The following is a 71630-nucleotide window of genomic DNA, read 5'->3' as shown; positions in this document are numbered from 1 at the left end:
GTTGTGTCTGTGGAAGCCTCAGATCAGCGTCTGTAATTCTTACATCTTACATCAGGTTGTGTCTGTGGAAGCCTCAGCTCAGCGTCTTAATTCTTACATCTTACATCAGGTTGTGTCTGTGGAAGCCTCAGCGCCTGCAATTCTTACATCTTACATCAGGTTGTGTCTGTGGCAGCCTCTGTGGAAGCCTCAGATCAGCGTCTGTAATTCTTACATCTTACATCAGGTTGTGTCTGTGGAAGCCTCAGCTCAGCGTCTGTAATTCTTACATCTTACATCAGGTTGTGTCTGTGGAAGCCTCAGCGCCTGCCATTCTTACATCTTACATCAGATTGTGTCTGTGGAAGCCTCAGATCAGCGTCTGTAATTCTTACATCTTACATCAGGTTATGTCTGTGGAAGCCTCAGCGCTGTGTCTGTAATTCTTACATCTTACATCAGGTTGTGTCTGTGGAAGCCTCAGATCAGCGTATGTCTTTCTTACATCTTACATCAGGTTGTGTCTGTGGAAGCCTCAGCGTCTGCAATTCTTACATCTTACATCAGGTTGTGTCTGTGGCAGCCTCAGATCAGCGTCTGTAATTCTTACATCAGGTTGTGTCTGTGGACGCCTCAGCTCAGCGTCTGTAATTCTTTCATATTACATCAGGTTGTGTCTGTGGAAGCCTCAGCTCTGCATCTGTAAATCTTACATCTTACATCAGGTTGTGTCTGTGGAAGCCTCAGCTCAGCGTCTGTAATTATTACGTCTTACATCAGGTTGTGTCTGTGGAAGCCTCAGCTCTGCGTCTGTAATTCTTACATCTTACATCAGGTTGTGTCTGTGGAAGCCTCAGATCATTGTCTGTCTTTCTTACATCTTACATCAGGTTGTGTCTGTGGAAGCCTCAGCTCAGCGTCTGTAAATCTTACATCTTACATCAGGTTGTGACTGTTTAAGCCTCAGCTCAGGGTCTGTAAATCTTACATCTTACATCAGGTTGTGTCTGTGGACGCCTCAGCTCAGCGTCTGTAATTCTTTCATCTTACATCAGGTTGTGTCTGTGGAAGCCTCAGCTCTGCATCTGTAAATCTTACATCTTACATCAAGTTGTGTCTGTGGAAGCCTCAGCTGTGCGGCTGTAAATCTTACATCTTACATCAGGTTGTGTCTATGGAAGCCTCAGCTCAGCGTCTAATTCTTACGTCTTACATCAGGTTGTGTCTGTGGAAGCCTCAAATCAGCGTCTATAATTCTTACATCTTATATCAGGTTGTGTCTGTGAAAGCCTCAGCTCAGCGTCTGTAATTCTTATGTCTTACATCAGGTTGTGTCTGTGGAGGCCTCAGCTCAACATCTGTAATTCTTACATCAGGTTGTGTTTGTGGAAGCCTCAGCTCAGCGTCTGTAATTATTACGTCTTACATCAGGTTGTGTCTGTGGAAGGCTCAGCTCTGCGTCTGTAATTCTTACATCTTACATCAGGTTGTGTCTGTGGAAGCCTCAGATCAGCGTCTGTCTTTCTTACATCTTACATCAGGTTGTGTCTGTGGAAGCCTCAGCTCAGCGTCTGTAAATCTTACATCTTACATCAGGTTGTGACTGTGGAAGCCTCAGCTCAGCATCTGTAAATCTTACATCTTACATCAGGTTGTGTCTGTGGAAGCCTCAGCTCAGCGTCTGTAATTCTTACATCTTACATCAGGTTCTGTCTGTGGAAGCCTCAGCGCCTGCCATTCTTACATCTTACATCAGATTGTGTCTGTGGAAGCCTCAGCTCAGCGTCTGTAAATCTTACATCAGGTTGTGTCTGTGGAAGCCTCAGATCAGCATCTGTAATTCTTACATCTTACATCAGGTTGTGTCTGTGGAAGCCTTAGCTCAGCGTCTGTATCTTACATCAGGTTGTGTCTGTGGAAGCCTCAGGTCAGCGTCTGTAATTCTTACATCTTACATCAGGTTATGTCTGTGGAAGCCTCAGCGCTGTGTCTGTAATTCTTACATCTTACATCAGGTTGTGTCTGTGGAAGCCTCAGATCAGCGTATGTCTTTCTTACATCTTACATCAGGTTGTGTCTGTGGAAGCCTCAGCGTCTGCAATTCTTTCATCTTACATCAGGTTGTGTCTGTGGCAGCCTCAGATCAGCGTCTGTAATTCTTACATCAGGTTGTGTCTGTGGACGCCTCAGCTCAGCGTCTGTAATTCTTTCATCTTACATCAGGTTGTGTCTGTGGAAGCCTCAGCTCTGCATCTGTAAATCTTACATCTTACATCAGGTTGTGTCTGTGGAAGCCTCAGCTCAGCGTCTGTAATTATTACGTCTTACATCAGGTTGTGTCTGTGGAAGCCTCAGCTCTGCGTCTGTAATTCTTACATCTTACATCAGGTTGTGTCTGTGGAAGCCTCAGATCATTGTCTGTCTTTCTTACATCTTACATAAGGTTGTGTCTGTGGAAGCCTCAACCCAGCGTCTGTAAATCTTACATCTTACATCAGGTTGTGACTGTTTAAGCCTCAGCTCAGCGTCTGTAAATCTTACATCTTACATCAGGTTGTGTCTGTGGACGCCTCAGCTCAGCGTCTGTAATTCTTTCATCTTACATCAGGTTGTGTCTGTGGAAGCCTCAGCTCTGCATCTGTGAATCTTACATCTTACATCAAGTTGTGTCTGTGGAAGCCTCAGCTGTGCGGCTGTAAATCTTACATCTTACATCAGGTTGTGTCTATGGAAGCCTCAGCTCAGCGTCTAATTCTTACGTCTTACATCAGGTTGTGTCTGTGGAAGCCTCAAATCAGCATCTATAATTCTTACATCTTATATCAGGTTGTGTCTGTGAAAGCCTCAGCTCAGCGTCTGTAATTCTTATGTCTTACATCAGGTTGTGTCTGTGGAGGCCTCAGCTCAACATCTGTAATTCTTACATCAGGTTGTGTCTGTGGAAGCCTCAGCTCAGCGTCTGTAATTATTACGTCTTACATCAGGTTGTGTCTGTGGAAGGCTCAGCTCTGCGTCTGTAATTCTTACATCTTACATCAGGTTGTGTCTGTGGAAGCCTCAGATCAGCGTCTGTCTTTCTTACATCTTACATCAGGTTGTGTCTGTGGAAGCCTCAGCTCAGCGTCTGTAAATCTTACATCTTACATCAGGTTGTGACTGTGGAAGCCTCAGCTCAGCATCTGTAAATCTTACATCCTACATCAGGTTGTGTCTGTGGAAGCCTCAGATCAGCATCTGTAATTCTTACATCTTACATCAGGTTGTGTCTGTGGAAGCCTTAGCTCAGCGTCTGTATCTTACATCAGGTTGTGTCTGTGGAAGCCTCAGGTCAGCGTATGTCTTTCTTACATCTTACATCAGGTTGTGTCTGTGGAAGCCTCAGATCAGCGTATGTCTTTCTTACATCTTACATCAGGTTGTGTCTGTGGAAGCCTCAGCTCAGCGTCTGTCTTTCTTACATCTTACATCAGGTTGTGACTGTGGAAGCCGCAGCTCAGCGTCTGTAAATCTTACATCATACATCAGGTTGTGTCTGTGGACGCCTCAGCTCAGCGTCTGTAATTCTTTCATCTTACATCAGGTTGTGTCTGTAGAAGCCTCAGCTCTGCATCTGTAAATCTTACATCTTACATCAGGTTGTGTCTGTGGAAGCCTCATATCAGCGTCTGTAATTCTTACATCTTATATCAGGTTGTGTCTGTGGAAGCCTCAGCTCTGCGTCTGTAAATCTTACATCTTACATCAGGTTGTGTCTGTGGAAGCCTCAGGTCAGCGTCTGTAATTCTTACATCTTACATCAGGTTGTGTCTGTGGAAGCCTCAGCTCTGCGTCTGTAATTCTTACATCTTACATCAGGTTGTGTCTGTGGAAGTCTCAGATCAGCGTATGTCTTTCTTACATCTTACATCAGGTTGTGTCTGTGGAAGCCTCAGATCAGCGTATGTCTTTCTTACATCTTACATCAGGTTGTGTCTGTGGAAGCCTCAGCGTCTGCAATTCTTTCATCTTACATCAGGTTGTGTCTGTGGCAGCCTCAGATCAGCGTCTGTAATTCTTACATCAGGTTGTGTCTGTGGACGCCTCAGCTCAGCGTCTGTAATTCTTTCATCTTACATCAGGTTGTGTCTGTGGAAGCCTCAGCTCTGCATCTGTAAATCTTACATCTTACATCAGGTTGTGTCTGTGGAAGCCTCAGCTCAGCGTCTGTAATTATTACGTCTTACATCAGGTTGTGTCTGTGGAAGCCTCAGCTCTGCGTCTGTAATTCTTACATCTTACATCAGGTTGTGTCTGTGGAAGCCTCAGATCATTGTCTGTCTTTCTTACATCTTACATAAGGTTGTGTCTGTGGAAGCCTCAACCCAGCGTCTGTAAATCTTACATCTTACATCAGGTTGTGACTGTTTAAGCCTCAGCTCAGCGTCTGTAAATCTTACATCTTACATCAGGTTGTGTCTGTGGACGCCTCAGCTCAGCGTCTGTAATTCTTTCATCTTACATCAGGTTGTGTCTGTGGAAGCCTCAGCTCTGCATCTGTGAATCTTACATCTTACATCAAGTTGTGTCTGTGGAAGCCTCAGCTGTGCGGCTGTAAATCTTACATCTTACATCAGGTTGTGTCTATGGAAGCCTCAGCTCAGCGTCTAATTCTTACGTCTTACATCAGGTTGTGTCTGTGGAAGCCTCAAATCAGCATCTATAATTCTTACATCTTATATCAGGTTGTGTCTGTGAAAGCCTCAGCTCAGCGTCTGTAATTCTTATGTCTTACATCAGGTTGTGTCTGTGGAGGCCTCAGCTCAACATCTGTAATTCTTACATCAGGTTGTGTCTGTGGAAGCCTCAGCTCAGCGTCTGTAATTATTACGTCTTACATCAGGTTGTGTCTGTGGAAGGCTCAGCTCTGCGTCTGTAATTCTTACATCTTACATCAGGTTGTGTCTGTGGAAGCCTCAGATCAGCGTCTGTCTTTCTTACATCTTACATCAGGTTGTGTCTGTGGAAGCCTCAGCTCAGCGTCTGTAAATCTTACATCTTACATCAGGTTGTGACTGTGGAAGCCTCAGCTCAGCATCTGTAAATCTTACATCCTACATCAGGTTGTGTCTGTGGAAGCCTCAGATCAGCATCTGTAATTCTTACATCTTACATCAGGTTGTGTCTGTGGAAGCCTTAGCTCAGCGTCTGTATCTTACATCAGGTTGTGTCTGTGGAAGCCTCAGGTCAGCGTATGTCTTTCTTACATCTTACATCAGGTTGTGTCTGTGGAAGCCTCAGATCAGCGTATGTCTTTCTTACATCTTACATCAGGTTGTGTCTGTGGAAGCCTCAGCTCAGCGTCTGTCTTTCTTACATCTTACATCAGGTTGTGACTGTGGAAGCCGCAGCTCAGCGTCTGTAAATCTTACATCATACATCAGGTTGTGTCTGTGGACGCCTCAGCTCAGCGTCTGTAATTCTTTCATCTTACATCAGGTTGTGTCTGTAGAAGCCTCAGCTCTGCATCTGTAAATCTTACATCTTACATCAGGTTGTGTCTGTGGAAGCCTCATATCAGCGTCTGTAATTCTTACATCTTATATCAGGTTGTGTCTGTGGAAGCCTCAGCTCTGCGTCTGTAAATCTTACATCTTACATCAGGTTGTGTCTGTGGAAGCCTCAGGTCAGCGTCTGTAATTCTTACATCTTACATCAGGTTGTGTCTGTGGAAGCCTCAGCTCTGCGTCTGTAATTCTTACATCTTACATCAGGTTGTGTCTGTGGAAGTCTCAGATCAGCGTATGTCTTTCTTACATCTTACATCAGGTTGTGTCTGTGGAAGCCTCAGATCAGCGTCTGTAATTCTTACATCTTACATCTGGTTGTGTCTGTGGAAGCCTCAGCTCAGCGTCTTAATTCTTACATCTTACATCAGGTTGTGTCTGTGGCAGCCTCTGTGGAAGCCTCAGATCAGCGTCTGTAATTCTTACATCTTACATCAGGTTGTGTCTGTGGAAGCCTCAGCTCAGCGTCTGTAATTCTTACATCTTACATCAGGTTGTGTCTGTGGAAGCCTCAGCTCAGCGTCTGTAAATCTTACATCAGGTTGTGTCTGTGGAAGCCTCAGATCAGCATCTGTAATTCTTACATCTTACATCAGGTTGTGTCTGTGGAAGCCTTAGCTCAGCGTCTGTATCTTACATCAGGTTGTGTCTGTGGAAGCCTCAGGTCAGCATCTGTAATTCTTACATCTTACATCAGGTTATGTCTGTGGAAGCCTCAGTGCTGTGTCTGTAATTCTTACATCTTACATCAGGTTGTGTCTTTGGAAGCCTCAGATCAGCGTATGTCTTTCTTACATCTTACATCAGGTTGTGTCTGTGGAAGCCTCAGCGTCTGCAATTCTTACATCTTACATCAGGTTGTGTCTGTGGCAGCCTCAGATCAGCGTCTGTAATTCTTACATCAGGTTGTGTCTGTGGACGCCTAAGCTCAGCGTATGTAATTCTTTCATCTTACATCAGGTTGTGTCTGTGGAAGCCTCAGCTCTGCATCTGTAAATCTTACATCTTACATCAGGTTGTGTCTGTGGAAGCCTCAGCTCAGCATCTGTAATTATTACGTCTTACATCAGGTTGTGTCTGTGGAAGCCTCAGCTCTGCGTCTGTAATTCTTACATCTTACATCAGGTTGTGTCTGTGGAAGCCTCAGATCATTGTCTGTCTTTCTTACATCTTACATCAGGTTGTGTCTGTGGAAGCCTCAGCTCAGCGTCTGTAAATCTTACATCTTACATCAGGTTGTGACTGTTTAAGCCTCAGCTCAGCGTCTGTAAATCTTACATCTTACATCAGGGTGTGTCTGTGGACACCTCAGCTCAGCGTCTGTAATTCTTTCATCTTACATCAGGTTGTGTCTGTGGAAGCCTCAGCTCTGCATCTGTAAATCTTACATCTTACATCAAGTTGTGTCTGTGGAAGCCTCAGCTGTGCGGCTGTAAATCCTACATCTTACATCAGGTTGTGTCTATGGAAGCCTCAGCTCAGCGTCTAATTCTTACGTCTTACATCAGGTTGTGTCTGTGGAAGCCTCAAATCAGCGTCTATAATTCTTACATCTTATATCAGGTTGTGTCTGTGGAGGCCTCAGCTCAACATCTGTAATTCTTACATCAGGTTGTGTCTGTGGAAGCCTCAGCTCAGCGTCTGTAATTATTACGTCTTACATCAGGTTGTGTCTGTGGAAGGCTCAGCTCTGCGTCTGTAATTCTTACATCTTACATCAGGTTGTGTCTGTGGAAGCCTCAGATCAGCGTCTGTCTTTCTTACATCTTACATCAGGTTGTGTCTGTGGAAGCCTCAGCTCAGCGTCTGTAAATCTTACATCTTACATCAGGTTGTGACTGTGGAAGCCTCAGCTCAGCATCTGTAAATCTTACATCCTACATCAGGTTGTGTCTGTGGAAGCCTCAGATCAGCATCTGTAATTCTTACATCTTACATCAGGTTGTGTCTGTGGAAGCCTTAGCTCAGCGTCTGTATCTTACATCAGGTTGTGTCTGTGGAAGCCTCAGGTCAGCGTCTGTAATTCTTACATCTTACATCAGGTTGTGTCTGTGGAAGCCTCAGATCAGCGTATGTCTTTCTTACATCTTACATCAGGTTGTGTCTGTGGAAGCCTCAGCTCAGCGTCTGTCTTTCTTACATCTTACATCAGGTTGTGACTGTGGAAGCCGCAGCTCAGCGTCTGTAAATCTTACATCATACATCAGGTTGTGTCTGTGGACGCCTCAGCTCAGCGTCTGTAATTCTTTCATCTTACATCAGGTTGTGTCTGTGGAAGGCTCAGCTCTGCATCTGTAAATCTTACATCTTACATCAGGTTGTGTCTGTGGAAGCCTCATATCAGCGTCTGTAATTCTTACATCTTATATCAGGTTGTGTCTGTGGAAGCCTCAGCTCTGCGTCTGTAAATCTTACATCTTACATCAGGTTGTGTCTGTGGAAGCCTTAGCTCAGCGTCTGTATTTTACACCAGGTTGTGTCTGTGGAAGCCTCAGATCAGCGTCTGTAATTCTTACATCTTACATCAGGTTGTGTCTGTGGAAGCCTCAGCTCAGCGTCTTAATTCTTACATCTTACATCAGGTTGTGTCTGTGGAAGCCTCAGCGCCTGCAATTCTTACATCTTACATCAGGTTGTGTCTGTGGCAGCCTCTGTGGAAGCCTCAGATCAGCGTCTGTAATTCTTACATCTTACATCAGGTTGTGTCTGTGGAAGCCTCAGCTCAGCGTCTGTAATTCTTACATCTTACATCAGGTTGTGTCTGTGGAAGCCTCAGCGCCTGCCATTCTTACATCTTACATCAGATTGTGTCTGTGGAAGCCTCAGCTCAGCGTCTGTAAATCTTACATCAGGTTGTGTCTGTGGAAGCCTCAGATCAGCATCTGTAATTCTTACATCTTACATCAGGTTGTGTCTGTGGAAGCCTTAGCTCAGCGTCTGTATCTTACATCAGGTTGTGTCTGTGGAAGCCTCAGGTCAGCGTCTGTAATTCTTACATCTTACATCAGGTTATGTCTGTGGAAGCCTCAGCGCTGTGTCTGTAATTCTTACATCTTACATCAGGTTGTGTCTGTGGAAGCCTCAGATCAGCGTATGTCTTTCTTACATCTTACATCAGGTTGTGTCTGTGGAAGCCTCAGCGTCTGCAATTCTTACATCTTACATCAGGTTGTGTCTGTGGCAGCCTCAGATCAGCGTCTGTAATTCTTACATCAGGTTGTGTCTGTGGACGCCTCAGCTCAGCGTCTGTAATTCTTTCATATTACATCAGGTTGTGTCTGTGGAAGCCTCAGCTCTGCATCTGTAAATCTTACATCTTACATCAGGTTGTGTCTGTGGAAGCCTCAGCTCAGCGTCTGTAATTATTACGTCTTACATCAGGTTGTGTCTGTGGAAGCCTCAGCTCTGCGTCTGTAATTCTTACATCTTACATCAGGTTGTGTCTGTGGAAGCCTCAGATCATTGTCTGTCTTTCTTACATCTTACATCAGGTTGTGTCTGTGGAAGCCTCAGCTCAGCGTCTGTAAATCTTACATCTTACATCAGGTTGTGACTGTTTAAGCCTCAGCTCAGCGTCTGTAAATCTTACATCTTACATCAGGTTGTGTCTGTGGACGCCTCAGCTCAGCGTCTGTAATTCTTTCATCTTACATCAGGTTGTGTCTGTGGAAGCCTCAGCTCTGCATCTGTAAATCTTACATCTTACATCAAGTTGTGTCTGTGGAAGCCTCAGCAGTGCGGCTGTAAATCTTACATCTTACATCAGGTTGTGTCTATGGAAGCCTCAGCTCAGCGTCTAATTCTTACGTCTTACATCAGGTTGTGTCTGTGGAAGCCTCAAATCAGCGTCTATAATTCTTACATCTTATATCAGGTTGTGTCTGTGAAAGCCTCAGCTCAGCGTCTGTAATTCTTATGTCTTACATCAGGTTGTGTCTGTGGAGGCCTCAGCTCAACATCTGTAATTCTTACATCAGGTTGTGTCTGTGGAAGCCTCAGCTCAGCGTCTGTAATTATTACGTCTTACATCAGGTTGTGTCTGTGGAAGGCTTAGCTCTGCGTCTGTAATTCTTACATCTTACATCAGGTTGTGTCTGTGGAAGCCTCAGATCAGCGTCTGTCTTTCTTACATCTTACATCAGGTTGTGTCTGTGGAAGCCTCAGCTCAGCGTCTGTAAATCTTACATCTTACATCAGGTTGTGACTGTGGAAGCCTCAGCTCAGCATCTGTAAATCTTACATCTTACATCAGGTTGTGTCTGTGGAAGCCTCAGATCAGCATCTGTAATTCTTACATCTTACATCAGGTTGTGTCTGTGGAAGCCTTAGCTCAGCGTCTGTATCTTACATCAGGTTGTGTCTGTGGAAGCCTCAGGTCAGCATCTGTAATTCTTACATCTTACATCAGGTTGTGTCTGTGGAAGCCTCAGCTCTGCGTCTGTAATTCTTACATCTTACATCAGGTTGTGTCTGTGGAAGCCTCAGATCAGCGTGTCTTTCTTACATCTTACATCAGGTTGTGTCTGTGGAAGCCTCAGATCAGCGTCTGTAATTCTTACATCTTACATCAGGTTGTGTCTGTGGAAGCCTCAGCGCCTGCAATTCTTACATCTTACATCAGGTTGTGTCTGTGGCAGCCTCAGATCAGCGTATGTCTTTCTTACATCTTACATCAGGTTGTGTCTGTGGAAGCCTCAGATCAGCGTCTGTAATTCTTACATCTTACATCAGGTTGTGTCTGTGGAAGCCTCAGCTCAGTGTCTGTAATTCTTACATCTTACATCAGGTTGTGTCTGTGGAAGCCTCAGATCAGCGTATGTCTTTCTTACATCTTACATCAGGTTGTGTCAGTGGAAGCCTCATATCAGCGTCTGAAATTCTTACATCTTACATCAGATTGTGTCTGTGGAAGCCTCAGCTCAGCGTCTGTAAATCTTACATCAGGTTGTGTCTGTGGACACCTCAGCTCAGCGTCTGTAATTCTTTCATCTTACATCAGGTTGTGTCTGTGGAAGCCTCAGATCAGCGTATGTCTTTCTTACATCTTACATCAGGTTGTGTCTGTGGAAGCCTCATATCAGCGTCTGAAATTCTTACATCTTACATCAGATTGTGTCTGTGGAAGCCTCAGCTCAGCGTCTGTAAATCTTACATCAGGTTGTGTCTGTGGACACCTCAGCTCAGCGTCTGTAATTCTTTCATCTTACATCAGGTTGTGTCTGTGGAAGCCTCAGCTCTGCATCTGTAAATCTTACATCTTACATCAAGTTGTGTCTGTGGAAGCCTCAGCTGTGCGGCTGTAAATCTTACATCTTACATCAGGTTGTGTCTATGGAAGCCTCAGCTCAGCGTCTAATTCTTACGTCTTACATCAGGTTGTGTCTGTGGAAGCCTCAAATCAGCGTCTATAATTCTCACATCTTATATTAGGTTGTGTCTGTGAAAGCCTCAGCTCAGCGTCTGTAATTCTTATGTCTTACATCAGGTTGTGTCTGTGGAGGCCTCAGCTCAACATCTGTAATTCTTACATCAGGTTGTGTCTGTGGAAGCCTCAGCTCAGCGTCTGTAATTATTACGTCTTACATCAGGTTGTGTCTGTGGAAGGCTCAGCTCTGCGTCTGTAATTCTTACATCTTACATCAGGTTGTGTCTGTGGAAGCCTCAGATCAGCGTCTGTCTTTCTTACATCTTACATCAGGTTGTGTCTGTGGAAGCCTCAGCTCAGCGTCTGTAAATCTTACATCTTACATCAGGTTGTGACTGTGGAAGCCTCAGCTCAGCATCTGTAAATCTTACATCCTACATCAGGTTGTGTCTGTGGAAGCCTCAGATCAGCATCTGTAATTCTTACATCTTACATCAGGTTGTGTCTGTGGAAGCCTTAGCTCAGCGTCTGTATCTTACATCAGGTTGTGTCTGTGGAAGCCTCAGGTCAGCGTCTGTAATTCTTACATCTTACATCAGGTTGTGTCTGTGGAAGCCTCAGATCAGCGTATGTCTTTCTTACATCTTACATCAGGTTGTGTCTGTGGAAGCCTCAGCTCAGCGTCTGTCTTTCTTACATCTTACATCAGGTTGTGACTGTGGAAGCCGCAGCTCAGCGTCTGTAAATCTTACATCATACATCAGGTTGTGTCTGTGGACGCCTCAGCTCAGCGTCTGTAATTCTTTCATCTTACATCAGGTTGTGTCTGTGGAAGGCTCAGCTCTGCATCTGTAAATCTTACATCTTACATCAGGTTGTGTCTGTGGAAGCCTCATATCAGCATCTGTAATTCTTACATCTTATATCAGGTTGTGTCTGTGGAAGCCTCAGCTCTGCGTCTGTAATTCTTACATCTTACATCAGGTTGTGTCTGTGGAAGCCTCAGCTCAGCGTCTTAATTCTTACATCTTACATCAGGTTGTGTATGTGGAAGCCTCTGTGGAAGCCTCAGATCAGCGTCTGTAATTCTTACATCTTACATCAGGTTGTGTCTGTGGAAGCCTCAGCTCAGCGTCTGTAATTCTTACATCTTACATCAGGTTGTGTCTGTGGAAGCCTCAGCGCCTGCCATTCTTACATCTTACATCAGATTGTGTCTGTGGAAGCCTCAGCTCAGCGTCTGTAAATCTTACATCAGGTTGTGTCTGTGGAAGCCTCAGATCAGCATCTGTAATTCTTACATCTTACATCAGGTTGTGTCTGTGGAAGCCTTAGCTCAGCGTCTGTATCTTACATCAGGTTGTGTCTGTGGAAGCCTCAGGTCAGCGTCTGTAATTCTTACATCTTACATCAGGTTATGTCTGTGGAAGCCTCAGCGCTGTGTCTGTAATTCTTACATCTTACATCAGGTTGTGTCTGTGGAAGCCTCAGATCAGCGTATGTCTTTCTTACATCTTACATCAGGTTGTGTCTGTGGAAGCCTCAGCGTCTGCAATTCTTACATCTTACATCAGGTTGTGTCTGTGGCAGCCTCAGATCAGCGTCTGTAATTCTTACATCAGGTTGTGTCTGTGGACGCCTCAGCTCAGCGTCTGTAATTCTTTCATATTACATCAGGTTGTGTCTGTGGAAGCCTCAGCTCTGCATCTGTAAATCTTACATCTTACATCAGGTTGTGTCTGTGGAAGCCTCAGCTCAGCGTCTGTAATTATTACGTCTTACATCAGGTGGTGTCTGTGGAAGCCTCAGCTCTGCGTCTGTAATTCTTACATCTTACATCAGGTTGTGTCTGTGGAAGCCTCAGATCATTGTCTGTCTTTCTTACATCTTACATCAGGTTGTGTCTGTGGAAGCCTCAGCTCAGCGTCTGTAAATCTTACATCTTACATCAGGTTGTGACTGTTTAAGCCTCAGCTCAGCGTCTGTAAATCTTACATCTTACATCAGGTTGTGTCTGTGGACGCCTCAGCTCAGCGTCTGTAATTCTTTCATCTTACATCAGGTTGTGTCTGTGGAAGCCTCAGCTCTGCATCTGTAAATCTTACATCTTACATCAAGTTGTGTCTGTGGAAGCCTCAGCTGTGCGGCTGTAAATCTTACATCTTACATCAGGTTGTGTCTATGGAAGCCTCAGCTCAGCGTCTAATTCTTACGTCTTACATCAGGTTGTGTCTGTGGAAGCCTCAAATCAGCGTCTATAATTCTTACATCTTATATCAGGTTGTGTCTGTGAAAGCCTCAGCTCAGCGTCTGTAATTCTTATGTCTTACATCAGGTTGTGTCTGTGGAGGCCTCAGCTCAACATCTGTAATTCTTACATCAGGTTGTGTCTGTGGAAGCCTCAGCTCAGCGTCTGTAATTATTACGTCTTACATCAGGTTGTGTCTGTGGAAGGCTCAGCTCTGCGTCTGTAATTCTTACATCTTACATCAGGTTGTGTCTGTGGAAGCCTCAGATCAGCGTCTGTCTTTCTTACATCTTACATCAGGTTGTGTCTGTGGAAGCCTCAGCTCAGCGTCTGTAAATCTTACATCTTACATCAGGTTGTGACTGTGGAAGCCTCAGCTCAGCATCTGTAAATCTTACATCTTACATCAGGTTTTGTCTGTGGAAGCCTCAGATCAGCATCTGTAATTCTTACATCTTACATCAGGTTGTGTCTGTGGAAGCCTTAGCTCAGCGTCTGTATCTTACATCAGGTTGTGTCTGTGGAAGCCTCAGGTCAGTATCTGTAATTCTTGCATCTTACATCAGGTTGTGTCTGTGGAAGCCTCAGCTCTGCGTCTGTAATTCTTACATCTTACATCAGGTTGTGTCTGTGGAAGCCTCAGATCAGCGTGTCTTTCTTACATCTTACATCAGGTTGTGTCTGTGGAAGCCTCAGATCAGCGTCTGTAATTCTTACATCTTACATCAGGTTGTGTCTGTGGAAGCCTCAGCGCCTGCAATTCTTACATCTTACATCAGGTTGTGTCTGTGGCAGCCTCAGATCAGCGTATGTCTTTCTTACATCTTACATCAGGTTGTGTCTGTGGAAGCCTCAGATCAGCGTCTGTAATTCTTACATCTTACATCAGGTTGTGTCTGTGGAAGCCTCAGCTCAGTGTCTGTAATTCTTACATCTTACATCAGGTTGTGTCTGTGGAAGCCTCAGCGCCTGCAATTCTTACATCTTACATCAGGTTGTGTCTGTGGCAGCCTCAGATCAGCGTCTGTAATTCTTACATCAGGTTGTGTCTGTGGAAGCCTCAGATCAGCGTCTATAATTCTTACATCTTATATCAGGTTGTGTCTGTGAAAGCCTCAGATCAGCGTCTATAATTCTTACATCTTATATCAGGTTGTGTCTGTGAAAGCCTCAGCTCTGCATCTGTAATTCTTACATCTTATATCAGGTTGTGTCTGTGGAGGCCTCAGCTCAACATCTGTAATTCTTACATCAGGTTGTGTCTGTGGAAGCCTCAGCTCAGCGTCTGTAATTATTACGTCTTACATCAGGTTGTGTCTGTGGAAGGCTCAGCTCTGCGTCTGTAATTCTTACATCTTACATCAGGTTGTGTCTGTGGAAGCCTCAGCTCAGCATCTGTAAATCTTACATCTTACATCAGGTTGTGTCTGTGGAAGCCTCAGATCAGCATCTGTAATTCTTACATCTTACATCAGGTTGTGTCTGTGGAAGCCTCAGATCAGCGTATGTCTTTCTTACATCTTACATCAGGTTGTGTCTGTGGAAGCCTCAGCTCAGCGTCTGTCTTTCTTACATCTTACATCAGGTTGTGACTGTGGAAGCCACAGCTCAGCGTCTGTAAATCTTACATCATACATCAGGTTGTGTCTGTGGACGCCTCAGCTCAGCGTCTGTAATTCTTTCATCTTACATCAGGTTGTGTCTGTAGAAGCCTCAGCTCTGCATCTGTAAATCTTACCTCTTACATCAGGTTGTGTCTGTGGAAGCCTCAGCGCCTGCCATTCTTACATCTTACATCAGGTTGTGTCTGTGGAAGCCTCATATCAGCGTCTGTAATTCTTACATCTTATATCAGGTTGTGTCTGTGGAAGCCTCAGCTCTGCGTCTGTAAATCTTACATCTTACATCAGGTTGTGTCTGTGGAAGCCTCAGCGCCTGCCATTCTTACATCTTACATCAGGTTGTGTCTGTGGCAGCCTCAGATCAGCGTCTGTAATTCTTACATCAGATTGTGTCTTTGGAAGCCTCATATCAGCGTCTGAAATTCTTACATCTTACATCAGATTGTGTCTGTGGAAGCCTTAGCTCAGCGTCTGTATCTTACATCAGGTTGTGTCTGTGGAAGCCTCAGGTCAGCGTCTGTAATTCTTACATCTTACATCAGGTTATGTCTGTGGAAGCCTCAGCGCTGTGTCTGTCATTCTTACATCTTACATCAGGTTGTGTCTGTGGAAGCCTCAGATCAGCGTATGTCTTTCTTACATCTTACATCAGGTTGTGTCTGTGGAAGCCCCAGCGTCTGCGATTCTTACATCTTACATCAGGTTGTGTCTGTGGCAGCCTCAGATCAGCGTCTGTAATTCTTACATCAGGTTGTGTCTGTGGACGCCTCAGCTCAGCGTCTGTAATTCTTTCATATTACATCAGGTTGTGTCTGTGGAAGCCTCAGCTCTGCATCTGTAAATCTTACATCTTACATCAGGTTGTGTCTGTGGAAGCCTCAGCTCAGCGTCTGTAATTATTACGTCTTACATCAGGTTGTGTCTGTGGAAGCCTCAGCTCTGCGTCTGTAATTCTTACATCTTACATCAGGTTGTGTCTGTGGAAGCCTCAGATCATTGTCTGTCTTTCTTACATCTTACATCAGGTTGTGTCTGTGGAAGCCTCAGCTCAGCGTCTGTAAATCTTACATCTTACATCAGGTTGTGACTGTTTAAGCCTCAGCTCAGCGTCTGTAAATCTTACATCTTACATCAGGTTGTGTCTGTGGACGCCTCAGCTCAGCGTCTGTAATTCTTTCATCTTACATCAGGTTGTGTCTGTGGAAGCCTCAGCTCTGCATCTGTAAATCTTACATCTTACATCAAGTTGTGTCTGTGGAAGCCTCAGCTGTGCGGCTGTAAATCTTACATCTTACATCAGGTTGTGTCTATGGAAGCCTCAGCTCAGCGTCTAATTCTTACGTCTTACATCAGGTTGTGTCTGTGGAAGCCTCATATCAGCGTCTATAATTCTTACATCTTATATCAGGTTGTGTCTGTGAAAGCCTCAGCTCAGCGTCTGTAATTCTTATGTCTTACATCAGGTTGTGTCTGTGGAGGCCTCAGCTCAACATCTGTAATTCTTACATCAGGTTGTGTCTGTGGAAGCCTCAGCTCAGCGTCTGTAATTATTACGTCTTACATCAGGTTGTGTCTGTGGAAGGCTCAGCTCTGCGTCTGTAATTCTTACATCTTACATCAGGTTGTGTCTGTGGAAGCCTCAGATCAGCGTCTGTCTTTCTTACATCTTACATCAGGTTGTGTCTGTGGAAGCCTCAGCTCAGCGTCTGTAAATCTTACATCTTACATCAGGTTGTGACTGTGGAAGCCTCAGCTCAGCATCTGTAAATCTTACATCTTACATCAGGTTGTGTCTGTGGAAGCCTCAGATCACTATCTGTAATTCTTACATCTTACATCAGGTTGTGTCTGTGGAAGCCTTAGCTCAGCGTCTGTATCTTACATCAGGTTGTGTCTGTGGAAGCCTCAGGTCAGCGTCTGTAATTCTTACATCTTACATCAGGTTGTGTCTGTGGAAGCCTCAGCTCTGCGTCTGTAATTCTTACATCTTACATCAGGTTGTGTCTGTGGAAGCCTCAGATCAGCGTATGTCTTTCTTACATCTTACATCAGGTTGTGTCTGTGGAAGCCTCAGATCAGCATCTGTAATTCTTACATCTTACATCAGGTTGTGTCTGTGGAAGCCTCAGCGCCTGCAATTCTTACATCTTACATCAGGTTGTGTCTGTGGCAGCCTCAGATCAGCATATGTCTTTCTTACATCTTACATCAGGTTGTGTCTGTGGAAGCCTCAGATCAGCGTCTGTAATTCTTACATCTTACATCAGGTTGTGTCTGTGGAAGCCTCAGCTCAGTGTCTGTAATTCTTACATCTTACATCAGGTTGTGTCTGTGGAAGCCTCAGCGCCTGCAATTCTTACATCTTACATCAGGTTGTGTCTGTGGCAGCCTCAGATCAGCGTCTGTAATTCTTACATCAGGTTGTGTCTGTGGAAGCCTCATATCAGCGTCTATAATTCTTACATCTTATATCAGGTTGTGTCTGTGAAAGCCTCAGCTCAGCGTCTGTAATTCTTATGTCTTACATCAGGTTGTGTCTGTGGAGGCCTCAGCTCAACATCTGTAATTCTTACATCAGGTTGTGTCTGTGGAAGCCTCAGCTCAGCATCTGTAATTATTACGTCTTACATCAGGTTGTGTCTGTGGAAGGCTCAGCTCAGCGTCTGTAATTCTTACATCTTACATCAGGTTGTGACTGTGGAAGCCTCAGCTCAGCATCTGTAAATCTTACATCTTACATCAGGTTGTGTCTGTGGAAGCCTCAGATCAGCATCTGTAATTCTTACATCTTACATCAGGTTGTGTCTGTGGAAGCCTTAGCTCAGCGTCTGTATCTTACATCAGGTTGTGTCTGTGGAAGCCTCAGGTCAGCGTCTGTAATTCTTACATCTTACATCAGGTTGTGTCTGTGGAAGCCTCAGATCAGCGTATGTCTTTCTTACATCTTACATCAGGTTGTGTCTGTGGAAGCCTCAGCTCAGCGTCTGTCTTTCTTACATCTTACATCAGGTTGTGACTGTGGAAGCCGCAGCTCAGCGTCTGTAAATCTTACATCATACATCACGTTGTGTCTGTGGACGCCTCAGCTCAGCGTCTGTAATTCTTTCATCTTACATCAGGTTGTGTCTGTAGAAGCCTCAGCTCTGCATCTGTAAATCTTACATCTTACATCAGGTTGTGTCTGTGGAAGCCTAATATCAGCGTCTGTAATTCTTACATCTTATATCAGGTTGTGTCTGTGGAAGCCTTAGCTCAGTGTCTGTATCTTACACCAGGTTGTGTCTGTGGAAGCCTCAGGTTAGCGTCTGTAATTCTTACATCTTACATCAGGTTGTGTCTGTGGAAGCCTCAGCTCTGCGTCTGTAATTCTTACATCGTACATCAGGTTGTGTCTGTGGAAGTCTCAGATCAGCGTATGTCTTTCTTACATCTTACATCAGGTTGTGTCTGTGGAAGCCTCAGATCAGCGTCTGTAATTCTTACATCTTACATCAGGTTGTGTCTGTGGAAGCCTCAGCTCAGCGTCTGTAATTCTTACATCTTACATCAGGTTGTGTCTGTGGAAGCCTCAGCGCCTGCAATTCTTACATCTTACATCAGGTTGTGTCTGTGGCAGCCTCTGTGGAAGCCTCAGATCAGCGTCTGTAATTCTTACATCTTACATCAGGTTGTGTCTGTGGAAGCCTCAGCTCAGCGTCTGTAATTCTTACATCTTACATCAGGTTGTGTCTGTGGAAGCCTCAGCGCCTGCAATTCTTACATCTTACATCAGGTTGTGTCTGTGGCAGCCTCAGATCAGCGTCTGTAATTCTTACATCAGGTTGTGTCTGTGGAAGCCTCATATCAGCGTCTGAAATTCTTACATCTTATATCAGGTTGTGTCTGTGGAAGCCTCAGCTCTGCGTCTGTAAATCTTACATCTTACATCAGGTTGTGTCTGTGGAAGCCTCAGATCAGCATCTGTAATTCTTACATCTTACATCAGGTTGTGTCTGTGGAAGCCTTAGCTCAGTGTCTGTATCTTACACCAGGTTGTGTCTGTGGAAGCCTCAGGTTAGCGTCTGTAATTCTTACATCTTACATCAGGTTGTGTCTGTGGAAGCCTCAGCTCTGCGTTTGTAATTCTTACATCTTACATCAGGTTGTGTCTGTGGAAGTCTCAGATCAGCGTATGTCTTTCTTACATCTTACATCAGGTTGTGTCTGTGGAAGCCTCAGATCAGCGTCTGTAATTCTTACATCTTACATCAGGTTGTGTCTGTGGAAGCCTCAGCTCAGCGTCTGTAATTCTTACATCTTACATCAGGTTGTGTCTGTGGAAGCCTCAGCGCCTGCAATTCTTACATCTTACATCAGGTTGTGTCTGTGGCAGCCTCTGTGGAAGCCTCAGATCAGCGTCTGTAATTCTTACATCTTACATCAGGTTGTGTCTGTGGAAGCCTCAGCTCAGCGTCTGTAATTCTTACATCTTACATCAGGTTGTGTCTGTGGAAGCCTCAGCGCCTGCAATTCTTACATCTTACATCAGGTTGTGTCTGTGGCAGCCTCAGATCAGCGTCTGTAATTCTTACATCAGGTTGTGTCTGTGGAAGCCTCATATCAGCGTCTGAAATTCTTACATCTTACATCAGATTGTGTCTGTGGAAGCCTCAGCTCAGCGTCTGTAAATCGTACATCAGGTTGTGTCTGTGGAAGCCTCAGATCAGCATCTGTAATTCTTACATCTTACATCAGGTTGTGTCTTTGGAAGCCTTAGCTCAGCGTCTGTATCTTACATCAGGTTGTGTCTGTGGAAGCCTCAGGTCAGCGTCTGTACTTCTTACATCTTACATCAGGTTATGTCTGTGGAAGCCTCAGCACTGTGTCTGTAATTCCTACATCTTACATCAGGTGGTGTCTGTGGATGCCTCAACTGTGCGTCTGTCATTCTTACATCTTACATCAGGTTGTGTCTGTGGAAGCCTCAGATCAGCGTATGTCTTTCTTACATCTTACACCAGGTTGTGTCTGTGGAAGCCTCAGCGTCTGCAATTCTTACATCTTACATCAGGTTGTGTCTGTGGCAGCCTCAGATCAGCGTCTGTAATTCTTACATCAGGTTGTGTCTGTGGACGCCTCAGCTCAGCGTCTGTAATTCTTTCATCTTACATCAGGTTGTGTCTGTGGAAGCCTCAGCTCTGCATCTGTAAATCTTACATCTTACATCAGGTTGTGTCTGTGGAAGCCTCAGCTCAGCGTCTGTAATTATTACGTCTTACATCAGGTTGTGTCTGTGGAAGCCTCAGCTCTGCGTCTGTAATTCTTACATCTTACATCAGGTTGTGTCTGTGGAAGCCTCAGATCATTGTCTGTCTTTCTTACATCTTACATCAGGTTGTGTCTGTGGAAGCCTCAGCTCAGCGTCTGTAAATCTTACATCTTACATCAGGTTGTGACTGTTTAAGCCTCAGCTCAGCGTCTGTAAATCTTACATCTTACATCAGGTTGTGTCTGTGGACGCCTCAGCTCAGCGTCTGTAATTCTTTCATCTTACATCGGGTTGTGTCTGTGGAAGCCTCAGCTCTGCATCTGTAAATCTTACATCTTACATCAAGTTGTGTCTGTGGAAGCCTCAGCTGTGCGGCTGTAAATCTTACATCTTACATCAGGTTGTGTCTATGGAAGCCTCAGCTCAGCGTCTAATTCTTACGTCTTACATCAGGTTGTGTCTGTGGAAGCCTTAGCTCAGCGTCTGTATCTTACATCAGGTTGTGTCTGTGGAAGCCTCAGGTCAGCGTCTGTAATTCTTACATCTTACATCAGGTTGTGTCTGTGGAAGCCTCAGCTCTGCGTCTGTAATTCTTACATCTTACATCAGGTTGTGTCTGTGGAAGCCTCAGATCAGCGTATGTCTTTCTTACATCTTACATCAGGTTGTGTCTGTGGAAGCCTCAGATCAGCGTCTGTAATTCTTACATCTTACATCAGGTTGTGTCTGTGGAAGCCTCAGCGCCTGCAATTCTTACATCTTACATCAGGTTGTGTCTGTGGCAGCCTCAGATCAGCATATGTCTTTCTTACATCTTACATCAGGTTGTGTCTGTGGAAGCCTCAGATCAGCGTCTGTAATTCTTACATCTTACATCAGGTTGTGTCTGTGGAAGCCTCAGCTCAGTGTCTGTAATTCTTACATCTTACATCAGGTTGTGTCTGTGGAAGCCTCAGCGCCTGAAATTCTTACATCTTACATCAGGTTGTGTCTGTGGCAGCCTCAGATCAGCGTCTGTAATTCTTACATCAGGTTGTGTCTGTGGAAGCCTCATATCAGCGTCTATAATTCTTACATCTTATATCAGGTTGTGTCTGTGAAAGCCTCAGCTCAGCGTCTGTAATTCTTATGTCTTACATCAGGTTGTGTCTGTGGAGGCCTCAGCTCAACATCTGTAATTCTTACATCAGGTTGTGTCTGTGGAAGCCTCAGCTCAGCGTCTGTAATTATTACGTCTTACATCAGGTTGTGTCTGTGGAAGGCTCAGCTCTGCGTCTGTAATTCTTACATCTTACATCAGGTTGTGTCTGTGGAAACCTCAGATCAGCGTCTGTCTTTCTTACATCTTACATCAGGTTGTGTCTGTGGAAGCCTCAGCTCAGCGTCTGTAAATCTTACATCTTACATCAGGTTGTGACTGTGGAAGCCTCAGCTCAGCATCTGTAAATCTTACATCTTACATCAGGTTGTGTCTGTGGAAGCCTCAGATCAGCATCTGTAATTCTTACATCTTACATCAGGTTGTGTCTGTGGAAGCCTTAGCTCAGCGTCTGTATCTTACATCAGGTTGTGTCTGTGGAAGCCTCAGGTCAGCGTCTGTAATTCTTACATCTTACATCAGGTTGTGTCTGTGGAAGCCTCAGATCAGCGTATGTCTTTCTTACATCTTACATCAGGTTGTGTCTGTGGAAGCCTCAGCTCAGCGTCTGTCTTTCTTACATCTTACATCAGGTTGTGTCTGTGGAAGCCGCAGCTCAGCGTCTGTAAATCTTACATCTTACATCAGGTTGTGTCTGTGGAAGCCTCATATCAGCGTCTGTAATTCTTACATCTTATATCAGGTTGTGTCTGTGGAAGCCTCAGCTCTGCGTCTGTAAATCTTACATCTAACATCAGGTTGTGTCTGTGGAAGCCTCAGCTCAGCGTCTGTAATTATTACGTCTTACATCAGGTTGTGTCTGTGGAAGCCTCAGCTCTGCGTCTGTAATTCTTACATCTTACATCAGGTTGTGTCTGTGGAAGCCTCAGATCATTGTCTGTCTTTCTTACATCTTACATCAGGTTGTGTCTGTGGAAGCCTCAGCTCAGCGTCTGTAAATCTTACATCTTACATCAGGTTGTGTCTGTGGACGCCTCAGCTCAGCGTCTGTAATTCTTTCATCTTACATCGGGTTGTGTCTGTGGAAGCCTCAGCTCTGCATCTGTAAATCTTACATCTTACATCAGGTTGTGTCTGTGGAAGCCTCATATCAGCGTCTGTAATTCTTACATCTTATATCAGGTTGTGTCTGTGGAAGCCTCAGCTCTGCGTCTGTAAATCTTACATCTTACATCAGGTTGTGTCTGTGGAAGCCTCAGATCAGCATCTGTAATTCTTACATCTTACATCAGGTTGTGTCTGTGGAAGCCTTAGCTCAGTGTCTGTATCTTACACCAGGTTGTGTCTGTGGAAGCCTCAGGTCAGCGTCTGTAATTCTTACATCTTACATCAGGTTGTGTCTGTGGAAGCCTCAGCTCTGCGTCTGTAATTCTTACATCTTACATCAGGTTGTGTCTGTGGAAGTCTCAGATCAAGGTATGTCTTTCTTACATCTTACATCAGGTTGTGTCTGTGGAAGCCTCAGATCAGCGTCTGTAATTCTTACATCTTACATCAGGTTGTGTCTGTGGAAGCCTCAGCTCAGCGTCTGTAATTCTTACATCTTACATCAGGTTGTGTCTGTGGAAGCCTCAGCGCCTGCAATTCTTACATCTTACATCAGGTTGTGTCTGTGGCAGCCTCTGTGGAAGCCTCAGATCAGCGTCTGTAATTCTTACATCTTACATCAGGTTGTGTCTGTGGAAGCCTCAGCTCAGCGTCTGTAATTCTTACATCTTACATCAGGTTGTGTCTGTGGAAGCCTCAGCGCCTGCAATTCTTACATCTTACATCAGGTTGTGTCTGTGGCAGCCTCAGATCAGCGTCTGTAATTCTTACGTCAGGTTGTGTCTGTGGAAGCCTCATATCAGCGTCTGAAAATCTTACATCTTACATCAGGTTGTGACTGTGGAAGCCTCAGATCAGCATCTGTAATTCTTACATCTTACATCAGGTTGTGTCTGTGGAAGCCTTAGCTCAGCGTCTGTATCTTACATCAGGTTGTGTCTGTGGAAGCCTCAGGTCAGCGTCTGTAATTCTTACATCTTACATCAGGTTGTGTCTGTGGAAGCCTCAGCTCAGCGTCTGTCTTTCTTACATCTTACATCAGGTTGTGACTGTGGAAGCCGCAGCTCAGCGTCTGTAAATCTTACATCATACATCAGGTTGTGTCTGTGGACGCCTCAGCTCAGCGTATGTAATTCTTTCATCTTACATCAGGTTGTGTCTGTGGAAGGCTCAGCTCTGCATCTGTAAATCTTACATCTTACATCAGGTTGTGTCTGTGGAAGCCTCATATCAGCGTCTGTAATTCTTACATCTTATATCAGGTTGTGTCTGTGGAAGCCTCAGCTCTGCGTCTGTAAATCTTACATCTTACATCAGGTTGTGTCTGTGGAAGCCTTAGCTCAGCGTCTGTATTTTACACCAGGTTGTGTCTGTGGAAGCCTCAGGTCAGCGTCTGTAATTCTTACATCTTACATCAGGTTGTGTCTGTGGAAGCCTCAGCTCTGCGTCTGTAATTCTTACATCTTACATCAGGTTGTGTCTGTGGAAGTCTCAGATCAGCGTATGTCTTTCTTACATCTTACATCAGGTTGTGTCTGTGGAAGCCTCAGATCAGCGTCTGTAATTCTTACATCTTACATCAGGTTGTGTCTGTGGAAGCCTCAGCTCAGCGTCTTAATTCTTACATCTTACATCAGGTTGTGTCTGTGGAAGCCTCAGCGCCTGCAATTCTTACATCTTACATCAGGTTGTGTCTGTGGCAGCCTCTGTGGAAGCCTCAGATCAGCGTCTGTAATTCTTACATCTTACATCAGGTTGTGTCTGTGGAAGCCTCAGCTCAGCGTCTGTAATTCTTACATCTTACATCAGGTTGTGTCTGTGGAAGCCTTAGCTCAGCGTCTGTATCTTACATCAGGTTGTGTCTGTGGAAGCCTCAGGTCAGCGTCTGTAATTCTTACATCTTACATCAGGTTATGTCTGTGGAAGCCTCAGCGCTGTGTCTGTAATTCTTACATCTTACATCAGGTTGTGTCTTTGGAAGCCTCAGATCAGCGTATGTCTTTCTTACATCTTACATCAGGTTGTGTCTGTGGAAGCCTCAGCGTCTGCAATTCTTACATCTTACATCAGGTTGTGTCTGTGGAAGCCTCAGCTCTGCATCTGTAAATCTTACATCTTACATCAGGTTGTGTCTGTGGAAGCCTCAGCTCAGCGTCTGTAATTATTACGTCTTACATCAGGTTGTGTCTGTGGAAGCCTCAGCTCTGCGTCTGTAATTCTTACATCTTACATCAGGTTGTGTCTGTGGAAGCCTCAGATCATTGTCTGTCTTTCTTACATCTTACATCAGGTTGTGTCTGTGGAAGCCTCAGCTCAGCGTCTGTAAATCTTACATCTTACATCAGGTTGTGACTGTTTAAGCCTCAGCTCAGCGTCTGTAAATCTTACATCTTACATCAGGTTGTGTCTGTGGACGCCTCAGCTCAGCGTCTGTAATTCTTTCATCTTACACCAGGTTGTGTCTGTGGAAGCCTCAGCTCTGCATCTGTAAATCTTACATCTTACATCAGGTTGTGTCTGTGGAAGCCTCAGCTCTGCGTCTGTAATTCTTACATCTTACATCAGGTTGTGTCTGTGGAAGTCTCAGATCAAGGTATGTCTTTCTTACATCTTACATCAGGTTGTGTCTGTGGAAGCCTCAGATCAGCGTCTGTAATTCTTACATCTTACATCAGGTTGTGTCTGTGGAAGCCTCAGCTCAGCGTCTGTAATTCTTACATCTTACATCAGGTTGTGTCTGTGGAAGCCTCAGCGCCTGCAATTCTTACATCTTACATCAGGTTGTGTCTGTGGCAGCCTCTGTGGAAGCCTCAGATCAGCGTCTGTAATTCTTACATCTTACATCAGGTTGTGTCTGTGGAAGCCTCAGCTCAGCGTCTGTAATTCTTACATCTTACATCAGGTTGTGTCTGTGGAAGCCTCAGCGCCTGCAATTCTTACATCTTACATCAGGTTGTGTCTGTGGCAGCCTCAGATCAGCGTCTGTAATTCTTACGTCAGGTTGTGTCTGTGGAAGCCTCATATCAGCGTCTGAAAATCTTACATCTTACATCAGGTTGTGACTGTGGAAGCCTCAGATCAGCATCTGTAATTCTTACATCTTACATCAGGTTGTGTCTGTGGAAGCCTTAGCTCAGCGTCTGTATCTTACATCAGGTTGTGTCTGTGGAAGCCTCAGGTCAGCGTCTGTAATTCTTACATCTTACATCAGGTTGTGTCTGTGGAAGCCTCAGATCAGCGTATGTCTTTCTTACATCTTACATCGGGTTGTGTCTGTGGAAGCCTCAGCTCAGCGTCTGTCTTTCTTACATCTTACATCAGGTTGTGACTGTGGAAGCCGCAGCTCAGCGTCTGTAAATCTTACATCATACATCAGGTTGTGTCTGTGGACGCCTCAGCTCAGCGTCTGTAATTCTTTCATCTTACATCAGGTTGTGTCTGTGGAAGGCTCAGCTCTGCATCTGTAAATCTTACATCTTACATCAGGTTGTGTCTGTGGAAGCCTCATATCAGCGTCTGTAATTCTTACATCTTATATCAGGTTGTGTCTGTGGAAGCCTCAGCTCTGCGTCTGTAAATCTTACATCTTACATCAGGTTGTGTCTGTGGAAGCCTTAGCTCAGCGTCTGTATTTTACACCAGGTTGTGTCTGTGGAAGCCTCAGGTCAGCGTCTGTAATTCTTACATCTTACATCAGGTTGTGTCTGTGGAAGCCTCAGCTCTGCGTCTGTAATTCTTACATCTTACATCAGGTTGTGTCTGTGGAAGTCTCAGATCAGCGTATGTCTTTCTTACATCTTACATCAGGTTGTGTCTGTGGAAGCCTCAGATCAGCGTCTGTAATTCTTACATCTTACATCAGGTTGTGTCTGTGGAAGCCTCAGCTCAGCGTCTTAATTCTTACATCTTACATCAGGTTGTGTCTGTGGAAGCCTCAGCGCCTGCAATTCTTACATCTTACATCAGGTTGTGTCTGTGGCAGCCTCTGTGGAAGCCTCAGATCAGCGTCTGTAATTCTTACATCTTACATCAGGTTGTGTCTGTGGAAGCCTCAGCTCAGCGTCTGTAATTCTTACATCTTACATCAGGTTGTGTCTGTGGAAGCCTCAGCTCAGCATCTGTAAATCTTACATCAGGTTGTGTCTGTGGAAGCCTCAGATCAGCATCTGTAATTCTTACATCTTACATCAGGTTGTGTCTGTGGAAGCCTTAGCTCAGCGTCTGTATCTTACATCAGGTTGTGTCTGTGGAAGCCTCAGGTCAGCGTCTGTAATTCTTACATCTTACATCAGGTTGTGTCTGTGGAGGCCTCAGCTCAACATCTGTAATTCTTACATCAGGTTGTGTCTGTGGAAGCCTCAGCTCAGCGTCTGTAATTATTACGTCTTACATCAGGTTGTGTCTGTGGAAGGCTCAGCTCTGCGTCTGTAATTCTTACATCTTACATCAGGTTGTGTCTGTGGAAGCCTCAGATCAGCGTCTGTCTTTCTTACATCTTACATCAGGTTGTGTCTGTGGAAGCCTCAGCTCAGCGTCTGTAAATCTTACATCTTACATCAGGTTGTGACTGTGGAAGCCTCAGCTCAGCATCTGTAAATCTTACATCCTACATCAGGTTGTGTCTGTGGAAGCCTCAGATCAGCATCTGTAATTCTTACATCTTACATCAGGTTGTGTCTGTGGAAGCCTTAGCTCAGCGTCTGTATCTTACATCAGGTTGTGTCTGTGGAAGCCTCAGGTCAGCGTCTGTAATTCTTACATCTTACATCAGGTTGTGTCTGTGGAAGCCTCAGATCAGCGTATGTCTTTCTTACATCTTACATCAGGTTGTGTCTGTGGAAGCCTCAGCTCAGCGTCTGTCTTTCTTACATCTTACATCAGGTTGTGACTGTGGAAGCCGCAGCTCAGCGTCTGTAAATCTTACATCATACATCAGGTTGTGTCTGTGGACGCCTCAGCTCAGCGTCTGTAATTCTTTCATCTTACATCAGGTTGTATCTGTGGAAGGCTCAGCTCTGCATCTGTAAATCTTACATCTTACATCAGGTTGTGTCTGTGGAAGCCTCATATCAGCGTCTGTAATTCTTACATCTTATATCAGGTTGTGTCTGTGGAAGCCTCAGCTCTGCGTCTGTAAATCTTACATCTTACATCAGGTTGTGTCTGTGGAAGCCTTAGCTCAGCGTCTGTATTTTACACCAGGTTGTGTCTGTGGAAGCCTCAGGTCAGCGTCTGTATTTCTTACATCTTACATCAGGTTGTGTCTGTGGAAGCCTCAGCTCTGCGTCTGTAATTCTTACATCTTACATCAGGTTGTGTCTGTGGAAGTCTCAGATCAGCGTATGTCTTTCTTACATCTTACATCAGGTTGTGTCTGTGGAAGCCTCAGCTCAGCGTCTTAATTCTTACATCTTACATCAGGTTGTGTCTGTGGAAGCCTCAGCGCCTGCAATTCTTACATCTTACATCAGGTTGTGTCTGTGGCAGCCTCTGTGGAAGCCTCAGATCAGCGTCTGTAATTCTTACATCTTACATCAGGTTGTGTCTGTGGAAGCCTCAGCTCAGCGTCTGTAATTCTTACATCTTACATCAGGTTGTGTCTGTGGAAGCCTCAGCGCCTGCCATTCTTACATCTTACATCAGATTGTGTCTGTGGAAGCCTCAGCTCAGCGTCTGTAAATATTACATCAGGTTGTGTCTGTGGAAGCCTCAGATCAGCATCTGTAATTCTTACATCTTACATCAGGTTGTGTCTGTGGAAGCCTTAGCTCAGCGTCTGTATCTTACATCAGGTTGTGTCTGTGGAAGCCTCAGGTCAGCGTCTGTAATTCTTACATCTTACATCAGGTTATGTCTGTGGAAGCCTCAGCGCTGTGTCTGTAATTCTTACATCTTACATCAGGTTGTGTCTGTGGAAGCCTCAGATCAGCGTATGTCTTTCTTACATCTTACATCAGGTTGTGTCTGTGGCAGCCTCAGATCAGCGTCTGTAATTCTTACATCAGGTTGTGTCTGTGGACGCCTCAGCTCAGCGTCTGTAATTCTTTCATCTTACATCAGGTTGTGTCTGTGGAAGCCTCAGCTCTGCATCTGTAAATCTTACATCTTACATCAGGTTGTGTCTGTGGAAGCCTCAGCTCAGCGTCTGTAATTATTACGTCTTACATCAGGTTGTGTCTGTGGAAGCCTCAGCTCTGCGTCTGTAATTCTTACATCTTACATCAGGTTGTGTCTGTGGAAGCCTCAGATCATTGTCTGTCTTTCTTACATCTTACATCAGGTTGTGTCTGTGGAAGCCTCAGCTCAGCGTCTGTAAATCTTACATCTTACATCAGGTTGTGACTGTTTAAGCCTCAGCTCAGCGTCTGTAAATCTTACATCTTACATCAGGTTGTGTCTGTGGACGCCTCAGCTCAGCGTCTGTAATTCTTTCATCTTACATCAGGTTGTGTCTGTGGAAGCCTCAGCTCTGCATCTGTAAATCTTACATCTTACATCAAGTTGTGTCTGTGGAAGCCTCAGCTGTGCGGCTGTAAATCTTACATCTTACATCAGGTTGTGTCTATGGAAGCCTCAGCTTAGCGTCTAATTCTTACGTCTTACATCAGGTTGTGTCTGTGGAAGCCTCAAATCAGCGTCTATAATTCTTACATCTTATATCAGGTTGTGTCTGTGAAAGCCTCAGCTCAGCGTCTGTAATTCTTATGTCTTACATCAGGTTGTGTCTGTGGAGGCCTCAGCTCAACATCTGTAATTCTTACATCAGGTTGTGTCTGTGGAAGCCTCAGCTCAGCGTCTGTAATTATTACGTCTTACATCAGGTTGTGTCTGTGGAAGGCTCAGATCAGCATCTGTAATTCTTACATCTTACATCAGGTTGTGTCTGTGGAAGCCTCAGATCAGCATCTGTAATTCTTACATCTTACATCAGGTTGTGTCTGTGGAAGCCTCAGATCAGCGTCTGTCTTTCTTACATCTTACATCAGGTTGTGTCTGTGGAAGCCTCAGCTCAGCGTCTGTAAATCTTACATCTTACATCAGGTTGTGACTGTGGAAGCCTCAGCTCAGCATCTGTAAATCTTACATCCTACATCAGGTTGTGTCTGTGGAAGCCTCAGATCAGCATCTGTAATTCTTACATCTTACATCAGGTTGTGTCTGTGGAAGCCTTAGCTCAGCGTCTGTATCTTACATCAGGTTGTGTCTGTGGAAGCCTCAGGTCAGCGTCTGTAATTCTTACATCTTACATCAGGTTGTGTCTGTGGAAGCCTCAGATCAGCGTATGTCTTTCTTACATCTTACATCAGGTTGTGTCTGTGGAAGCCTCAGCTCAGCGTCTGTCTTTCTTACATCTTACATCAGGTTGTGACTGCGGAAGCCGCAGCTCAGCGTCTGTAAATCTTACATCATACATCAGGTTGTGTCTGTGGACGCCTCAGCTCAGCGTCTGTAATTCTTTCATCTTACATCAGGTTGTGTCTGTAGAAGCCTCAGCTCTGCATCTGTAAATCTTACATCTTACATCAGGTTGTGTCTGTGGAAGCCTCATATCAGCGTCTGTAATTCTTACATCTTATATCAGGTTGTGTCTGTGGAAGCCTCAGCTCTGCGTCTGTAAATCTTACATCTTACATCAGGTTGTGTCTGTGGAAGCCTTAGCTCAGCGTATGTATTTTACACCAGGTTGTGTCTGTGGAAGCCTCAGGTCAGCGTCTGTAATTCTTACATCTTACATCAGGTTGTGTCTGTGGAAGCCTCAGCTCTGCATCTGTAATTCTTACATCTTACATCAGGTTGTGTCTGTGGAAGTCTCAGATCAGCGTATGTCTTTCTTACATCTTACATCAGGTTGTGTCTGTGGAAGCCTCAGATCAGCGTCTGTAATTCTTACATCTTACATCAGGTTGTGTCTGTGGAAGCCTCAGCTCAGCGTCTTAATTCTTACATCTTACATCAGGTTGTGTCTGTGGAAGCCTCAGCGCCTGCAATTCTTACATCTTACATCAGGTTGTGTCTGTGGCAGCCTCTGTGGAAGCCTCAGATCAGCGTCTGTAATTCTTACATCTTACATCAGGTTGTGTCTGTGGAAGCCTCAGCTCAGCGTCTGTAATTCTTACATCTTACATCAGGTTGTGTCTGTGGAAGCCTCAGCTCAGCGTCTGTAAATCTTACATCAGGTTGTGTCTGTGGAAGCCTCAGATAAGCATCTGTAATTCTTACATCTTACATCAGGTTGTGTCTGTGGAAGCCTTAGCTCAGCGTCTGTATCTTACATCAGGTTGTGTCTGTGGAAGCCTCAGGTCAGCATCTGTAATTCTTACATCTTACATCAGGTTATGTCTGTGGAAGCCTCAGCGCTGTGTCTGTAATTCTTACATCTTACATCAGGTTGTGTCTTTGGAAGCCTCAGATCAGCGTATGTCTTACTTACATCTTACATCAGGTTGTGTCTGTGGAAGCCTCAGCGTCTGCAATTCTTACATCTTACATCAGGTTGTGTCTGTGGCAGCCTCAGATCAGCGTCTGTAATTCTTACATCAGGTTGTGTCTGTGGACGCCTAAGCTCAGCGTATGTAATTCTTTCATCTTACATCAGGTTGTGTCTGTGGAAGCCTCAGCTCTGCATCTGTAAATCTTACATCTTACATCAGGTTGTGTCTGTGGAAGCCTCAGCTCAGCATCTGTAATTATTACGTCTTACATCAGGTTGTGTCTGTGGAAGCCTCAGCTCTGCGTCTGTAATTCTTACATCTTACATCAGGTTGTGTCTGTGGAAGCCTCAGCTCAGCGTCTGTAAATCTTACATCTTACATCAGGTTGTGACTGTTTAAGCCTCAGCTCAGCGTCTGTAAATCTTACATCTTACATCAGGTTGTGTCTGTGGACACCTCAGCTCAGCGTCTGTAATTCTTTCATCTTACATCAGGTTGTGTCTGTGGAAGCCTCAGCTCTGCATCTGTAAATCTTACATCTTACATCAAGTTGTGTCTGTGGAAGCCTCAGCTGTGCGGCTGTAAATCTTACATCTTACATCAGGTTGTGTCTATGGAAGCCTCAGCTCAGCGTCTAATTCTTACGTCTTACATCAGGTTGTGTCTGTGGAAGCCTCAAATCAGCGTCTATAATTCTTACAACTTATATCAGGTTGTGTCTGTGAAAGCCTCAGCTCAGCGTCTGTAATTCTTATGTCTTACATCAGGTTGTGTCTGTGGAGGCCTCAGCTCAACATCTGTAATTCTTACATCAGGTTGTGTCTGTGGAAGCCTCAGCTCAGCGTCTGTAATTATTACGTCTTACATCAGGTTGTGTCTGTGGAAGGCTCAGCTCTGCGTCTGTAATTCTTACATCTTACATCAGGTTGTGTCTGTGGAAGCCTCAGATCAGCGTCTGTCTTTCTTACATCTTACATCAGGTTGTGTCTGTGGAAGCCTCAGCTCAGCGTCTGTAAATCTTACATCTTACATCAGGTTGTGACTGTGGAAGCCTCAGCTCAGCATCTGTAAATCTTACATCCTACATCAGGTTGTGTCTGTGGAAGCCTCAGATCAGCATCTGTAATTCTTACATCTTACATCAGGTTGTGTCTGTGGAAGCCTTAGCTCAGCGTCTGTATCTTACATCAGGTTGTGTCTGTGGAAGCCTCAGGTCAGCGTCTGTAATTCTTACATCTTACATCAGGTTGTGTCTGTGGAAGCCTCAGATCAGCGTCTGTCTTTCTTACATCTTACATCAGGTTGTGTCTGTGGAAGCCTCAGCTCAGCGTCTGTCTTTCTTACATCTTACATCAGGTTGTGACTGTGGAAGCCGCAGCTCAGCGTCTGTAAATCTTACATCATACATCAGGTTGTGTCTGTGGACGCCTCAGCTCAGCGTCTGTAATTCTTTCATCTTACATCAGGTTGTGTCTGTGGAAGGCTCAGCTCTGCATCTGTAAATCTTACATCTTACATCAGGTTGTGTCTGTGGAAGCCTCATATCAGCGTCTGTAATTCTTAAATCTTATATCAGGTTGTGTCTGTGGAAGCCTCAGCTCTGCGTCTGTAAATCTTACATCTTACATCAGGTTGTGTCTGTGGAAGCCTTAGCTCAGCGTCTGTATTTTACACCAGGTTGTGTCTGTGGAAGCCTCAGATCAGCGTCTGTAATTCTTACATCTTACATCAGGTTGTGTCTGTGGAAGCCTCAGCTCAGCGTCTTAATTCTTACATCTTACATCAGGTTGTGTCTGTGGAAGCCTCAGCGCCTGCAATTCTTACATCTTACATCAGGTTGTGTCTGTGGCAGCCTCTGTGGAAGCCTCAGATCAGCGTCTGTAATTCTTACATCTTACATCAGGTTGTGTCTGTGGAAGCCTCAGCTCAGCGTCTGTAATTCTTACATCTTACATCAGATTGTGTCTGTGGAAGCCTCAGCGCCTGCCATTCTTACATCTTACATCAGATTGTGTCTGTGGAAGCCTCAGCTCAGCGTCTGTAAATCTTACATCAGGTTGTGTCTGTGGAAGCCTCAGATCAGCATCTGTAATTCTTACATCTTACATCAGGTTGTGTCTGTGGAAGCCTTAGCTCAGCGTCTGTATCTTACATCAGGTTGTGTCTGTGGAAGCCTCAGGTCAGCGTCTGTAATTCTTACATCTTACATCAGGTTATGTCTGTGGAAGCCTCAGCGCTGTGTCTGTAATTCTTACATCTTACATCAGGTTGTGTCTGTGGAAGCCTCAGATCAGCGTATGTCTTTCTTACATCTTACATCAGGTTGTGTCTGTGGAAGCCTCAGCGTCTGCAATTCTTACATCTTACATCAGGTTGTGTCTGTGGCAGCCTCAGATCAGCGTCTGTAATTCTTACATCAGGTTGTGTCTGTGGACGCCTCAGCTCAGCGTCTGTAATTCTTTCATCTTACATCAGGTTGTGTCTGTGGAAGCCTCAGCTCTGCATCTGTAAATCTTACATCTTACATCAGGTTGTGTCTGTGGAAGCCTCAGCTCAGCGTCTGTAATTATTACGTCTTACATCAGGTTGTGTCTGTGGAAGCCTCAGCTCTGCGTCTGTAATTCTTACATCTTACATCAGGTTGTGTCTGTGGAAGCCTCAGATCATTGTCTGTCTTTCTTACATCTTACATCAGGTTGTGTCTGTGGAAGCCTCAGCTCAGCGTCTGTAAATCTTACATCTTACATCAGGTTGTGACTGTTTAAGCCTCAGCTCAGCGTCTGTAAATCTTACATCTTACATCAGGTTGTGTCTGTGGACGCCTCAGCTCAGCGTCTGTAATTCTTTCATCTTACATCAGGTTGTGTCTGTGGAAGCCTCAGCTCTGCATCTGTAAATCTTACATCTTACATCAAGTTGTGTCTGTGGAAGCCTCAGCTGTGCGGCTGTAAATCTTACATCTTACATCAGGTTGTGTCTATGGAAGCCTCAGCTCAGCGTCTAATTCTTACGTCTTACATCAGGTTGTGTCTGTGGAAGCCTCAGCTCAGCGTCTGTAATTCTTATGTCTTACATCAGGTTGTGTCTGTGGAGGCCTCAGCTCAACATCTGTAATTCTTACATCAGGTTGTGTTTGTGGAAGCCTCAGCTCAGCGTCTGTAATTATTACGTCTTACATCAGGTTGTGTCTGTGGAAGGCTCAGCTCTGCGTCTGTAATTCTTACATCTTACATCAGGTTGTGTCTGTGGAAGCCTCAGATCAGCGTCTGTCTTTCTTACATCTTACATCAGGTTGTGTCTGTGGAAGCCTCAGCTCAGCGTCTGTAAATCTTACATCTTACATCAGGTTGTGACTGTGGAAGCCTCAGTTCAGCATCTGTAAATCTTACATCTTACATCAGGTTGTGTCTGTGGAAGCCTCAGCTCAGCGTCTGTAATTCTTACATCTTACATCAGGTTGTGTCTGTGGAAGCCTTAGCTCAGCGTCTGTATCTTACATCAGGTTTTGTCTGTGGAAGCCTCAGGTCAGCGTCTGTAATTCTTACATCTTACATCAGGTTGTGTCTGTGGAAGCCTCAGATCAGCGTATGTCTTTCTTACATCTTACATCAGGTTGTGTCTGTGGAAGCCTCAGCTCAGCGTCTGTCTTTCTTACATCTTACATCAGGTTGTGACTGTGGAAGCCGCAGCTCAGCGTCTGTAAATCTTACATCATACATCAGGTTGTGTCTGTGGACGCCTCAGCTCAGTGTCTGTAATTCTTTCATCTTACATCAGGTTGTGTCTGTAGAAGCCTCAGCTCTGCATCTGTAAATCTTACATCTTACATCAGGTTGTGTCTGTGGAAGCCTCATATCAGCGTCTGTAATTCTTACATCTTATATCAGGTTGTGTCTGTGGAAGCCTCAGCACTGCGTCTGTAAATCTTACATCTTACATCAGGTTGTGTCTGTGGAAGCCTCAGGTCAGCGTCTGTAATTCTTACATCTTACATCAGGTTGTGTCTGTGGAAGCCTCAGCTCTGCGTCTGTAATTCTTACATCTTACATCAGGTTGTGTCTGTGGAAGTCTCAGATCAGCGTATGTCTTTCTTACATCTTACATCAGGTTGTGTCTGTGGAAGCCTCAGATCAGCGTCTGTAATTCTTACATCTTACATCAGGTTGTGTCTGTGGAAGCCTCAGCTCAGCGTCTTAATTCTTACATCTTACATCAGGTTGTGTCTGTGGCAGCCTCTGTGGAAGCCTCAGATCAGCGTCTGTAATTCTTACATCTTACATCAGGTTGTGTCTGTGGAAGCCTCAGCTCAGCGTCTGTAATTCTTACATCTTACATCAGGTTGTGTCTGTGGAAGCCTCAGCTCAGCGTCTGTAAATCTTACATCAGGTTGTGTCTGTGGAAGCCTCAGATCAGCATCTGTAATTCTTACATCTTACATCAGGTTGTGTCTGTGGAAGCCTTAGCTCAGCGTCTGTATCTTACATCAGGTTGTGTCTGTGGAAGCCTCAGGTCAGCATCTGTAATTCTTACATCTTACATCAGGTTATGTCTGTGGAAGCCTCAGTGCTGTGTCTGTAATTCTTACATCTTACATCAGGTTGTGTCTTTGGAAGCCTCAGATCAGCGTCTGTAATTCTTACATCAGGTTGTGTCTGTGGACGCCTAAGCTCAGCGTATGTAATTCTTTCATCTTACATCAGGTTGTGTCTGTGGAAGCCTCAGCTCTGCATCTGTAAATCTTACATCTTACATCAGGTTGTGTCTGTGGAAGCCTCAGCTCAGCATCTGTAATTATTACGTCTTACATCAGGTTGTGTCTGTGGAAGCCTCAGCTCTGCGTCTGTAATTCTTACATCTTACATCAGGTTGTGTCTGTGGAAGCCTCAGATCATTGTCTGTCTTTATTACATCTTACATCAGGTTGTGTCTGTGGAAGCCTCAGCTCAGCGTCTGTAAATCTTACATCTTACATCAGGTTGTGACTGTTTAAGCCTCAGCTCAGCGTCTGTAAATCTTACATCTTACATCAGGTTGTGTCTGTGGACACCTCAGCTCAGCGTCTGTAATTCTTTCATCTTACATCAGGTTGTGTCTGTGGAAGCCTCAGCTCTGCATCTGTAAATCTTACATCTTACATCAAGTTGTGTCTGTGGAAGCCTCAGCTGTGCGGCTGTAAATCTTACATCTTACATCAGGTTGTGTCTATGGAAGCCTCAGCTCAGCGTCTAATTCTTACGTCTTACATCAGGTTGTGTCTGTGGAAGCCTCAAATCAGCGTCTATAATTCTTACATCTTATATCAGGTTGTGTCTGTGGAGGCCTCAGCTCAACATCTGTAATTCTTACATCAGGTTGTGTCTGTGGAAGCCTCAGCTCAGCGTCTGTAATTATTACGTCTTACATCAGGTTGTGTCTGTGGAAGGCTCAGCTCTGCGTCTGTAATTCTTACATCTTACATCAGGTTGTGTCTGTGGAAGCCTCAGAGCAGCGTCTGTCTTTCTTACATCTTACATCAGGTTGTGACTGTGGAAGCCTCAGCTCAGCATCTGTAAATCTTACATCCTACATCAGGTTGTGTCTGTGGAAGCCTCAGATCAGCATCTGTAATTCTTACATCTTACATCAGGTTGTGTCTGTGGAAGCCTTAGCTCAGCGTCTGTATCTTACATCAGGTTGTGTCTGTGGAAGCCTCAGGTCAGCGTCTGTAATTCTTACATCTTACATCAGGTTGTGTCTGTGGAAGCCTCAGCTCAGCGTCTGTCTTTCTTACATCTTACATCAGGTTGTGACTGTGGAAGCCGCAGCTCAGCGTCTGTAAATCTTACATCATACATCAGGTTGTGTCTGTGGACGCCTCAGCTCAGCGTCTGTAATTCTTTCATCTTACATCAGGTTGTGTCTGTGGAAGGCTCAGCTCTGCATCTGTAAATCTTACATCTTACATCAGGTTGTGTCTGTGGAAGCCTCATATCAGCGTCTGTAATTCTTACATCTTATATCAGGTTGTGTCTGTGGAAGCCTCAGCTCTGCGTCTGTAAATCTTACATCTTACATCAGGTTGTGTCTGTGGAAGCCTTAGCTCAGCGTCTGTATTTTACACCAGGTTGTGTCTGTGGAAGCCTCAGATCAGCGTCTGTAATTCTTACATCTTACATCAGGTTGTGTCTGTGGAAGCCTCAGCTCAGCGTCTTAATTCTTACATCTTACATCAGGTTGTGTCTGTGGAAGCCTCAGCGCCTGCAATTCTTACATCTTACATCAGGTTGTGTCTGTGGCAGCCTCTGTGGAAGCCTCAGATCAGCGTCTGTAATTCTTACATCTTACATCAGGTTGTGTCTGTGGAAGCCTCAGCTCAGCGTCTGTAATTCTTACATCTTACATCAGGTTGTGTCTGTGGAAGCCTCAGCGCCTGCCATTCTTACATCTTACATCAGATTGTGTCTGTGGAAGCCTCAGCTCAGCGTCTGTAAATCTTACATCAGGTTGTGTCTGTGGAAGCCTCAGATCAGCATCTGTAATTCTTACATCTTACATCAGGTTGTGTCTGTGGAAGCCTTAGCTCAGCGTCTGTATCTTACATCAGGTTGTGTCTGTGGAAGCCTCAGGTCAGCGTCTGTAATTCTTACATCTTACATCAGGTTATGTCTGTGGAAGCCTCAGCGCTGTGTCTGTAATTCTTACATCTTACATCAGGTTGTGTCTGTGGAAGCCTCAGATCAGCGTATGTCTTTCTTACATCTTACATCAGGTTGTGTCTGTGGAAGCCTCAGCGTCTGCAATTCTTACATCTTACATCAGGTTGTGTCTGTGGCAGCCTCAGATCAGCGTCTGTAATTCTTACATCAGGTTGTGTCTGTGGACGCCTCAGCTCAGCGTCTGTAATTCTTTCATATTACATCAGGTTGTGTCTGTGGAAGCCTCAGCTCTGCATCTGTAAATCTTACATCTTACATCAGGTTGTGTCTGTGGAAGCCTCAGCTCAGCGTCTGTAATTATTACGTCTTACATCAGGTTGTGTCTGTGGAAGCCTCAGCTCTGCGTCTGTAATTCTTACATCTTACATCAGGTTATGTCTGTGGAAGCCTCAGATCATTGTCTGTCTTTCTTACATCTTACATCAGGTTGTGTCTGTGGAAGCCTCAGCTCAGCGTCTGTAAATCTTACATCTTACATCAGGTTGTGACTGTTTAAGCCTCAGCTCAGCGTCTGTAAATCTTACATCTTACATCAGGTTGTGTCTGTGGACGCCTCAGCTCAGCGTCTGTAATTCTTTCATCTTACATCAGGTTGTGTCTGTGGAAGCCTCAGCTCTGCATCTGTAAATCTTACATCTTACATCAAGTTGTGTCTGTGGAAGCCTCAGCTGTGCGGCTGTAAATCTTACATCTTACATCAGGTTGTGTCTATGGAAGCCTCAGCTCAGCGTCTAATTCTTACGTCTTACATCAGGTTGTGTCTGTGGAAGCCTCAAATCAGCGTCTATAATTCTTACATCTTATATCAGGTTGTGTCTGTGAAAGCCTCAGCTCAGCGTCTGTAATTCTTATGTCTTACATCAGGTTGTGTCTGTGGAGGCCTCAGCTCAACATCTGTAATTCTTACATCAGGTTGTGTCTGTGGAAGCCTCAGCTCAGCGTCTGTAATTATTACGTCTTACATCAGGTTGTGTCTGTGGAAGGCTCAGCTCTGCGTCTGTAATTCTTACATCTTACATCAGGTTGTGTCTGTGGAAGCCTCAGATCAGCGTCTGTCTTTCTTACATCTTACATCAGGTTGTGTCTGTGGAAGCCTCAGCTCAGCGTCTGTAAATCTTACATCTTACATCAGGTTGTGACTGTGGAAGCCTCAGCTCAGCATCTGTAAATCTTACATCTTACATCAGGTTGTGTCTGTGGAAGCCTCAGATCAGCATCTGTAATTCTTACATCTTACATCAGGTTGTGTCTGTGGAAGCCTTAGCTCAGCGTCTGTATCTTACATCAGGTTGTGTCTGTGGAAGCCTCAGGTCAGCATCTGTAATTCTTACATCTTACATCAGGTTGTGTCTGTGGAAGCCTCAGCTCTGCGTCTGTAATTCTTACATCTTACATCAGGTTGTGTCTGTGGAAGCCTCAGATCAGCGTGTCTTTCTTACATCTTACATCAGGTTGTGTCTGTGGAAGCCTCAGATCAGCGTCTGTAATTCTTACATCTTACATCAGGTTGTGTCTGTGGAAGCCTCAGCGCCTGCAATTCTTACATCTTACATCAGGTTGTGTCTGTGGAAGCCTCAGCTCAGTGTCTCTAATTCTTACATCTTACATCAGGTTGTGTCTGTGGAAGCCTCAGATCAGCGTATGTCTTTCTTACATCTTACATCAGGTTGTGTCTGTGGAAGCCTCATATCAGCGTCTGAAATTCTTACATCTTACATCAGATTGTGTCTGTGGAAGCCTCAGCTCAGCGTCTGTAAATCTTACATCAGGTTGTGTCTGTGGACACCTCAGCTCAGCGTCTGTAATTCTTTCATCTTACATCAGGTTGTGTCTGTGGAAGCCTCAGATCAGCGTATGTCTTTCTTACATCTTACATCAGGTTGTGTCTGTGGAAGCCTCATATCAGCGTCTGAAATTCTTACATCTTACATCAGATTGTGTCTGTGGAAGCCTCAGCTCAGCGTCTGTAAATCTTACATCAGGTTGTGTCTGTGGACACCTCATATCAGCGTCTGTAATTCTTTCATCTTACATCAGGTTGTGTCTGTGGAAGCCTCAGCTCTGCATCTGTAAATCTTACATCTTACATCAAGTTGTGTCTGTGGAAGCCTCAGCTGTGCGGCTGTAAATCTTACATCTTACATCAGGTTGTGTCTATGGAAGCCTCAGCTCAGCGTCTAATTCTTACGTCTTACATCAGGTTGTGTCTGTGGAAGCCTCAAATCAGCGTCTATAATTCCTACATCTTATATCAGGTTGTGTCTGTGAAAGCCTCAGCTCAGCGTCTGTAATTCTTATGTCTTACATCAGGTTGTGTCTGTGGAGGCCTCAGCTCAACATCTGTAATTCTTACATCAGGTTGTGTCTGTGGAAGCCTCAGCTCAGCGTCTGTAATTATTACGTCTTACATCAGGTTGTGTCTGTGGAAGGCTCAGCTCTGCGTCTGTAATTCTTACATCTTACATCAGGTTGTGTCTGTGGAAGCCTCAGATCAGCGTCTGTCTTTCTTACATCTTACATCAGGTTGTGTCTGTGGAAGCCTCAGCTCAGCGTCTGTAAATCTTACATCTTACATCAGGTTGTGACTGTGGAAGCCTCAGCTCAGCATCTGTAAATCTTACATCCTACATCAGGTTGTGTCTGTGGAAGCCTCAGATCAGCATCTGTAATTCTTACATCTTACATCAGGTTGTGTCTGTGGAAGCCTTAGCTCAGCGTCTGTATCTTACATCAGGTTGTGTCTGTGGAAGCCTCAGGTCAGCGTCTGTAATTCTTACATCTTACATCAGGTTGTGTCTGTGGAAGCCTCAGATCAGCGTATGTCTTTCTTACATCTTACATCAGGTTGTGTCTGTGGAAGCCTCAGCTCAGCGTCTGTCTTTCTTACATCTTACATCAGGTTGTGACTGTGGAAGCCGCAGCTCAGCGTCTGTAAATCTTACATCATACATCAGGTTGTGTCTGTGGACGCCTCAGCTCAGCGTCTGTAATTCTTTCATCTTACATCAGGTTGTGTCTGTGGAAGGCTCAGCTCTGCATCTGTAAATCTTACATCTTACATCAGGTTGTGTCTGTGGAAGCCTCATATCAGCGTCTGTAATTCTTACATCTTACATCAGGTTGTGTCTGTGGAAGGCTCAGCTCTGCGTCTGTAAATCTTACATCTTACATCAGGTTGTGTCTGTGGAAGCCTTAGCTCAGCGTCTGTATTTTACACCAGGTTGTGTCTGTGGAAGCCTCAGATCAGCGTCTGTAATTCTTACATCTTACATCAGGTTGTGTCTGTGGAAGCCTCAGCTCAGCGTCTTAATTCTTACATCTTACATCAGGTTGTGTCTGTGGAAGCCTCTGTGGAAGCCTCAGATCAGCGTCTGTAATTCTTACATCTTACATCAGGTTGTGTCTGTGGAAGCCTCAGCTCAGCGTCTGTAATTCTTACATCTTACATCAGGTTGTGTCTGTGGAAGCCTCAGCGCCTGCCATTCTTACATCTTACATCAGATTGTGTCTGTGGAAGCCTCAGCTCAGCGTCTGTAAATCTTACATCAGGTTGTGTCTGTGGAAGCCTCAGATCAGCATCTGTAATTCTTACATCTTACATCAGGTTGTGTCTGTGGAAGCCTTAGCTCAGCGTCTGTATCTTACATCAGGTTGTGTCTGTGGAAGCCTCAGGTCAGCGTCTTTAATTCTTACATCTTACATCAGGTTGTGTCTGTGGAAGCCTCAGCGTCTGCAATTCTTACATCTTACATCAGGTTGTGTCTGTGGCAGCCTCAGATCAGCGTCTGTAATTCTTACATCAGGTTGTGTCTGTGGACGCCTCAGCTCAGCGTCTGTAATTCTTTCATATTACATCAGGTTGTGTCTGTGGAAGCCTCAGCTCTGCATCTGTAAATCTTACATCTTACATCAGGTTGTGTCTGTGGAAGCCTCAGCTCAGCGTCTGTAATTATTACGTCTTACATCAGGTTGTGTCTGTGGAAGCCTCAGCTCTGCGTCTGTAATTCTTACATCTTACATCAGGTTGTGTCTGTGGAAGCCTCAGATCATTGTCTGTCTTTCTTACATCTTACATCAGGTTGTGTCTGTGGAAGCCTCAGCTCAGCGTCTGTAAATCTTACATCTTACATCAGGTTGTGACTGTTTAAGCCTCAGCTCAGCGTCTGTAAATCTTACATCTTACATCAGGTTGTGTCTGTGGACGCCTCAGCTCAGCGTCTGTAATTCTTTCATCTTACATCAGGTTGTGTCTGTGGAAGCCTCAGCTCTGCATCTGTAAATCTTACATCTTACATCAAGTTGTGTCTGTGGAAGCCTCAGCTGTGCGGCTGTAAATCTTACATCTTACATCAGGTTGTGTCTATGGAAGCCTCAGCTCAGCGTCTAATTCTTACGTCTTACATCAGGTTGTGTCTGTGGAAGCCTCAAATCAGCGTCTATAATTCTTACATCTTATATCAGGTTGTGTCTGTGAAAGCCTCAGCTCAGCGTCTGTAATTCTTATGTCTTACATCAGGTTGTGTCTGTGGAGGCCTCAGCTCAACATCTGTAATTCTTACATCAGGTTGTGTCTGTGGAAGCCTCAGCTCAGCGTCTGTAATTATTACGTCTTACATCAGGTTGTGTCTGTGGAAGGCTCAGCTCTGCGTCTGTAATTCTTACATCTTACATCAGGTTGTGTCTGTGGAAGCCTCAGATCAGCGTCTGTCTTTCTTACATCTTACATCAGGTTGTGTCTGTGGAAGCCTCAGCTCAGCGTCTGTAAATCTTACATCTTACATCAGGTTGTGACTGTGGAAGCCTCAGCTCAGCATCTGTAAATCTTACATCTTACATCAGGTTGTGTCTGTGGAAGCCTCAGATCAGCATCTGTAATTCTTACATCTTACATCAGGTTGTGTCTGTGGAAGCCTTAGCTCAGCGTCTGTATCTTACATCAGGTTGTGTCTGTGGAAGCCTCAGGTCAGTATCTGTAATTCTTACATCTTACATCAGGTTGTGTCTGTGGAAGCCTCAGCTCTGCGTCTGTAATTCTTACATCTTACATCAGGTTGTGTCTGTGGAAGCCTCAGATCAGCGTGTCTTTCTTACATCTTACATCAGGTTGTGTCTGTGGAAGCCTCAGATCAGCGTATGTCTTTCTTACATCTTACATCAGGTTGTGTCTGTGGAAGCCTCAGCTCAGCGTCTGTCTTTCTTACATCTTACATCAGGTTGTGACTGTGGAAGCCGCAGCTCAGCGTCTGTAAATCTTACATCATACATCAGGTTGTGTCTGTGGACGCCTCAGCTCAGCGTCTGTAATTCTTTCATCTTACATCAGGTTGTGTCTGTGGAAGGCTCAGCTCTGCATCTGTAAATCTTACATCTTACATCAGGTTGTGTCTGTGGAAGCCTCATATCAGCGTCTGTAATTCTTACATCTTATATCAGGTTGTGTCTGTGGAAGCCTCAGCTCTGCGTCTGTAAATCTTACATCTTACATCAGGTTGTGTCTGTGGAAGCCTTAGCTCAGCGTCTGTATTTTACACCAGGTTGTGTCTGTGGAAGCCTCAGATCAGCGTCTGTAATTCTTACATCTTACATCAGGTTGTGTCTGTGGAAGCCTCAGCTCAGCGTCTTAATTCTTACATCTTACATCAGGTTGTGTCTGTGGAAGCCTCTGTGGAAGCCTCAGATCAGCGTCTGTAATTCTTACATCTTACATCAGGTTGTGTCTGTGGAAGCCTCAGCTCAGCGTCTGTAATTCTTACATCTTACATCAGGTTGTGTCTGTGGAAGCCTCAGCGCCTGCCATTCTTACATCTTACATCAGATTGTGTCTGTGGAAGCCTCAGCTCAGCGTCTGTAAATCTTACATCAGGTTGTGTCTGTGGAAGCCTCAGATCAGCATCTGTAATTCTTACATCTTACATCAGGTTGTGTCTGTGGAAGCCTTAGCTCAGCGTCTGTATCTTACATCAGGTTGTGTCTGTGGAAGCCTCAGGTCAGCATCTGTAATTCTTACATCTTACATCAGGTTATGTCTGTGGAAGCCTCAGCGCTGTGTCTGTAATTCTTACATCTTACATCAGGTTGTGTCTGTGGAAGCCTCAGATCAGCGTATGTCTTTCTTACATCTTACATCAGGTTGTGTCTGTGGAAGCCTCAGCGCTGTGTCTGTAATTCTTACATCTTACATCAGGTTGTGTCTGTGGAAGCCTCAGATCAGCGTATGTCTTTCTTACATCTTACATCAGGTTGTGTCTGTGGAAGCCTCAAATCAGCGTCTATAATTCTTACATCTTATATCAGGTTGTGTCTGTGAAAGCCTCAGCTCAGCGTCTGTAATTCTTATGTCTTACATCAGGTTGTGTCTGTGGAGGCCTCAGCTCAACATCTGTAATTCTTACATCAGGTTGTGTCTGTGGAAGCCTCAGCTCAGCGTCTGTAATTATTACGTCTTACATCAGGTTGTGTCTGTGGAAGGCTCAGCTCTGCGTCTGTAATTCTTACATCTTACATCAGGTTGTGTCTGTGGAAGCCTCAGATCAGCGTCTGTCTTTCTTACATCTTACATCAGGTTGTGTCTGTGGAAGCCTCAGCTCAGCGTCTGTAAATCTTACATCTTACATCAGGTTGTGACTGTGGAAGCCTCAGCTCAGCATCTGTAAATCTTACATCTTACATCAGGTTGTGTCTGTGGAAGCCTCAGATCAGCATCTGTAATTCTTACATCTTACATCAGGTTGTGTCTGTGGAAGCCTTAGCTCAGCGTCTGTATCTTACATCAGGTTGTGTCTGTGGAAGCCTCAGGTCAGTATCTGTAATTCTTACATCTTACATCAGGTTGTGTCTGTGGAAGCCTCAGCTCTGCGTCTGTAATTCTTACATCTTACATCAGGTTGTGTCTGTGGAAGCCTCAGATCAGCGTGTCTTTCTTACATCTTACATCAGGTTGTGTCTGTGGAAGCCTCAGATCAGCGTCTGTAATTCTTACATCTTACATCAGGTTGTGTCTGTGGAAGCCTCAGCGCCTGCAATTCTTACATCTTACATCAGGTTGTGTCTGTGGCAGCCTCAGATCAGCGTATGTCTTTCTTACATCTTACATCAGGTTGTGTCTGTGGAAGCCTCAGATCAGCGTCTGTAATTCTTACATCTTACATCAGGTTGTGTCTGTGGAAGCCTCAGCTCAGTGTCTGTAATTCTTACATCTTACATCAGGTTGTGTCTGTGGAAGCCTCAGCGCCTGCAATTCTTACATCTTACATCAGGTTGTGTCTGTGGCAGCCTCAGATCAGCGTCTGTAATTCTTACATCAGGTTGTGTCTGTGGAAGCCTCAGATCAGCGTCTATAATTCTTACATCTTATATCAGGTTTGTCTGTGAAAGCCTCAGATCAGCGTCTATAATTCTTACATCTTATATCAGGTTGTGTCTGTGAAAGCCTCAGCTCTGCGTCTGTAATTCTTACATCTTATATCAGGTTGTGTCTGTGGAGGCCTCAGCTCAACATCTGTAATTCTTACATCAGGTTGTGTCTGTGGAAGCCTCAGCTCAGCGTCTGTAATTATTACGTCTTACATCAGGTTGTGTCTGTGGAAGGCTCAGCTCTGCGTCTGTAATTCTTACATCTTACATCAGGTTGTGTCTGTGGAAGCCTCAGCTCAGCATCTGTAAATCTTACATCTTACATCAGGTTGTGTCTGTGGAAGCCTCAGATCAGCATCTGTAATTCTTACATCTTACATCAGGTTGTGTCTGTGGAAGCCTCAGATCAGCGTATGTCTTTCTTACATCTTACATCAGGTTGTGTCTGTGGAAGCCTCAGCTCAGCGTCTGTCTTTCTTACATCTTACATCAGGTTGTGACTGTGGAAGCCACAGCTAAGCGTCTGTAAATCTTACATCATACATCAGGTTGTGTCTGTGGACGCCTCAGCTCAGCGTCTGTAATTCTTTCATCTTACATCAGGTTGTGTCTGTAGAAGCCTCAGCTCTGCATCTGTAAATCTTACCTCTTACATCAGGTTGTGTCTGTGGAAGCCTCAGCGCCTGCCATTCTTACATCTTACATCAGGTTGTGTCTGTGGAAGCCTCATATCAGCGTCTGTAATTCTTACATCTTATATCAGGTTGTGTCTGTGGAAGCCTCAGCTCTGCGTCTGTAAATCTTACATCTTACATCAGGTTGTGTCTGTGGAAGCCTCAGCGCCTGCCATTCTTACATCTTACATCAGGTTGTGTCTGTGGCAGCCTCAGATCAGCGTCTGTAATTCTTACATCAGATTGTGTCTTTGGAAGCCTCATATCAGCGTCTGTAATTCTTACATATTACATCAGGTTGTGTCTGTGGAAGCCTTAGCTCAGCGTCTGTATCTTACATCAGGTTGTGTCTGTGGAAGCCTCAGGTCAGCGTCTGTAATTCTTACATCTTACATCAGGTTATGTCTGTGGAAGCCTCAGCGCTGTGTCTGTCATTCTTACATCTTACATCAGGTTGTGTCTGTGGAAGCCTCAGATCAGCGTATGTCTTTCTTACATCTTACATCAGGTTGTGTCTGTGGAAGCCCCAGCGTCTGCGATTCTTACATCTTACATCAGGTTGTGTCTGTGGCAGCCTCAGATCAGCGTCTGTAATTCTTACATCAGGTTGTGTCTGTGGACGCCTCAGCTCAGCGTCTGTAATTCTTTCATCTTACATCAGGTTGTGTCTGTGGAAGCCTCAGCTCTGCATCTGTAAATCTTACATCTTACATCAGGTTGTGTCTGTGGAAGCCTCAGCTCAGCGTCTGTAATTATTACGTCTTACATCAGGTTGTGTCTGTGGAAGCCTCAGCTCTGCGTCTGTAATTCTTACATCTTACATCAGGTTGTGTCTGTGGAAGCCTCAGATCATTGTCTGTCTTTCTTACATCTTACATCAGGTTGTGTCTGTGGAAGCCTCAGCTCAGCGTCTGTAAATCTTACATCTTACATCAGGTTGTGACTGTTTAAGCCTCAGCTCAGCGTCTGTAAATCTTACATCTTACATCAGGTTGTGTCTGTGGACGCCTCAGCTCAGCGTCTGTAATTCTTTCATCTTACATCAGGTTGTGTCTGTGGAAGCCTCAGCTCTGCATCTGTAAATCTTACATCTTACATCAAGTTGTGTCTGTGGAAGCCTCAGCTGTGCGGCTGTAAATCTTACATCTTACATCAGGTTGTGTCTATGGAAGCCTCAGCTCAGCGTCTAATTCTTACGTCTTACATCAGGTTGTGTCTGTGGAAGCCTCATATCAGCGTCTATAATTCTTACATCTTATATCAGGTTGTGTCTGTGAAAGCCTCAGCTCAGCGTCTGTAATTCTTATGTCTTACATCAGGTTGTGTCTGTGGAGGCCTCAGCTCAACATCTGTAATTCTTACATCAGGTTGTGTCTGTGGAAGCCTCAGCTCAGCGTCTGTAATTATTACGTCTTACATCAGGTTGTGTCTGTGGAAGGCTCAGCTCTGCGTCTGTAATTCTTACATCTTACATCAGGTTGTGTCTGTGGAAGCCTCAGATCAGCGTCTGTCTTTCTTACATCTTACATCAGGTTGTGTCTGTGGAAGCCTCAGCTCAGCGTCTGTAAATCTTACATCTTACATCAGGTTGTGACTGTGGAAGCCTCAGCTCAGCATCTGTAAATCTTACATCTTACATCAGGTTGTGTCTGTGGAAGCCTCAGATCACTATCTGTAATTCTTACATCTTACATCAGGTTGTGTCTGTGGAAGCCTTAGCTCAGCGTCTGTATCTTACATCAGGTTGTGTCTGTGGAAGCCTCAGGTCAGCGTCTGTAATTCTTACATCTTACATCAGGTTGTGTCTGTGGAAGCCTCAGCTCTGCGTCTGTAATTCTTACATCTTACATCAGGTTGTGTCTGTGGAAGCCTCAGATCAGCGTATGTCTTTCTTACATCTTACATCAGGTTGTGTCTGTGGAAGCCTCAGATCAGCATCTGTAATTCTTACATCTTACATCAGGTTGTGTCTGTGGAAGCCTCAGCGCCTGCAATTCTTACATCTTACATCAGGTTGTGTCTGTGGCAGCCTCAGATCAGCATATGTCTTTCTTACATCTTACATCAGGTTGTGTCTGTGGAAGCCTCAGATCAGCGTCTGTAATTCTTACATCTTACATCAGGTTGTGTCTGTGGAAGCCTCAGCTCAGTGTCTGTAATTCTTACATCTTACATCAGGTTTGTGTCTGTGGAAGCCTCAGCGCCTGCAATTCTTACATCTTACATCAGGTTGTGTCTGTGGCAGCCTCAGATCAGCGTCTGTAATTCTTACATCAGGTTGTGTCTGTGGAAGCCTCATATCAGCGTCTATAATTCTTACATCTTATATCAGGTTGTGTCTGTGAAAGCCTCAGCTCAGCGTCTGTAATTCTTATGTCTTACATCAGGTTGTGTCTGTGGAGGCCTCAGCTCAACATCTGTAATTCTTACATCAGGTTGTGTCTGTGGAAGCCTCAGCTCAGCATCTGTAATTATTACGTCTTACATCAGGTTGTGTCTGTGGAAGGCTCAGCTCAGCGTCTGTAATTCTTACATCTTACATCAGGTTGTGTCTGTGGAAGCCTCAGATCAGCGTCTGTCTTTCTTACATCTTACATCAGGTTGTGTCTGTGGAAGCCTCAGCTCAGCGTCTGTAAATCTTACATCTTAAATCAGGTTGTGACTGTGGAAGCCTCAGCTCAGCATCTGTAAATCTTACATCTTACATCAGGTTGTGTCTGTGGAAGCCTCAGATCAGCATCTGTAATTCTTACATCTTACATCAGGTTGTGTCTGTGGAAGCCTTAGCTCAGCGTCTGTATCTTACATCAGGTTGTGTCTGTGGAAGCCTCAGGTCAGCGTCTGTAATTCTTACATCTTACATCAGGTTGTGTCTGTGGAAGCCTCAGATCAGCGTATGTCTTTCTTACATCTTACATCAGGTTGTGTCTGTGGAAGCCTCAGCTCAGCGTCTGTCTTTCTTACATCTTACATCAGGTTGTGACTGTGGAAGCCGCAGCTCAGCGTCTGTAAATCTTACATCATACATCAGGTTGTGTCTGTGGACGCCTCAGCTCAGCGTCTGTAATTCTTTCATCTTACATCAGGTTGTGTCTGTAGAAGCCTCAGCTCTGCATCTGTAAATCTTACATCTTACATCAGGTTGTGTCTGTGGAAGCCTAATATCAGCGTCTGTAATTCTTACATCTTATATCAGGTTGTGTCTGTGGAAGCCTCAGCTCTGCGTCTGTAATTCTTACATCTTACATCAGGTTGTGTCTGTGGAAGTCTCAGATCAGCGTATGTCTTTCTTACATCTTACATCAGGTTGTGTCTGTGGAAGCCTCAGATCAGCGTCTGTAATTCTTACATCTTACATCAGGTTGTGTCTGTGGAAGCCTCAGCTCAGCGTCTGTAATTCTTACATCTTACATCAGGTTGTGTCTGTGGAAGCCTCAGCGCCTGCAATTCTTACATCTTACATCAGGTTGTGTCTGTGGCAGCCTCTGTGGAAGCCTCTGATCAGCGTCTGTAATTCTTACATCTTACATCAGGTTGTGTCTGTGGAAGCCTCAGCTCAGCGTCTGTAATTCTTACATCTTACATCAGGTTGTGTCTGTGGAAGCCTCAGCGCCTGCAATTCTTACATCTTACATCAGGTTGTGTCTGTGGCAGCCTCAGATCAGCATCTGTAATTCTTACATCAGGTTGTGTCTGTGGAAGCCTCATATCAGCGTCTGAAATTCTTACATCTTATATCAGGTTGTGTCTGTGGAAGCCTCAGCTCTGCGTCTGTAAATCTTACATCTTACATCAGGTTGTGTCTGTGGAAGCCTCAGATCAGCATCTGTAATTCTTACATCTTACATCAGGTTGTGTCTGTGGAAGCCTTAGCTCAGTGTCTGTATCTTACACCAGGTTGTGTCTGTGGAAGCCTCAGGTTAGCGTCTGTAATTCTTACATCTTACATCAGGTTGTGTCTGTGGAAGCCTCAGCTCTGCGTTTGTAATTCTTACATCTTACATCAGGTTGTGTCTGTGGAAGTCTCAGATCAGCGTATGTCTTTCTTACATCTTACATCAGGTTGTGTCTGTGGAAGCCTCAGATCAGCGTCTGTAATTCTTACATCTTACATCAGGTTGTGTCTGTGGAAGCCTCAGCTCAGCGTCTGTAATTCTTACATCTTACATCAGGTTGTGTCTGTGGAAGCCTCAGCGCCTGCAATTCTTACATCTTACATCAGGTTGTGTCTGTGGCAGCCTCTGTGGAAGCCTCAGATCAGCGTCTGTAATTCTTACATCTTACATCAGGTTGTGTCTGTGGAAGCCTCAGCTCAGCGTCTGTAATTCTTACATCTTACATCAGGTTGTGTCTGTGGAAGCCTCAGCGCCTGCAATTCTTACATCTTACATCAGGTTGTGTCTGTGGCAGCCTCAGATCAGCGTCTGTAATTCTTACATCAGGTTGTGTCTGTGGAAGCCTCATATCAGCGTCTGAAATTCTTACATCTTACATCAGATTGTGTCTGTGGAAGCCTCAGCTCAGCGTCTGTAAATCTTACATCAGGTTGTGTCTGTGGAAGCCTCAGATCAGCATCTGTAATTCTTACATCTTACATCAGGTTGTGTCTGTGGAAGCCTCAGGTCAGCGTCTGTACTTCTTACATCTTACATCAGGTTATGTCTGTGGAAGCCTCAGCACTGTGTCTGTAATTCCTACATCTTACATCAGGTGGTGTCTGTGGATGCCTCAACTGTGCGTCTGTCATTCTTACATCTTACATCAGGTTGTGTCTGTGGAAGCCTCAGATCAGCGTATGTCTTTCTTACATCTTACATCAGGTTGTGTCTGTGGAAGCCTCAGCGTCTGCAATTCTTACATCTTACATCAGGTTGTGTCTGTGGCAGCCTCAGATCAGCGTCTGTAATTCTTACATCAGGTTGTGTCTGTGGACGCCTCAGCTCAGCGTCTGTAATTCTTTCATCTTACATCAGGTTGTGTCTGTGGAAGCCTCAGCTCTGCATCTGTAAATCTTACATCTTACATCAGGTTGTGTCTGTGGAAGCCTCAGCTCAGCGTCTGTAATTATTACGTCTTACATCAGGTTGTGTCTGTGGAAGCCTCAGCTCTGCGTCTGTAATTCTTACATCTTACATCAGGTTGTGTCTGTGGAAGCCTCAGATCATTGTCTGTCTTTCTTACATCTTACATCAGGTTGTGTCTGTGGAAGCCTCAGCTCAGCGTCTGTAAATCTTACATCTTACATCAGGTTGTGACTGTTTAAGCCTCAGCTCAGCGTCTGTAAATCTTACATCTTACATCAGGTTGTGTCTGTGGACGCCTCAGCTCAGCGTCTGTAATTCTTTCATCTTACATCGGGTTGTGTCTGTGGAAGCCTCAGCTCTGCATCTGTAAATCTTACATCTTACATCAAGTTGTGTCTGTGGAAGCCTCAGCTGTGCGGCTGTAAATCTTACATCTTACATCAGGTTGTGTCTATGGAAGCCTCAGCTCAGCGTCTAATTCTTACGTCTTACATCAGGTTGTGTCTGTGGAAGCCTTAGCTCAGCGTCTGTATCTTACATCAGGTTGTGTCTGTGGAAGCCTCAGGTCAGCGTCTGTAATTCTTACATCTTACATCAGGTTGTGTCTGAGGAAGCCTCAGCTCTGCGTCTGTAATTCTTACATCTTACATCAGGTTGTGTCTGTGGAAGCCTCAGATCAGCGTATGTCTTTCTTACATCTTACATCAGGTTGTGTCTGTGGAAGCCTCAGCGCCTGCAATTCTTACATCTTACATCAGGTTGTGTCTGTGGCAGCCTCAGATCAGCATATGTCTTTCTTACATCTTACATCAGGTTGTGTCTGTGGAAGCCTCAGGTCAGCGTCTGTAATTCTTACATCTTACATCAGGTTGTGTCTGTGGAAGCCTCAGATCAGCGTATGTCTTTCTTACATCTTACATCAGGTTGTGTCTGTGGCAGCCTCAGATCAGCATATGTCTTTCTTACATCTTACATCAGGTTGTGTCTGTGGCAGCCTCAGATCAGCGTCTGTAATTCTTACATCAGGTTGTGTCTGTGGAAGCCTCATATCAGCGTCTATAATTCTTACATCTTATATCAGGTTGTGTCTGTGAAAGCCTCAGCTCAGCGTCTGTAATTCTTATGTCTTACATCAGGTTGTGTCTGTTGAGGCCTCAGCTCAACATCTGTAATTCTTACATCAGGTTGTGTCTGTGGAAGCCTCAGCTCAGCGTCTGTAATTATTACGTCTTACATCAGGTTGTGTCTGTGGAAGGCTCAGCTCTGCGTCTGTAATTCTTACATCTTACATCAGGTTGTGTCTGTGGAAACCTCAGATCAGCGTCTGTCTTTCTTACATCTTACATCAGGTTGTGTCTGTGGAAGCCTCAGCTCAGCGTCTGTAAATCTTACATCTTACATCAGGTTGTGACTGTGGAAGCCTCAGCTCAGCATCTGTAAATCTTACATCTTACATCAGGTTGTGTCTGTGGAAGCCTCAGATCAGCATCTGTAATTCTTACATCTTACATCTGGTTGTGTCTGTGGAAGCCTTAGCTCAGCGTCTGTATCTTACATCAGGTTGTGTCTGTGGAAGCCTCAGGTCAGCGTCTGTAATTCTTACATCTTACATCAGGTTGTGTCTGTGGAAGCCTCATATCAGCGTCTGTAATTCTTACATCTTACATCAGGTTGTGTCTGTGGAAGCCTCAGCTCTGCGTCTGTAATTCTTACATCTTACATCAGGTTGTGTCTGTGGAAGCCTCAGATCATTGTCTGTCTTTCTTACATCTTACATCAGGTTGTGTCTGTGGAAGCCTCAGCTCAGCGTCTGTAAATCTTACATCTTACATCAGGTTGTGTCTGTGGACGCCTCAGCTCAGCGTCTGTAATTCTTTCATCTTACATCGGGTTGTGTCTGTGGAAGCCTCAGCTCTGCATCTGTAAATCTTACATCTTACATCAGGTTGTTTCTGTGGAAGCCTCATATCAGCGTCTGTAATTCTTACATCTTATATCAGGTTGTGTCTGTGGAAGCCTCAGCTCTGCGTCTGTAAATCTTACATCTTACATCAGGTTGTGTCTGTGGAAGCCTCAGATCAGCATCTGTAATTCTTACATCTTACATCAGGTTGTGTCTGTGGAAGCCTTAGCTCAGTGTCTGTATCTTACACCAGGTTGTGTCTGTGGAAGCCTCAGGTCAGCGTCTGTAATTCTTACATCTTTCATCAGGTTGTGTCTGTGGAAGCCTCAGCTCTGCGTCTGTAATTCTTACATCTTACATCAGGTTGTGTCTGTGGAAGTCTCAGATCAAGGTATGTCTTTCTTACATCTTACATCAGGTTGTGTCTGTGGAAGCCTCAGATCAGCGTCTGTAATTCTTACATCTTACATCAGGTTGTGTCTGTGGAAGCCTCAGCTCAGCGTCTGTAATTCTTACATCTTACATCAGGTTGTGTCTGTGGAAGCCTCAGCGCCTGCAATTCTTACATCTTACATCAGGTTGTGTCTGTGGCAGCCTCTGTGGAAGCCTCAGATCAGCGTCTGTAATTCTTACATCTTACATCAGGTTGTGTCTGTGGAAGCCTCAGCTCAGCGTCTGTAATTCTTACATCTTACATCAGGTTGTGTCTGTGGAAGCCTCAGCGCCTGCAATTCTTACATCTTACATCAGGTTGTGTCTGTGGAAGCCTCAGATCATTGTCTGTCTTTCTTACATCTTACATCAGGTTGTGTCTGTGGAAGCCTCAGCTCAGCGTCTGTAAATCTTACATCTTACATCAGGTTGTGACTGTTTAAGCCTCAGCTCAGCGTCTGTAAATCTTACATCTTACATCAGGTTGTGTCTGTGGACGCCTCAGCTCAGCGTCTGTAAATCTTACGTCAGGTTGTGTCTGTGGAAGCCTCAGATCAGCATCTGTAATTCTTACATCTTACATCAGGTTGTGTCTGTGGAAGCCTTAGCTCAGCGTCTGTATCTTACATCAGGTTGTGTCTGTGGAAGCCTCAGGTCAGCGTCTGTACTTCTTACATCTTACATCAGGTTATGTCTGTGGAAGCCTCAGCACTGTGTCTGTAATTCCTACATCTTACATCAGGTGGTGTCTGTGGATGCCTCAACTGTGCGTCTGTCATTCTTACATCTTACATCAGGTTGTGTCTGTGGAAGCCTCAGATCAGCGTATGTCTTTCTTACATCTTACATCAGGTTGTGTCTGTGGAAGCCTCAGCGTCTGCAATTCTTACATCTTACATCAGGTTGTGTCTGTGGCAGCCTCAGATCAGCGTCTGTAATTCTTACATCAGGTTGTGTCTGTGGACGCCTCAGCTCAGCGTCTGTAATTCTTTCATCTTACATCAGGTTGTGTCTGTGGAAGCCTCAGCTCTGCATCTGTAAATCTTACATCTTACATCAGGTTGTGTCTGTGGAAGCCTCAGCTCAGCGTCTGTAATTATTACGTCTTACATCAGGTTGTGTCTGTGGAAGCCTCAGCTCTGCGTCTGTAATTCTTACATCTTACATCAGGTTGTGTCTGTGGAAGCCTCAGATCATTGTCTGTCTTTCTTACATCTTACATCAGGTTGTGTCTGTGGAAGCCTCAGCTCAGCGTCTGTAAATCTTACATCTTACATCAGGTTGTGACTGTTTAAGCCTCAGCTCAGCGTCTGTAAATCTTACATCTTACATCAGGTTGTGTCTGTGGACGCCTCAGCTCAGCGTCTGTAATTCTTTCATCTTACATCGGGTTGTGTCTGTGGAAGCCTCAGCTCTGCATCTGTAAATCTTACATCTTACATCAAGTTGTGTCTGTGGAAGCCTCAGCTGTGCGGCTGTAAATCTTACATCTTACATCAGGTTGTGTCTATGGAAGCCTCAGCTCAGCGTCTAATTCTTACGTCTTACATCAGGTTGTGTCTGTGGAAGCCTTAGCTCAGCGTCTGTATCTTACATCAGGTTGTGTCTGTGGAAGCCTCAGGTCAGCGTCTGTAATTCTTACATCTTACATCAGGTTGTGTCTGTGGAAGCCTCAGCTCTGCGTCTGTAATTCTTACATCTTACATCAGGTTGTGTCTGTGGAAGCCTCAGATCAGCGTATGTCTTTCTTACATCTTACATCAGGTTGTGTCTGTGGAAGCCTCAGATCAGCGTCTGTAATTCTTACATCTTACATCAGGTTGTGTCTGTGGAAGCCTCAGCGCCTGCAATTCTTACATCTTACATCAGGTTGTGTCTGTGGCAGCCTCAGATCAGCATATGTCTTTCTTACATCTTACATCAGGTTGTGTCTGTGGAAGCCTCAGATCAGCGTCTGTAATTCTTACATCTTACATCAGGTTGTGTCTGTGGAAGCCTCAGCTCAGTGTCTGTAATTCTTACATCTTACATCAGGTTGTGTCTGTGGAAGCCTCAGCGCCTGAAATTCTTACATCTTACATCAGGTTGTGTCTGTGGCAGCCTCAGATCAGCGTCTGTAATTCTTACATCAGGTTGTGTCTGTGGAAGCCTCATATCAGCGTCTATAATTCTTACATCTTATATCAGGTTGTGTCTGTGAAAGCCTCAGCTCAGCGTCTGTAATTCTTATGTCTTACATCAGGTTGTGTCTGTTGAGGCCTCAGCTCAACATCTGTAATTCTTACATCAGGTTGTGTCTGTGGAAGCCTCAGCTCAGCGTCTGTAATTATTACGTCTTACATCAGGTTGTGTCTGTGGAAGGCTCAGCTCTGCGTCTGTAATTCTTACATCTTACATCAGGTTGTGTCTGTGGAAACCTCAGATCAGCGTCTGTCTTTCTTACATCTTACATCAGGTTGTGTCTGTGGAAGCCTCAGCTCAGCGTCTGTAAATCTTACATCTTACATCAGGTTGTGACTGTGGAAGCCTCAGCTCAGCATCTGTAAATCTTACATCTTACATCAGGTTGTGTCTGTGGAAGCCTCAGATCAGCATCTGTAATTCTTACATCTTACATCAGGTTGTGTCTGTGGAAGCCTTAGCTCAGCGTCTGTATCTTACATCAGGTTGTGTCTGTGGAAGCCTCAGGTCAGCGTCTGTAATTCTTACATCTTACATCAGGTTGTGTCTGTGGAAGCCTCAGATCAGCGTATGTCTTTCTTACATCTTACATCAGGTTGTTTCTGTGGAAGCCTCAGCTCAGCGTCTGTCTTTCTTACATCTTACATCAGGTTGTGACTGTGGAAGCCGCAGCTCAGCGTCTGTAAATCTTACATCTTACATCAGGTTGTGTCTGTGGAAGCCTCATATCAGCGTCTGTAATTCTTACATCTTATATCAGGTTGTGTCTGTGGAAGCCTCAGCTCTGCGTCTGTAAATCTTACATCTTACATCAGGTTGTGTCTGTGGAAGCCTCAGCTCAGCGTCTGTAATTATTACGTCTTACATCAGGTTGTGTCTGTGGAAGCCTCAGCTCTGCGTCTGTAATTCTTACATCTTACATCAGGTTGTGTCTGTGGAAGCCTCAGATCATTGTCTGTCTTTCTTACATCTTACATCAGGTTGTGTCTGTGGAAGCCTCAGCTCAGCGTCTGTAAATCTTACATCTTACATCAGGTTGTGTCTGTGGACGCCTCAGCTCAGCGTCTGTAATTCTTTCATCTTACATCGGGTTGTGTCTGTGGAAGCCTCAGCTCTGCATCTGTAAATCTTACATCTTACATCAGGTTGTGTCTGTGGAAGCCTCATATCAGCGTCTGTAATTCTTACATCTTATATCAGGTTGTGTCTGTGGAAGCCTCAGCTCTGCGTCTGTAAATCTTACATCTTACATCAGGTTGTGTCTGTGGAAGCCTCAGATCAGCATCTGTAATTCTTACATCTTACATCAGGTTGTGTCTGTGGAAGCCTTAGCTCAGTGTCTGTATCTTACACCAGGTTGTGTCTGTGGAAGCCTCAGGTCAGCGTATGTCTTTCTTACATCTTACATCAGGTTGTGTCTGTGGAAGCCTCATATCAGCGTCTGTAATTCTTACATCTTATATCAGGTTGTGTCTGTGGAAGCCTCAGCTCTGCGTCTGTAAATCTTACATCTTACATCAGGTTGTGTCTGTGGAAGCCTCAGGTCAGCGTCTGTAATTCTTACATCTTACATCAGGTTGTGTCTGTGGAAGCCTTAGCTCAGTGTCTGTATCTTACACCAGGTTGTGTCTGTGGAAGCCTCAGGTCAGCGTATGTCTTTCTTACATCTTACATCAGGTTGTGTCTGTGGAAGCCTCAGATCAGCGTCTGTAATTCTTACATCTTACATCAGGTTGTGTCTGTGGAAGCCTCAGCTCAGCGTCTGTAATTCTTACATCTTACATCAGGTTGTGTCTGTGGAAGCCTCAGCGCCTGCAATTCTTACATCTTACATCAGGTTGTGTCTGTGGCAGCCTCTGTGGAAGCCTCAGATCAGCGTCTGTAATTCTTACATCTTACATCAGGTTGTGTCTGTGGAAGCCTCAGCTCAGCGTCTGTAATTCTTACATCTTACATCAGGTTGTGTCTGTGGAAGCCTCAGCGCCTGCAATTCTTACATCTTACATCAGGTTGTGTCTGTGGCAGCCTCAGATCAGCGTCTGTAATTCTTACGTCAGGTTGTGTCTGTGGAAGCCTCATATCAGCGCCTGCAATTCTTACATCTTACATCAGGTTGTGTCTGTGGCAGCCTCAGCTCAGCGTCTGTAAATCTTACATCAGGTTGTGTCTGTGGAAGCCTCAGATCAGCATCTGTAATTCTTACATCTTACATCAGGTTGTGTCTGTGGAAGCCTTAGCTCAGCGTCTGTATCTTACATCAGGTTGTGTCTGTGGAAGCCTCAGGTCAGCGTCTGTAATTCTTACATCTTACATCAGGTTATGTCTGTGGAAGCCTCAGCACTGTGTCTGTAATTCTTACATCTTACATCAGGTGGTGTCTGTGGATGCCTCAACTGTGCGTCTGTCATTCTTACATCTTACATCAGGTTGTGTCTGTGGAAGCCTCAGATCAGCGTATGTAATTCTTACATCTTACATCAGGTTGTGTCTGTGGAAGCCTCAGCGTCTGCAATTCTTACATCTTACATCAGGTTGTGTCTGTGGCAGCCTCAGATCAGCGTCTGTAATTCTTACATCAGGTTGTGTCTGTGGACGCCTCAGCTCAGCGTCTGTAATTCTTTCATCTTACATCAGGTTGTGTCTGTGGAAGCCTCAGCTCTGCATCTGTAAATCTTACATCAGGTTGTGTCTGTGGACGCCTCAGCTGTGCGGCTGTAAATCTTACATCTTACATCAGGTTGTGTCTATGGAAGCCTCAGCTCAGCGTCTAATTCTTACGTCTTACATCAGGTTGTGTCTGTGGAAGCCTCATATCAGCGTCTATAATTCTTACATCTTATATCAGGTTGTGTCTGTGAAAGCCTCAGCTCAGCGTCTGTAATTCTTATGTCTTACATCAGGTTGTGTCTGTGGAGGCCTCAGCTCAACATCTGTAATTCTTACATCAGGTTGTGTCTGTGGAAGCCTCAGCTCAGCGTCTGTAATTATTACGTCTTACATCAGGTTGTGTCTGTGGAAGGCTCAGCTCTGCGTCTGTAATTCTTACAACTTACATCAGGTTGTGTCTGTGGAAGCCTCAGATCAGCGTCTGTCTTTCTTACATCTTACATCAGGTTGTGTCTGTGGAAGCCTCAGCTCAGCGTCTGTAAATCTTACATCTTACATCAGGTTGTGACTGTGGAAGCCTCAGCTCAGCATCTGTAAATCTTACATCTTACATCAGGTTGTGTCTGTGGAAGCCTCAGATCAGCATCTGTAATTCTTACATCTTACATCAGGTTGTGTCTGTGGAAGCCTCAGATCAGCATCTGTAATTCTTACATCTTACATCAGGTTGTGTCTGTGGAAGCCTTAGCTCAGCGTCTGTATCTTACATCAGGTTGTGTCTGTGGAAGCCTCAGGTTAGTGTCTGTAATTCTTACATCTTACATCAGGTTGTGTCTGTGGAAGCCTCAGCTCTGCGTCTGTAATTCTTACATCTTACATCAGGTTGTGTCTGTGGAAGCCTCAGATCAGCGTGTGTCTTTCTTACATCTTACATCAGGTTGTGTCTGTGGAAGCCTCAGATCAGCGTCTGTAATTCTTACATCTTACATCAGGTTGTGTCTGTGGCAGCCACTGTGGAAGCCTCAGATCAGCGTCTGTAATTCTTACATCTTACATCAGGTTGTGTCTGTGGAAGCCTCAGCTCAGTGTCTGTAATTCTTACATCTTACATCAGGTTGTGTCTGTGGAAGCCTCAGCGCCTGCAATTCTTACATCTTACATCAGGTTGTGTCTGTGGAAGCCTCATATCAGCGTCTGAAATTCTTACATCTTACATCAGATTGTGTCTGTGGAAGCCTCAGCTCAGCGTCTGTAAATCTTACATCAGGTTGTGTCTGTGGAAGCCTCAGATCAGCATCTGTAATTCTTACATCTTACATCAGGTTGTGTCTGTGGAAGCCTTAGCTCAGCGTCTGTATCTTACATCAGGTTGTGTCTGTGGAAGCCTCAGGTCAGCGTCTGTAATTCTTACATCTTACATCAGGTTGTGTCTGTGGAAGCCTCAGCGCTGTGTCTGTAATTCTTACATCTTACATCAGGTGGTGTCTGTGGAAGGCTCAACTGTGCGTCTGTAATTCTTACATTTTACATCAGGTTGTGTCTGTGGAAGCCTCAGATCAGCGTCTGTCTTTCTTACATCTTACATCAGGTGGTGTCTGTGGAAGCCTCAGCTCAGCGTCTGTAATTCTTACATCTTACATCAGGTTGTGTCTGTGGCAGCCTCAGGTCAGCGTCTGTAATTCTGACATCAGGTTGTGTCTTTGGAAGCCTCATATCAGCGTCTGAAATTCTTACATCTTACATCAGGTTGTGCCTTTGGACGCCTCAGTTCAGCGTCTAATTATTACGTCTTACATCAGGTTGTGTCTGTGGAAGCCTCATATCAGCGTCTATAATTCTTACATCTTATATCAGGTTGTGTCTGTGGAAGCCTCAACTCTGCGTCTGTAAATCTTACATCAGGTTGTGTCTGTGAAAGCCTCAGCTCAGCGTCTGTAATTCTCATGTCTTACATCAGGTTGTGTCTGTGGAGGCCTCAGCTCAACATCTGTAATTCTTACATCAGGTTGTGTCTGTGGAAGCGTCAGCTCAGCGTCTGTAATTATTACGTCTCACATCAGGTTGTGTCTGTGGAAGCCTCAGCTCTGCGGCTGTAAATCTTACATCTTACATCAGGTTGTGTCTGTGGAAGCCTCAGATCAGCGTCTGTCTTTCTTACATCTTACATCAGGTTGTGTCTGTGGAAGCCTCAGCTCAGCGTCTGTAAATCTTACATCTTACATCAGGTTGTGACTGTGGAAGCCTCAGCTCAGCATCTGTAAATCTTACATCTTACATCAGGTTGTGTCTGTGGAAGCCTCAGATCAGCATCTGTAATTCTTACATCTTACATCAGGTTGTGTCTGTGGAAGCCTTAGCTCAGCGTCTGTATCTTACATCAGGTTGTGTCTGTGGAAGCCTCAGCTCTGCGTCTGTAATTCTTACATCTTACATCAGGTTGTGTCTGTGGAAGCCTCAGATCAGCGTCTGTCTTTCTTACATCTTACATCAGGTTGTGTCTGTGGAAGCCTCAGCTCAGCGTCTGTAAATCTTACATCTTACATCAGGTTGTGACTGTGGAAGCCTCAGCTCAGCATCTGTAAATCTTACATCTTACATCAGGTTGTGTCTGTGGAAGCCTCAGATCAGCATCTGTAATTCTTACATCTTACATCAGGTTGTGTCTGTGGCAGCCACTGTGGAAGCCTCAGATCAGCGTCTGTAATTCTTACATCTTACATCAGGTTGTGTCTGTGGAAGCCTCAGCTCAGTGTCTGTAATTCTTACATCTTACATCAGGTTGTGTCTGTGGAAGCCTCAGCGCCTGCAATTCTTACATCTTACATCAGGTTGTGTCTGTGGCAGCCTCAGATCAGCGTCTGTAATTCTTACATCAGGTTGTGTCTGTCGAAGCCTCATATCAGCGTCTGAAATTCTTACATCTTACATCAGATTGTGTCTGTGGAAGCCTCAGCTCAGCGTCTGTAAATCTTACATCAGGTTGTGTCTGTGGAAGCCTCAGATCAGCATCTGTAATTCTTACATCTTACATCAGGTTGTGTCTGTGGAAGCCTTAGCTCAGCGTCTGTATCTTACATCAGGTTGTGTCTGTGGAAGCCTCAGGTCAGCGTCTGTAATTCTTACATCTTACATCAGGTTGTGTCTGTGGAAGCCTCAGCGCTGTGTCTGTAATTCTTACATCTTACATCAGGTGGTGTCTGTGGAAGGCTCAACTGTGCGTCTGTAATTCTTACATTTTACATCAGGTTGTGTCTGTGGAAGCCTCAGATCAGCGTCTGTCTTTCTTACATCTTACATCAGGTGGTGTCTGTGGAAGCCTCAGCTCAGCGTCTGTAATTCTTACATCTTACATCAGGTTGTGTCTGTGGCAGCCTCAGATCAGCGTCTGTAATTCTGACATCAGGTTGTGTCTTTGGAAGCCTCATATCAGCGTCTGAAATTCTTACATCTTACATCAGGTTGTGCCTGTGGACGCCTCAGTTCAGCGTCTAATTATTACGTCTTACATCAGGTTGTGTCTGTGGAAGCCTCATATCAGCGTCTATAATTCTTACATCTTATATCAGGTTGTGTCTGTGGAAGCCTCAACTCTGCGTCTGTAAATCTTACATCAGGTTGTGTCTGTGAAAGCCTCAGCTCAGCGTCTGTACTTCTTATGTCTTACATCAGGTTGTGTCTGTGGAGGCCTCAGCTCAACATCTGTAATTCTTACATCAGGTTGTGTCTGTGGAAGCCTCAGCTCAGCGTCTGTAATTATTACGTCTTACATCAGGTTGTGTCTGTGGAAGGCTCACCTCTGCGTCTGTAATTCTTACATCTTACATCAGGTTGTGTCTGTGGACACCTCAGCTCAGCGTCTGTAATTCTTTCATCTTACATCAGGTTGTGTCTGTAGAAGCCTCAGCTCTGCATCTGTAAATCTTACATCTTACATCAGGTTGTGTCTGTAGAAGCCTCAGCTCTGCGGCTGTAAATCTTACATCTTACAACAGGTTGTGTCTATGGAAGCCTCAGCTCAGCATCTAATTCTTACGTCTTACATCAGGTTGTGTCTGTGGAAGCCTCATATCAGCGTCTGTAATTCTTACATCTTACATCAGGTTGTGTCTGTGGAAGCCTCAGCTCAGCGTCTGTAATTCTTAAATCTTACATCAGGTTGTGTCTGTGGAAGAGAGAGAGAGACAGAAAGAGAGAGAGACAGAGAGAGAGACAGAGACAGAGAGAGAGAGAGAGACAGAAAGAGAGAGAGACGTATGTAGGTAGGTCGAGAGATAGATGTAGGTAGGTATAGAGAGAGGTAGGTAGAGAGTGAAGTAGAGAGGGAGGGGTAGGTAGGTAGGTTGGTAGATAAAGACAGATAGGTAGAGTAGGTAGGTAAAGCGAGAGGTAGGCAGAGAGAGAGAGGTAGGTAGGTAGGTAGGTAGGTAGGTAGGTAGGTAGGTAGGTAGGTAGGTAGGTAGGTAGGTAGGTAGGTAGGTAGGTACAGAGAGGTAGGTAGAGTAGGTAGGTAGGCAAAGAGAGAGGTAGGCAAAGAGAGAGGTAGTTAGAGAGAGCAAAGTAGGTAGGTAGGTAGGTTGGTAGGTAAAGAGGTAGAGTAGGTTGTTTGTACGTTAGTTTTAAGTGTATTTACAAGTGTAGGTCCTGCGCTCTTCTACAGCCGTCAGGAAGTGTTAAACCTCAGAATGGATTACTTACTTCCCTCCACCATCACGGACAACTAACTCCCCATCCATATGATCCGCTCACCGGCCTCGCAGTGGAAACGCTGCCCCCTGTCGGCAACGTGAACAGAAGAGGGGGAAACATGGCGGGCTACATGCTAAGCTAAGTAGCGCTCCCTTCACAGTGTCCCTCCCCAGCATCTTCATGGCTAATTTCCGGTCGTTAGCTAACAACATGGAGGAGATAAGACTCAGGCTGTCCTCTCAGGAAAGGCTGCAGAACTGCTGTCTGCTGATGTTTACGGAGACTTGGCTCAACAGCAACATGGCGACTCGGCAGTCGAGCTAGCGGGCCGCACAGCCTTCCGTGCCGACAGGACAGCGGACTCCAGCAAGACCCGGGGAGGAGGTTTGAGTATTTATGTCAGTAACTCTTGGTGCAACAGTATAAAGATGGTTGAAAGGCATTGCTCTGCTGATCTCCAGCTCCTTATGATTCAGTGCAGGCCTTTTTACCTGCCCAGGGAGCTAACGGCCATTACCATCGCCGCTGTATACACCCCCCCCCCACATGCTAATGCTAAGGTAGCACTGAAGCAGCTACAATGTGCCATCAGCAGACAACAGACCCAACACCCGGACAATGCCTTTATCATAGGGGGTGACTTTAATCAGGCTAACCTCAGGGCTGTATTGCCCAAATTCCATCAGCATGTCTCCTGCCCCACTAGGGGACAAAACACCCTGGACCATCTCTATACAAACATCAAGGACTCATACAAAGCTACTCCCTGCCCTCATCTGGGGCATTCTGACCACCTCTGCCTGTTCCTGGTCCCAGCATACAAACCCCTAATAAAACGGATCAAGCCAGCAGTAAAAACAATCACTGTCTGGCCAGAAGGAGCAGTCTCTGAACTCCAGGACTGTTTTTAAAACACAGACTGGATTATTTTTGCACATTCAGTGACCCATGGCTCCCCTATAGACATAAATGAACAGACATCTGACATACTAGCCTACATTAACTTTTGCACTGAGAGTGTCACAACAAAAAAATCAGTCCGCACCTTTCCAAACTAGAAACCCTGGATGACCAGTGAGGTCCGGCAGCTGCTGAAAGTCCGGGATGCAGCGTTCAAGTCAGGTAACTGTGAGGCCTACAGCGTAGCCAGATCCAACCTCAAAAAGGGCATCAGAACAGCCAAACACAAATATTCCCTACGAATAGAGGACCACTTTCACAATAACTCTGATCCCCAGCGAATGTGGCAAGGCATTCAGTCTATCACAGACTACAAAACCCCTAACCGTGGTCCCACTGTCCATGATGCCTCCCTGCTAGACGAGCTAAATCATTTCTATGGCCGCTTCGACAAGGACAATACTGACCCAGCAACAAAAATCCCCAGCCACCCAGAAAACCAGGTGCTCACTCTATCAGTCGCAGAGGTCAGAGAATCACTGCGCAGAGTGAACACACGGAAGGCTGTCGGACCAGACGGCATACCGGGTCGGCTCCTCCGAGAATGTGCCAACCAGCTGGTTGAGGTCTTCACACCTGTATTTAACCTCTCACTGTCCCAATCCATAGTCCCAACATGCTTTAAGACCACCTCTATCGTTCCTGTCCCCAAGAAACCAACATCCACATGTCTGAATGACTACCGACCCATAGCACTCACCCCCATTGCCATGAAGTGCTTTGAAAGACTGGTTCTGGCTCATATCAAAAACATTACCCCCCCCCCCCACACATTCGACCCACATCAGTTCGCCTACCATCCCAAAAGGTCTACTGAGGATGCCATTGCCACTGCCCTACACATTGCTCTGACCCACCTTGAACTTAACAACACATACATCCGGATGCTGTTTATAGATTACAGCTCTGCCTTCAACACTATCATCCCCGCCAAACTAACCACCAAACTCCTCTCCCTTGGCCTCAACCCCTCCCTCTGTAACTGGATCCTGGACTTCCTGACCAACAGACCTCAGTCTGTTAGGTTAGGTGACCACACCTCCTCCACCCTGACCCTCAGCACAGGTGCCCCTCAAGGCTGTGTTCTGAGCCCCCTCCTTTTCTCCCGCTTTACCCATGACTTCCTGCCAACTCACCCCTCAAATGTTATAGTTAAGTTTGCAGATGACACCACAGTCATTGGCCGTATCACCAACAATGACGAGATGGCCTACAGAGACGAGATTGAGCACCTTACATCATGGTGTACTACCAACAATCCTGTCCTCAATCTGCAGAAGACGAAGGAGCTGATTGTGACTTCAGGAGGTCTAGAAGCTGCAGCCACTCCCCCATACACATCAATGGGGTGGAAGTGGAGCGTGTTTCCAGCTTTAGATTCCTTGGAGTCCACATCAGCGAGGACCTTTCGTGGACATTAAACACCCAGGCCCTTGTGAAAAAGGCCCAACAACGCCTGCATTTCCTGAGGAGGCTGAGGAGCACCCGTCTATCCCCCCAAATTCTCACCAACTTCTACCACTGCACCATAGAGAGCATCCTGACCATCTGCATCTCAGTGTGGTACGGCAACTGCACCTCAGTAGACCAGAAAGCTCTGCAGCGGGTCGTCAAGGCGGCCCAGCATATCACCGGTACCCAGCTCCCAGCCATAAAAGACATTTATCACAAACGCTGCCTTCGAAGGGGTCTGAGCATCAGAAGAGATCCCACCCACCCCAACCATGGACTGTTCTCCCCCCTGCGCTCTGGGAGGCGCTACAGGAGCCTCAGAGCCCGCACTACCAGGCTCAAAAACAGCTTCTTTCCACAAGCTGTTGCCCACCTGAACCTGGCCACCCACTGAATGTCTGTAGATATTTTAAATATTTTGTACTCCAGCTCTCTTTTAACTTATTTTTAGCTTTTGGTCTTCATGTGTGTATATTTTATACTGTGTGTGGTCTTCATGTGTGTATATCTTATACTGTGTGTGATCTTCATGTGTGTATATCTTGTACTGTGTTTGCTGTGTTTGTGTGTGTCTGTCTTGCACTGTTTGGTGAAGCCACAGCCCTCATTTCATTTTTAACATGTGCCTCCTGCACATTGTTTTTAATGACAATAAACTGAATTGAATTGAACTGAATTGAATTCTGTCCCCACTTCTCCTCTCTCCACTTCTGTCTCCACTTCTCCTCTCTCTCCAGTTCTGTCTTCAGCTCTCCTCTCATTCCACCTCTCCTTTCTCCACCTGTTCTCTGTCTCCACCTTTCCTCTGTCTCCACCTCTCAACTGTCTCCACTTCTCCTCTGTCTCCACCTCTCTTCTCTCTTCACCTCTCCTGTGTCTCCACTTCTGTCTCCACCCCTCCTCTGTTTCTACTACTCCTCTGTCTCCACCTCTACTGTCTCTACCTCCCTTCTCTCTCCACTTCTGTCTCCACTCCTCCTCTGTCTCCACCCACTTCTGTCTCCAACTCTCCCCTGTCTTCACCTGTCATCTGTCTCCACCTCTCCTCTTTCTCCCCTTCTGTCTCCACCACTCTGCTGTCTCCACCTCTCCTCTGTCTCCCCTATTCAGTTCAATTCAATTCAGTTTATTGTCATTAAAAACAATGTGCAGGAGGCACATGTTAAAACTGAAATGAGGGCTGTGGCTTCACCAAACAGTGCAAGACAGACACACACAAACACAGCAAACACAGTAGAAGATCTAAATAAACTTAAAATAAACATATAAATAACAAGGAAAACACAACCCTGAACAGGGAGCCACAGTAGCCGCTGCGTCCAGCACACCATCATCTTGGAGTAGAGTGGAATGACGTTTCTGTTATAAGTAGAGTGGAATGATGTTTCTACTGTAAGTAGAGTAGAGTGGAATGGTGTTTATACAGTAAGTACAGTAGAGTGGAATGACGTTTCTGTCATAAGTAGAGTAGAGTGGAATGATGTTTCTGTTATAAGTAGAGTGGAATGATGTTTCTACTGTAAGTAGAGTAGAGTGGAATGATGTTTCTACTGTAAGTAGAGTAGAGTGGAATGACGTTTCTGTTATAAGTAGAGTAGAGTGGAATGATGTTTCTACTGTAAGTAGAGTGGAATGATGTTTCTACTGTAAGTAGAGTAGCGTGGAATGGTGTTTCTACAGTAAGTAGGGTAGAGTGGAATGATTTGTCTATTGTAAGTAGGGTAGAGTGGAATGGTGTTTCTACAGTAAGTAGGGTAGAGTGGGATGATTTGTCTATTGTAAGTAGGGTAGAGTGGAATGGTGTTTCTACTGTAAGTACAGTAGAGTAGAATGATGTTTCTACTGTAAGTAGAGTAGAGTGGAACGGTGTTTCTACAGTAAGTAGAGTAGAGTGGAATGATTTGTCTATTGTAAGTAGGGTAGAGTGGAACGATGTTTCTACTGTAAGTAGAGTAGAGTGGAATGATGTTTCTACTGTAAGTACAGTAGAGTAGAATGATGTTTCTACTGTAAGTAGAGTAGAGTGGAACGGTGTTTCTACAGTAAGTAGAGTAGAGTGGAATGATTTGTCTATTGTAAGTAGGGTAGAGTGGAACGATGTTTCTACTGTAAGTAGAGTAGAGTGGAATGATTTGTCTATTGTAAGTAGGGTAGAGTGGAATGGTGTTTCTACTGTAAGTAGAGTAGAGTGGAATGGTATTTCTACAGTAAGTAGAGTAGAGTGGAATGATGTTTCTACAGTGAGTAGAGTAGAGTGGAATGGTATTTCTACAGTAAGTAGAGTAGAGTGGAATGATGTTTCTACAGTAAGTAGAGTAGAGTGGAATGACGTTTCGGTTATAAGTAGAGTGGAATGGTGTTTCTACTGTAAGTAGAGTAGAGTCGAATGATTTGTCTATTGTAAGTAGGGTAGAGTGGAATGGTGTTTCTACTGTAAGTAGAGTAGAGTGGAATGGTATTTCTACAGTAAGTAGAGTAGAGTGGAATGATGTTTCTACTGTAAGTAGAGTAGAGTGGAATGGTGTTTTTACAGTAAGTAGGGTAGAGTGGAATGATTTGTCTATTGTAAGTAGGGTAGAGTGGAATGGTGTTTCTACTGTAAGTAGAGTAGAGTGGAATGATGTTTCTACTGTAAGTACAGTAGAGTGGAATGATGTTTCTACTGTAAGTACAGTAGAGTAGAATGATGTTTCTACTGTAAGTAGAGTAGAGTGGAACGGTGTTTCTACAGTAAGTAGAGTAGAGTGGAATGATTTGTCTATTGTAAGTAGGGTAGAGTGGAGCGATGTTTCTACTGTAAGTAGAGTAGAGTGGAATGATTTGTCTATTGTAAGTAGGGTAGAGTGGAATGGTGTTTCTACTGTAAGTAGAGTAGAGTGGAATGGTATTTCTACAGTAAGTAGAGCAGAGTGGAATGATGTTTCTACAGTAAGTAGAGTAGAGTGGAATGGTATTTCTACAGTAAGTAGAGTAGAGTGGAATGATGTTTCTACAGTAAGTAGAGTGGAATGACGTTTCTGTTATAAGTAGAGTGGAATGGTGTTTCTACTGTGAGTAGAGTAGAGTGGAATGATTTGTCTATTGTAAGTAGGGTAGAGTGGAATGGTGTTTCTACTGTAAGTAGAGTAGAGTGGAATGATGTTTCTATTTTAAATAGAGTGGAGTGGAAGGAAGTTTATATTGTAAGCAGAGTGGAATGATGTCTCCACCTCTCCTCTGTCGCCACTTCTGTCCCCACCTTTCCTCTTTCTCCAACTCTCATCGGTCTCAACGCCTCCTCTGTCTCCACTTCTGTCTCCACCTGTCCTCTTTCTCCACCTGTCGTCTGTCTCCACTTCTCCTCTGTCTCCACCTCAGTGGAATGATGTTTCCACTGTAAGTAGAGTGGAATGATGTTTCTATTGTTAGTAGACTGGAATGATGTTTCTGCTGTAAGTAGAATATAGTGTAGTGGAATTATGTTTCTACTGTAAGCAGAGTAGAGTGGAATGATGTGAATGATTTTACTATTGTAAGTAGAGTGGAATGATGTTTCTGTTTAAGTAGAGTAGAATGATATTTCTATTGTAAGTAGATTAGAGTGGATTGATGTTCTGTTGTAAGTAGAGTAGAGTGGAATGGTATTTCTACAGTAAGTAGAGTAGAGTGGAATGATGTTTCTACAGTAAGTAGAGTAGAGTGGAATGACGTTTCTGTTATAAGTAGAGTGGAATGGTGTTTCTACTGTAAGTAGAGTAGAGTGGAATGATTTGTCTATTGTAAGTAGGGTAGAGTGGAATGGTGTTTCTTCTGTAAGTACAGTAGAGTGGAATGATGTTTCTACTGTAAGTACAGTAGAGTAGAATGATGTTTCTACTGTAAGTAGAGTAGAGTGGAACGGTGTTTCTACAGTAAGTAGAGTAGAGTGGAATGATTTGTCTATTGTAAGTGGGGTAGAGTGGAATGGTGTTTCTTCTGTAAGTAGAGCACAGTGGAATGGTATTTCTACAGTAAGTAGAGTAGAGTGGAATGATGTTTCTACTGTAAATAGGGTAGAGTGGAACGATGTTTCTACTGTAAGTAGAGTAGAGTGGAATGATTTGTCTATTGTAAGTAGGGTAGAGTGGAATGATTTGTCTATTGTTAGTAGGGTAGAGTGGAACGATGTTTCTACTGTAAGTAGAGTAGAGTGGAATGATTTGTCTATTGTAAGTGGGGTAGAGTGGAATGGTGTTTCTTCTGTAAGTAGAGTACAGTGGAATGGTATTTCTACAGTAAGTAGAGTAGAGTGGAATGATGTTTCTACTGTAAATAGGGTAGAGTGGAATGGTGTTTCTACTGTAAGTAGAGTAGAGTGGAATGATTTGTCTATTGTAAGTAGGGTAGAGTGGAATGGTGTTTCTTCTGTAAGTACAGTAGAGTGGAATGATGTTTCTACTGTAAGTACAGTAGAGTAGAATGATGTTTCTACTGTAAGTAGAGTAGAGTGGAACGGTGTTTCTACAGTAAGTAGAGTAGAGTGGAATGATTTGTCTATTGTAAGTGGGGTAGAGTGGAATGGTGTTTCTTCTGTAAGTAGAGTACAGTGGAATGGTATTTCTACAGTAAGTAGAGTAGAGTGGAATGATGTTTCTACTGTAAATAGGGTAGAGTGGAACGATGTTTCTACTGTAAGTAGAGTAGAGTGGAATGATTTGTCTATTGTAAGTAGGGTAGAGTGGAATGATTTGTCTATTGTTAGTAGGGTAGAGTGGAACGATGTTTCTACTGTAAGTAGAGTAGAGTGGAATGATTTGTCTATTGTAAGTAGGGTAGAGTGGAATGGTATTTCTTCTGTAAGTAGAGTAGAGTGGAATGGTATTTCTACAGTAAGTAGAGTAGAGTGGAATGATGTTTCTACTGTAAGTAGAGTAGAGTGGAATGGTGTTTCTACAGTAAGTAGGGTAGAGTGGAATGATTTGTCTATTGTAAGTAGGGTAGAGTGGAATGGTGTTTCTTCTGTAAGTACAGTAGAGTGGAATGATGTTTCTACTGTAAGTACAGTAGAGTAGAATGATGTTTCTACTGTAAGTAGAGTAGAGTGGAACGGTGTTTCTACAGTAAGTAGAGTAGAGTGGAATGATTTGTCTATTGTAAGTAGGGTAGAGTGGAACGATGTTTCTACTGTAAGTAGAGTAGAGTGGAATGATTTGTCTATTGTAAGTGGGGTAGAGTGGAATGGTGTTTCTTCTGTAAGTAGAGTACAGTGGAATGGTATTTCTACAGTAAGTAGAGTAGAGTGGAATGATGTTTCTACTGTAAATAGGGTAGAGTGGAACGATGTTTCTACTGTAAGTAGAGTAGAGTGGAATGATTTGTCTATTGTAAGTAGGGTAGAGTGGAATGATTTGTCTATTGTTAGTAGGGTAGAGTGGAACGATGTTTCTACTGTAAGTAGAGTAGAGTGGAATGATTTGTCTATTGTAAGTAGGGTAGAGTGGAATGGTATTTCTTCTGTAAGTAGAGTAGAGTGGAATGGTATTTCTACAGTAAGTAGAGTAGAGTGGAATGATGTTTCTACTGTAAGTAGAGTAGAGTGGAATGGTGTTTCTACAGTAAGTAGGGTAGAGTGGAATGATTTGTCTATTGTAAGTAGGGTAGAGTGGAATGGTGTTTCTTCTGTAAGTACAGTAGAGTGGAATGATGTTTCTACTGTAAGTACAGTAGAGTAGAATGATGTTTCTACTGTAAGTAGAGTAGAGTGGAACGGTGTTTCTACAGTAAGTAGAGTAGAGTGGAATGATTTGTCTATTGTAAGTAGGGTAGAGTGGAACGATGTTTCTACTGTAAGTAGAGTAGAGTGGAATGATTTGTCTATTGTAAGTGGGGTAGAGTGGAATGGTGTTTCTTCTGTAAGTAGAGTACAGTGGAATGGTATTTCTACAGTAAGTAGAGTAGAGTGGAATGATGTTTCTACTGTAAATAGGGTAGAGTGGAACGATGTTTCTACTGTAAGTAGAGTAGAGTGGAATGATTTGTCTATTGTAAGTAGGGTAGAGTGGAATGATTTGTCTATTGTTAGTAGGGTAGAGTGGAACGATGTTTCTACTGTAAGTAGAGTAGAGTGGAATGATTTGTCTATTGTAAGTAGGGTAGAGTGGAATGGTATTTCTTCTGTAAGTAGAGTAGAGTGGAATGGTATTTCTACAGTAAGTAGAGTAGAGTGGAATGATGTTTCTACTGTAAGTAGAGTAGAGTGGAATGGTGTTTCTACAGTAAGTAGGGTAGAGTGGAATGATTTGTCTATTGTAAGTAGGGTAGAGTGGAATGGTGTTTCTTCTGTAAGTACAGTAGAGTGGAATGATGTTTCTACTGTAAGTACAGTAGAGTAGAATGATGTTTCTACTGTAAGTAGAGTAGAGTGGAACGGTGTTTCTACAGTAAGTAGAGTAGAGTGGAATGATTTGTCTATTGTAAGTAGGGTAGAGTGGAACGATGTTTCTACTGTAAGTAGAGTAGAGTGGAATGATTTGTCTATTGTAAGTAGGGTAGAGTGGAATGGTGTTTCTACTGTAAGTAGAGTGGAATGGTATTTCTACAGTAAGTAGAGTAGAGTGGAATGATGTTTCTACAGTGAGTAGAGTAGAGTGGAATGGTATTTCTACAGTAAGTAGAGTAGAGTGGAATGATGTTTTTACAGTAAGTAGAGTAGAGTGGAATGACGTTTCTGTTATAAGTAGAGTGGAATGGTGTTTCTACTGTAAGTAGAGTAGAGTGGAATGATTTGTCTATTGTAAGTAGGGTAGAGTGGAATGGTGTTTCTACTGTAAGTAGAGTAGAGTGGAATGGTATTTCTACAGTAAGTAGAGTAGAGTGGAATGATGTTTCTACTGTAAGTAGAGTAGAGTGGAATGGTGTTTTTACAGTAAGTAGGGTAGAGTGGAATGATTTGTCTATTGTAAGTAGGGTAGAGTGGAATGGTGTTTCTACTGTAAGTAGAGTAGAGTGGAATGATGTTTCTACTGTAAGTACAGTAGAGTGGAATGATGTTTCTACTGTAAG

Source organism: Lampris incognitus, chromosome 1 (genome assembly GCF_029633865.1).
Source record: "Lampris incognitus isolate fLamInc1 chromosome 1, fLamInc1.hap2, whole genome shotgun sequence".
NCBI lineage: Eukaryota > Metazoa > Chordata > Actinopteri > Lampriformes > Lampridae > Lampris > Lampris incognitus.
The sequence above is the reverse complement of the archived record's forward strand: the minus strand, read 5'-3'. Positions refer to the sequence as shown.